The 72,089-nt window shown below is 39.2% G+C and overlaps 2 protein-coding genes across 3 annotated transcripts; one reads left to right on the top strand and one right to left on the bottom strand.

The window, feature by feature from the left end:
• Positions 1–38,828: 38,828 nt before the first annotated feature.
• On the bottom strand, positions 38,829–44,126 carry LOC138878450 (uncharacterized). Its single transcript, XM_070158128.1, has 2 exons — positions 43,314–44,126; positions 38,829–38,930 (listed from the first exon to the last, which is right to left on the bottom strand). Exons 1-2 carry the CDS (start codon positions 44,124–44,126, stop codon positions 38,829–38,831), a joined length of 915 nt encoding a protein of 304 aa, XP_070014229.1.
• A 4,414-nt stretch (positions 44,127–48,540) lies between these two features.
• Positions 48,541–54,975, top strand: LOC104222545 (protein GAMETE EXPRESSED 3). Of its 2 annotated transcripts, none has more exons than XM_009773783.2 (10): positions 48,541–48,840; positions 49,676–49,863; positions 51,125–51,448; positions 51,724–51,934; positions 52,130–52,414; positions 52,531–52,617; positions 52,952–52,984; positions 53,066–53,125; positions 53,201–53,343; positions 53,904–54,975. In XM_009773783.2, the coding sequence occupies exons 1-10, from the start codon at positions 48,735–48,737 to the stop codon at positions 54,504–54,506; spliced, it is 2,040 nt and encodes a 679-aa protein (XP_009772085.1). In that variant the 5' UTR covers positions 48,541–48,734; the 3' UTR covers positions 54,507–54,975. The 2 variants fall into 2 exon arrangements, with proteins under 2 accessions (XP_009772085.1, XP_009772084.1); XM_009773782.2 differs by having other exon boundaries at positions 51,724–51,970.
• The last annotated feature ends 17,114 nt before the right edge of the window (positions 54,976–72,089 follow it).

Raw genomic sequence — 72,089 nt, 5'->3', positions numbered from 1 at the left:
AATGAGGCAAGATCCGCCTCAGTACTAATTGCCCGACTTCAAATTTCCTTGGACGTACTTTTTTGTTGTATGCTCTTGCCATTCTTCGTTGGTACAGTTGGCCATGACACACTGATGCCAATCTTTTCTCATCGATCAAACTCAACTGCTCAAGACGGCTTTTCACCCATTCATCATCATCGATCTCAGCCTCTGCAATGATTCGCAGAGATGGGATTTCCACTTCTGCGGGTATTACTGCCTCGGTACCGTATACCAATGAGTAAGGAGTCGCCCCTACCGAGGTACGCACGGTGGTGCGATATCCTAACAATGCAAAAGGCAATTTCTCGTGCCATTGTCTAGATCCTTCAACCATCTTCCGGAGTATTTTCTTTATGTTCTTATTGGCCGCTTCAACCGCACCATTTGCCTTGGGACGGTACGGAGTAGAGTGCCTGTGAGCAATCTTAAACTGCTCACATGTCTCCTTCATCAAATGACTATTAAGATTAGCCCCATTATCTGTGATGATTACCTTTGGGATCCCAAACCGACAGATGATATTTGCATGCACGAAGTCAACTACAGCCTTCTTGGTCACAGACTTGAATGTCTTCGCTTCCACCCATTTGGTAAAATAATCTATAGCTACCAAGATAAACCTGTGCCCATTTGATGCTGCTGGATCAATTGGCCCAATAACATCCATGCCCCATGCAACAAAAGGCCATGGCGCGGACATCGTATGTAATTCTGATGGTGGAGCATGAATCAAATCTCCATGTATTTGGCATTGATGACACTTACGCACAAAACTGATACAATCTCGCTCCATCGTGAGCCAATAATAACCTGCTCGGAGAATCTTCTTTGCTAGAACATACCCACTCATATGCGGTCCGCAAACTCCGGAATGCACCTCAGTCATGATAGTTGTGGCCTGCCGTGCATCTATACATCTCAACAAACCGAGCTCTGGCGTTCTTTTGTACAGTACTCCTCCACTAAGGAAAAACCCACTTGCCAACCGTCGAATTGTTCTTTTCTGATCACCGGTGGCCTGCGTTGGATACACTCCCGCTTTGATGTACTCTTTGATATCATGGAACCATGGCTCTCCATCGATTTCCTCTTCTATCACATTGCAGTAAGCATGCTGATCACGGACTTGAATCTGCAATGGATCAACATAGGCCTTATCTGGATGGTGCAACATTGACGCCAAAGTAGCCAAAGCGTCAGCAACCTCATTATGAATCCTTGGAATGTGTCTGAATTCTATGGCCTGAAAACGCTGGCAAAGCTCATGCAGACACTGCCGATACGGTATAAGCTTCAAGTCCCGTGTTTCCCATTCCCCTTGAATCTGGTGTACCAGTAAGTCCGAGTCACCCATGACCAAGACTTCCCGTACACCCATATCCACAGCTAATCTCAATCCCAATATACACGCCTCATATTCTGCCATGTTGTTTGTACAGTAGAAACGAAGCCGAGCTGTAACGGGGTAATGCTGACCTGTTTCCGAAATAAGTACTGCTCCTATTCCCACACCCTTCATATTTGCAGCCCCATCAAAGAAAAGTTTCCATCCCGACTTCTCAGCTTGTTCTAATTCATCAATGTGCATTACCTCTTCATCAGGGAAATAAGTTTTCAAAGGCTCATAATCTTCATCAACGGGGTTCTCAGCCAAGTGATCGGCTAATGCCTGTGCTTTCATGGCAGTCCGTGTCACATAGACAATGTCGAACTCTGTAAGTAAGATCTGCCACTTTGCAAGCCTTCCTGTGGGCATGGGTTTCTGGAAAATATACTTCAACGGGTCCAAGCGAGATATAAGGTAAGTGGTGTAAGATGACAAGTAATGTTTCAATTTCTGTGCCACCCAAGTTAGGGCACAACATGTCCTTTCCAGATGAGTATACTTGACCTCGTAAGATGTGAACTTCTTACTGAGATAGTAGATAGCCTGCTCCTTTCTGCCCGTAACATCATGCTGCCCCAGTACACAGCCGAATGAACTGTCCACAACTGTCAGATATAGAATCAAAGGTCTCCCTGGTTCTGGTGGGACCAGCACGGGTGGGTTTGACAAATACCTCTTTATCTTATCAAAAGCCTCCTGGCATTCATCAGTCCATTTGACCGCGGCATCTTTCTTTAACAATTTGAAAATTGGTTCACACGTTGCCGTGAGCTGAGCAATGAACCTGCTGATATAGTTCAGTCTTCCCAACAAACTCATCACCTCGGTTTTGTTTCTTGGAGGTGGCAACTCCTGAATAGCTTTGATCTTTGACGGGTCTAATTCAATACCCCTCCGGCTAACTATAAATCCCAACAACTTCCCAGATGGCACCCCGAAAGCACATTTCGCAGGATTGAGCTTAAGATTGTACCTGAGAAGCCTTTGAAAGAATTTTCTCAAATCTCTGACATGGTCAGATTGCTGTCTAGACTTCACGATCACATCATCCACGTATACCTCGATTTCTTTATGTATCATATCATGGAAGATAGTTGTCATGGCCCTCATATAAGTTGCCCCAGCATTTTTCAAACCAAACGGCATGACCCGATAACAATACGTTCCCCACGGCGTGATGAATGCCGTCTTTTTTGCATCTTCCTTATCCATTAGAATCTGATGATAACCCGCATAACAATCCACAAAAGAGCCAATATCATGTTTGGCACAATTTTCGATCAGTATATGGATGTTGGGCAGTGGGAAATTATCTTTTGGGCTTGCTTTGTTAAGGTCTCGATAATCGACGCACACCCCGGTCTTGCCATCTTTCTTTGGCACAGGTACGACATTGGCTAACCAAGTGGGGTACCGTGTAACCTGAATGACCCTTGCCTCATGATCTCTTCTTTGATCTTCACACTTATGTCTGTTTTGAACTTTCTCAACTTCTGCTTGACAGGGAGGAGTGCTGGATCAGTGGGCAATTTATGAACCACCAAATCGGTGCTTAGACCCGGCATATCATCATATGACCATGCAAAAACGTCTTTGTACTCATGCAATACTTTAATTATCTCCTCCTTGAGTTGTGGCTCCAAATGAACACTTATTTTAGTTTCCCGTACATTGTCTTGGTCCCCTAGATTAACTGCTTCTGTGTCATTTAGGTTAGGTTTGGGTTTTTCTTCAAAGTGACTTAATTCTTTACTAATTTCCTCATAAGCTTCATCATTATTACAATCCATCCCATCATCACACTCGATCTCTTGTATTATTACTTCTGAACTAGATTGGCTTTTAAAACTGGGCCGAAGATTCCTCATGCATGTCATGTCATTGATATCAGCATAAAAAGAACTGTACAAAGAAAAGAAAAGAAAATGGAAAGAGAATTAGGGACGAAGAAAATTGCATTTCATTAAACGTAAAGACAACAAGGTTTTAACTCATCCAAACGGACGGAACATAACAACTGGATTACAAACCCTGGAATAATCCAGGTGACAAAAAGGAAAACAAAACCCACTACCACGACTCCCTCCGAACTGGAAGAGGAGTAGCTTCCCAATTGTTGATGTTAGCACGTGGTCCGATGTACTGTATGTCTGCTCTGCTTGACCCTTCCCCGGCCTCAACCATGTTTACTTCAGCAAATACTTTCTCAAACACCTTATCCAAATTCCCATCCGCCTCAATTAACGAACCTGACATCTTTGCCAATGATTGTTTCTTAATACTCGGTCTGACGAAGGACCTGGACAATCGAGGAATTGGTTTAGGGAGCACCCAAGCTTTCTTCTTCAATTTACGGGCCTTTCTGACATCTGCCGCTGTTGGTTTGAACCCTAACCCGAAGGTGTCCAGATTTTTGGGCAAAGACACAGGTTGAGTAATGCCCTGCAGTTCAACCCCCAAACCCTTCCCGGGCACGAACCCGTTATTCAACATTTCTGACACTACCATGACGGTCGCAGCTGACACCCTGGGACATGGCATGCTTTTACCCTCAGGCACCCTGCTCACCGGAACCGTGTCGAGGATCTGATACACCCATGGCCCCTTATCATCTTCGGTCTCTATAAAGGGTACAATGGCATCATTCATGGCGCATGTGGGATCTTCCCCATGTAACACAATTTCTTGTCTGTCCCACTCGAATTTGATCATTTGGTGCAGTGTGGAGGGCACGACTTTTGCCGCATGAATCCACGGTCGACCCAACAAAAGATTATAGGATACTGCAGCATCCAACACCTGAAATTCCATCGTGAACTCGACTGGGCCAATAGTCAATTCGAGTACAATATCTCCTACCGTGTTTGTTCCCCCTCCATCGAACCCTCGAACACAAATGCTATTTTTGCGGATTCTATCCTCATCAATCTTTAACTTGTTCAATGTGGATAACGTGCAAATATTAGCGCTCGACCCGTTATCGATTAGTGCCCGAGTAACCATTGAACCTTCACATTTGACCGTCAAATAGAGAGCCTTGTTGTGTTCTGTGCCTTCCATAGGCAATTCATCATCAGAAAATGCTATCCTGTTCACTTCAAAGATCTTGTTGGCAATTGTCTCTAAATGGTTTACTGAAATTTTGTCAGGCACATGAGCCTCATTCAATATCTTCATTAAAGCTCGGCAATGCTCATCAGAGTGAATTAATAATGACAACAACGAGATTTGGGCCGGTGTTTTTCTCAGTTGCTCAACAATGGAATAATCTTGTCCTTTCATCTTTTTCAGAAACTCTTCTGCCTCTTCTTCTGTTACAGCTTTTTTAACTGGTACTGGATTGTCTTTTGCGCCTTTAGCTTTTCTCAACTCTTCGGGGGCGAAACAACGTCCTGACCGGGTCAGTCCCTGTGCTTCACAACTTTCTTCCTCAATTTCCTTTCCTTTGTATGTCACCACTACTTTGTCATATTTCCAGGGTACGGCTTTGCTATCAACCATGGGTAACTGGACTACCGGTTTTATGACAACCGGCTCTACATAGACTCCCTTCACAACCACCACGGGCGTGGATACTGACCTTGGTACCACTATCTTGACTGGCTCCTGCTTTTTCTCGGCCACAAACGGTCCCTTTCCCATTACTAGCACTGGCTTGTCTTCTACTGCTTTCAACTGAACCACTGACCTTGCACTCACTGTCTTTTCTTTGGTTTCCGTAGAACGAATCACCATAACCACCTGTGAGGGTTTCTTAGGCTCTGCCCCCTTATGTATCAGTTCGATCATGTTGGCCTCAAAATGTGCTGGTAACGGATTTTGATTGATGTTCGGGGCCTCTGGAGCCTGTACCTCAATACGGCGATTATCAATGAGCTCTTGGATTGCGTTTTTCAACTTCCAACATTTTTCAGTATCGTGCCCCGGCATCCCTGAGCAATACTCGCAGCTAACAGAGTGGTCCAGGTTTCTGGGAAGAGGATTTGGTGCTTTGGATTCAACTGGGGTCAGCATCCCCAACTGTTTCAATCTGTGGAAGAGAGAAGTGTAAGATTCTCCCAGCGGAGTAAATGTTTTTTTGTTTGGGGCCTTCTCATTTCTAAAAGCTTGGTTTGGGCGGAAGCTGGTTCCTGGTCTGTTAGCCCTAGGAGGTGGATAAGTGTTTTGTGGGTGTGGCTGTGTATTTTGGGGACTTGGTGTACGCCATTGCGAGTGCACTGGGGGTTGAGTGTAGGTTCTGGGCATGGTGAATAGAAAATTGTGGTTCTGGTGGTGGATAATAGTGTTGCGGTGGACCATATGAGGTATATTGATAGTTTGGGTGATGGGGTCTGGGTTGGTTGTAGTAGAGTGGACGGTTATTGTGCCTGGACCAAACATTAGCTTCAACTGCAGCAACTTCTTCTTTCTTCTTCTTTCCCAGCACACCACCAGTACCGCTTTGGATGGCCTGGGTGGTTGCTTTCAAAGCCGAGTAGCTCAAGATCTTGTTAGATTTCAATCCTTCTTCAATCATGGCTCCCATCTTTACCACTTCATTAAACGACTTCCCGACAGATGTCACTAGATGACCAAAATAGGTAGGTTCCAATGTTTGCAAGAAGTAATCTACCATCTCACTCTCCCGCATGGGAGGATCAACCCTTGCAGCTTGTTCCCTCCAGCGGAAACCAAACTCTCTAAAACTTTCCCCAGGCTTCTTTTCTAGTTTCAACAATGACAGACGATCAGGGACTATCTCGAGGTTATATTGGAAATGGCCAATGAATGCCTGGGCCAAATCATCCCATGTATACCATCGGCCGGGGTCTTGCCTCGTGTACCATTCTAGTGCTGACCCGCTCAAGCTTTGCCCGAAATATGCTATCAACAACTCATCTTTTCCCCCGGCCCCTCTCATTTTGCTACAGAAACCACGCAGATGGGCTACTGGGTCACCGTGCCCCTCATATAAGTCAAACTTCGGCATTTTAAACCCCGCAGGCAACTGTACATCAGGAAAAGGGCACAAATCTTTGTATGCGACACTAACTTGGTTTCCTAAACCATGCATGTTCCTGAAGGATTGCTCCAGGCTTTTGACTTTACGAATCACCTCCTCTTGTTCTGCATTCTTAACCGGTTTCTCAACTTCTCCCGGGATTTCAAAATGGGGAGAGGAGGTATATGGCTCAGGCGCTTTGAAAGTGGGTTCGGGAGGGTAATATTGGGTGTCGTGAGCTTGGAATAGCGGCTCACTGGATGATCTATGTAGTGGAGCTGGGGGAGGTGCCACAAAGACGGGAACATTTGGTGGAGGAGGGTTTTGAGTGGGAGGTGGAGCTTGGGAATCATAAGCCTCTCTTCCCTGATAATAGTGATGGCTTGGGAAACTTGTTGAAGGACCGGGAGAGGGGTATTCCGGCGTGTGTACTGGTTGGAGGGTAGGAGTAACGGGTAGTTCTTGCCCCTTCTGGGCTCTAGCTAAGGCTATCTGCATTTCATTCATTTCTAGCCTCATTTTTTCCATTTTCTCCAGGGCTTCCTTCAGCATCTGATTGGCCGTTTTTTCTGACTCCTGCCCTGCCATTTTTACTTGATCTTTCGACCGGGTGTTGTATGGATGAGTTGCCAAAATTGCCAATCAATTAACCACCTGCCTGGTATCACACATTTAGACAACCACTTTGTTAGCGATTAGGTCTTAACAGATTTAACAACCACACGTTGGCATGAATGCACTTATACAGTTATTCCTTTCTATTATGCGTTTGCCCGATTGCATGCGTCATCCCGGCATTTCATTCCTTGTTTCATTTTTCTTCTCCTCGCCTTATCCCTCTCTTGTGCTTTTTCTTTTCTCTCTCTTGTTTTTCCGCTCTTTTCTTTCTTTCTATTTTTCTTGGTTTTCCTTATATTTTCCTTTTCATTCTTTTTGTTTCCTTTTCGGTTATGGTCGAATCTTATGGAGATTGCCTACGTATCGTGACCCCGCACGAATCAAACCAAGCGTAGTTCATGAAGATAAATGTAAAAATAAGGGTGGAAATAAAATGCTCAACTTTCATTAATAAACAGACTCTTACAAACTCGACATCTTTTGTTTTGGAAAGAAACTAACAAACGCAATCTGAAAGCAAACAAAAACTCTAAGCTGCAAACATACTCAATCCGGACGTACAAAAGACTGACTCGACATGGTAGACACTCAAAGACACGGACTATGCATATTCTAGTGCTTCAAACTTAGGTATCCGCGGGGCGTCGTTCGGCCTCGCCGCGGGTCTAGGATCCAAATCCCTTTCAAGCTGCTCTAACTCATTCATGGTTCGCTTCACATAGATCATCACTGCTGAGATAAAAGTAGTACGGGTCATGTCTTCACAAACCCGGCATCTCCTGACAATAGCATGAGCAATGGCTCTAATCCTGTCTTTTGTTTGCTTCTTTTCTATGAGCAAGCGTCTTATCTGATCGCTGCACGTCTTTAAAGCTCGGGAGTCTTGCAAGTGCTGGTCTTGCAGCTGTTGCACTTCTGCCTCCATTTGGGCTAACAAGTTGTAACAATGTCCGCTTTCAGTTTCGAAGTCTCTAGCCTGCCTAACCGCTCTACCTTCAAGGGCAACTACTTTTCTCTTTAAATTGGCAACAATTTTCTCATGGTCCCTTTTCAACTGATTCAAGTATTGGCGACGCTCTTCGGTTCTTGTCGCCCATTGTGCTTTAAGTTCTGCCATGACATTTTCAGCTTTTCCTAGCTCATCCCGCCATTCTCTGACTTCGCTTTCCAATCTTTTTACCAATTGTTCATCGGATCGGCTCCTCGGTTGCTTATCGATGGTTATCTTCAACTGTCGGACTTGGGCTTTAAGAGCGTCATTTTCTCTGGCTAGTCTATTCTTTTCACCTTGATCCTCGGCAACCTGTACACTGCTCTCGAATTTCAGACTCTCGACTTGTTGCTTTAATTTACCAATCTCAACTCGATAGCTTTCTTCCTTTGCTAACCAATCCCACTGCTCTTGGGACGACTTGGCGAAATCTTCGAGATGAGGTCTTTTAGCCGGTCTTCCATATGCCACGTCACCTCTGAACCATTCGTGATACCCTGGAGCAATTTCCCCTCTGACCCTATCAGACACACAAGTGTTTGCCATCAGATATTGACACTCACTCCAAATTTGACGAACCTCTTCCTCGGGGAATCGACCGTCAGGACTAATTTCGACCACTTGGGTACTTAAATCTTCATCTCTCGGTATTACTTGATATCTATCGAGTTGCCTCAGAACCCGATACGGTGCATAAGGTTGTATGTTTTTGAGTCCCATTAACAAAAAATGCGGTCGGGCTGCTGGCATATATATGACTTCCTCGACAGACAACCATCCAAGCACCCACTGTATCTGGATAGCCTCGAGGTTCCGAAATAATAATGCCCAAGCCGTGACTCCTTCAGGTAGACTAGCCCCTTTGATTCTCGTACAAAATTCCCCTATACAAGTTTTCTCAGCCGAGCCATAACTCAATAACTGAGAGCGCGGGCACAAATGCTCAATCATCCACATTTGTAACAATAAGTTACATCCCTCAAAAAATTTGCCCCCAGCTTTGCACGCAGTGAGAGCTCTGAAGATATCAGCCACAATCATAGGTGCTAAAGTGCTTTTCCCCATGGTTTGCAAAGTACTGACGACGCCTGCTACTTTCAAATCAATATTACCATCTTTCCTTGGGAATATTACGAGACCCAAAAAAGCTACCATAAATGCCACTCGCCTGTGTTTCTCCCATTTTTGTCGGCTATTTCTGCTGCAAAGCTTAAAGTCTGGATTATTGAACCCGCCCACATGGCCATATCTATCATACACGAAGCGGAAACTGCAGAAACCCTTTGCAAAATCTGGGTGATGAACTGTCCGGGGTACTTTCAAGGAATCCAGGAATCGATGTATGGTAATGGCTCTAGGAGCAATCAAGTATTTGAATCTCAATGGAGCTTGGTCACTTCCAATGTACCCCGCTATTTCTTCTATTGTTGGGGTGAGTTCAAAGTCTGAAAAATGAAACACATTATGTGCCGAATCCCAATGGGCGACCAATGCCCTGATGATATCCCCCCGAGGCTGAATGTCTAATAAATCCGGAAGGTCTTTCAAATATTTTCTCACTTCGTCTTGCCCTTCTTTGCCCAAATCATTCCACCACAATTGCAGCTCAAAAGGGATTTTGGTCATTATTGAAAAAGGCTCATTTATTGTCGTGCTCATCCTGCACATTTATTAAAGCGTTTAAGCAAAAGAAAACTTTTATTTAACTCCAAAAACTACTATTTCAGCTGCAAAGCTTAAAGTCTGGATTATTGAACCCGCCCACATGTCCATATCTATCATACACGAAGCGGAAACTGCAGAAACCCTTTGCAAAATCTGGGTGATGAACTGTCCGGGGTACTTTCAAGGAATCCAGGAATCGATGTATGGTAATGGCTCTAGGAGCAATCAAGTATTTGAATCTCAATGGAGCTTGGTCACTTCCAATGTACCCCGCTATTTCTTCTATTGTTGGGGTGAGTTCAAAGTCTGAAAAATGAAACACATTATGTGCCGAATCCCAATGGGCGACCAATGCCCTGATGATATCCCCCCGAGGCTGAATGTCTAATAAATCCGGAAGGTCTTTCAAATATTTTCTCACTTCGTCTTGCCCTTCTTTGCCCAAATCATTCCACCACAATTGCAGCTCAAAAGGGATTTTGGTCATTATTGAAAAAGGCTCATTTATTGTCGTGCTCATCCTGCACATTTATTAAAGCGTTTAAGCAAAAGAAAACTTTTATTTAACTCCAAAAACTACTATCTATATTATCGACTCAAAATTAACCCTATATTTCAAATGAAGAACTCAATTCTTAATTCTAATATTTTTAGATAAAAGACCCGATATTGCAACACGGCCTTCCTGCGCCTCAGGGGCGAAAATTTTAAGGTTGTGAGGGTCAAAAATCAAAATACGACCAAAGGTGGTTGTTTATGCAAAGTCAGCCCTCCGGTGCCCCGTTTGGGAATATTTGGCTATTTATGACATAACAACATCACCTGACTTATTTATGACTCTTTTTTTATCGTTTTTCAAATTAGGAAACTCAATATTGCAAACACGGCCTTTCAACGTCTCGGGGACGAAGATTTTTAAGGCTGTGTGAGTCAACTGGAGCAAATCTTAAATATGACCCAAAAGTGGCTGTTTATGCAAAGTCAGCCTTCCGGCGTCCCCTTCGGGAACATTCGGCTATGTCTTCATAAAACAGCGTCACCCGACTTCTTAGAAATTTGACATATATATTTTGCTATTATTATTTTTTTTGTAAAAGGGGAAGTTGGACATCACCCGACTTATTTATGACAAAATTAAAAATCTTGACATGTTTTTTTTTGTTTTTTTTTTTTTGTTTTTTGGCTTTTTTTTAAGCAAAAGGGGGTTGGACCCGATGAGGGTTGCCTACGTATCTCACATCCGGTGAGAATCAAACCCGCATAGTTCGGGCAAATTAACCGAACTATTTTAAAACATGACTTTTTTCCATTTTATTTTTTTCTGGCAAGACAATCTATTTTCCTTTTCTATTTTTGAAAAAGACAAAATAACAATTTTTTTATTTTCAACAAACAATAAAACAATCTATTTTTCCAAAAATAAAAGACTCTTTTTTTTCTATATTTTTTAGTAAAACAAAATAAAATATTTTCCTTTTTTTTTTCAAAATTTCGGCAGAGTTTCGCCAGTAATTGGTCATTGATTTTTCTAAAATAATCAATTAACTCCCTAATTGATATATTCTTTTTCCTCTTTTTTTTTCTTTTTTTTCTTCAATTTTCCAACATTCCCGAGATTCAGAAACCGGTCAACATGCAAGTTCGAAACAAATATATGTACAGAGCAAGTAGGATGCATTAGAATGGTCTTTTCATTTCAGGTTGCTAGTCCTAGACGGACCCAACCCCTGTGTTGAGTCCCCTAAGTCAAATGCAACGTGATGCAAATAAGCGTTCCTACTAGGGATCCGGCATGAGGTTTCGTTATACTAGGTTTATAACCTGGGTATATGTTCTAGACTGTGTACCCGAGCGGACAACTCGAGTCGAGGAGGGGGCAACTTACCGGGAACCAAAAGGCCATCCGGCTTCGTAACTTGTCCGACCTCTTTCTTATTTCAGGGTATAACACTAACAGAATAGGGAGTCTCAACCCGTAAGCACATCCCCGGAGGTGAAGAGAGAAGGGTTCGGCACAGTTTATATATACAGTCAAATAATATCAAAGCGGTAAAAGCAGCATTTAGCACATTAGGCTCAAACATGTAAAAATCAGATAAAGCCAAATATAACAATTTATCTAAGCTCGAATCTCTAACCCCGAACCAGTGGTTCTGGGTTACCAATAATATCCCCAGCAGAATCGCCAGAGCTGTCACACCTCCTTTTCACATACCCGAGAGGGTACAAGGGAGTTTTTTCCAATTAAAGGACAATCGAAACGGGATTTATTTATTTATTTCAGAGTCGCCACTTGGGAGATTTAGGGTGTCCCAAGTCACCAATTTTAATCCCGAATCGAGGAAAAGAATGACTCTGTTTAACAGTCTGCGCACCAGAAATCCGGATAAGGAATTCTGTTAACCCGGGAGAAGGTGTTAGGCATTCCCGAGTTCCGTGGTTCTAGCACGGTCGCTCAACTGTTATATTCGGCTTGATTATCTGATTTTATACAAATATGAACTTATGTGCAAATTTTATCTTTTTACCGCTTTCATAATTGTTATTATTATTTTTACAAGAATGTGAACATCGTTTAAAAATATGTCTTTGGATTGCGTCACATAAAATGCACCCGCGATCCGGAACGTATTTTTATTCAATGTTTTAGGATTTGGATTTGGGTCGCATAAATGCGCACCCGTGTTTAAGAATGTATTATTATTAAATCGTGCCTAAAGCGATTAGCGTATTATTATTTATGGGTAAGACTGTGGAATTCACTAAACAGTCCATCCCGAATTCTAAATACTCAATTAAATATTTATTGAGGGCCCCACAATTTTGTATTTTTTATTCGGCGAGGCTCGTCTCATTTATTTTTAAAAGACAATCCTAAAATGCCTACATTATTCTCTATTAAAAATAAAATAAAAAAAACGTCTTAATTTATTTACAGGCTGAAATTGACCAATAATATTTAATTAAACAACATTCTTCCAAGTTCCAAAATGGTCTATTTTGATAAACTAACGTGTTTTTTGAGACATGATAATCATCCAACAATAGCGAATTAACTAGACGAAGTTACTACACCATTTATTTATTTTTAGGCAATATATAGGTAGTTCGTCCGTTAAGCTATCATCCGATGTTTCACTATATGTATTAAATATCTACATGATTCTGATTTTTTGCAAGCTAAATAATTTATACAAACAAAATTCAGAATATAATTGAATATAATTCAGAATTTCAACTCTTCATTTTTTCGTATTCATGCTTCATATTTCGGATTACAATAACCAGCTTTTCAGTTGTGTACCTGATATTGGAAGCAAAAGAAAATGAAGATGAGAATCAGCACCAGTAATAACAGTACAACACAGCAGCAACAATCCAACAACAGTAACAACCCAGGAACAGAGTTTGCAAACCGGTGGAGTATTAATCCCAAAACAAAGCTTCAAGCTTTGATGACACAACAACAATTAATGCTAATTTCAAACAATGAAAGAAAGCAGAAGATTTTTTTTAGTTTTTTTTATTTGGAAGTTTAAATATTTTTTCGGAATTTTCTCTCTCTTAAATGTTCAACCCTTTTTTCTCTCTCTTATTCTCTTTCTGTCAGATTTTTTTCCTCTTTTTTTTCTCTATCTCTATATTTTTTATCTGTGTTCCTCTCCAAAATCTGATTTCAAGACTTCTACTTATATCTCATCCCATAAATCTTTTAATCAATTAAAATCAACTCATTTTCTCTACCAAACTCATTATCTTCCCACTCATCCCCATTACATTAAATAAATATATCACCCCACCCCATTATATTTTGTCCCCCATGCTTTCACTAAACAAATACAAGATTTCTCCCCACTAAATTTTGTCTTGTCCCCCCTTTATATTAAACAACTATATCACAACTCACCCCAATACATTTTGTCCCCCATGCTTCACATAAAAAATTAAAAAATGTACAATTCCTAAACTAACCCTCCGACCTTATTGCAATTACCATTTTACCCCTGAACGTACTACAAATTACCAAACTACCCCATCAGCTATAACAATCAATTAATCAAACTTAACCAAAATATAGACAATATGATCAATTTCTAACAATGTTCAAACAACAAATCACATGAACATGATTTCTTCAATATTTCAACAACAAATCACATGAACACAAATTGAACAACAAAGAACAACTAAAATTTGATTGAACAATATTTTTTAGCAACAAACAATCCTATTTTCAGATTCAACAACAACAATCAAACAAGTATATTTAGATTTCCAAATTCAATAATATTGAACTTAAAATCAACTCTAACAACATCACAACAAACAATTCCTATATTAAACTTAAACAAGATTATGAGACAAATTCAAGAAATAATCATAAGTGATAAACAAGAAATCAAACTATACAAATTTCGGATTCAAGATCAACCAAACAAAGTATGAACATGAATGAAAATATTCAATAACAATAACAAACAAACTTTGTTCAAACTTCGAATTAAACTTAAACAAACAAATAAATATATTCAAATCACTAATCTTCAAATAACCAATTAAGTTTTCTTAACTAAATCCAACAAAAATTATAACAAAGATACATGATCCAAAAATTAAAAACCAAAACATAACTTCACATTAAATCACTGAATTAAAACCAACTTCAAAAATGAATACGAATTAAGTCTATATTAACAACAAACAAACGGATTTTAAATGATTTAAACTAATACCTTTCTATATTAAAACTAAATCCTCTTAAAATTAATAAAACAAACTGAAAATAATTGAATTGAATCTTCAACTTAAATCTAACAATAATATAATTAAACTAACAACGTTTATCTAAAAATAAATAAAAAAATAATAAAAAAAATAAAAATAAAGCAAACTTATGCTAATTCCAAATCTTAAAATATCAAACAAATTACGGACGAAATAAAACTTAAACCAACTAACCGTAAATGACCAACGACGAACATCTTGAATGAAACAAATCTGTCCGAAAAATGATTATCGTACCAAGACTACCAATGCCCTAACGGATCTTGCCTTCAACGATAAACTCCCCTTCTTCTTGAACTCAAAACAACACACAACAAACACAAACGAAAACCAAACGAATCCTTGACGATAACGAAGAAGATGACGCAGCCGGAAGGAGGAGGGGAAGCCGCGGCGACGTGGGCTGAAGAAGAAGCGGCGTGAAGCAGAAACGCCGGCAGCATCGACGGAGGAGCTGACCACGCTGCTCAACTGTAGCAGCAGCACTACTGTAGCAGCGGCGAAGAAGCTGGAAGGAGGAAGGGAAGCAGCAGCGACATGGAGAAGAAGACGACGCAACAATGACGCAATTCTCATATTGGGCAAAAATCATGTGCTTACAACTGCCCCTCTTTGCCCGAAGACACGAAGGGTTTTTGTGCAAAAATAAAGCGAGCGATTTTTGCCCATCCGAGTACTCCGTATGAAGCATTTTTTTTTTGAAAAAGATTTGACCGAACCTTTGCTTCAGAGGTTTCCTAAATATCCCCAGCAGAGTCGCCAGAGCTGTCACACCTCCTTTTTCCGCCCCCGCGAGGGGTGAAGGGAGTTCTTTCCAATTAAAGGACAATCGAAACGGGATTTATTTATTTATTTCAGAGTCGCCACTTGGGAGATTTAGGGTGTCCCAAGTCACCAATTTTAATCTGAATCGAGGAAAAGAATGACTCTGTATTACAGTCCGCGAACCAGAAATCCGGATAAGGAATTCTGTTAACCCGGGAGAAGGTATTAGGCATTCCCGAATTCCGTGGTTTTAGCACGGTCGCTCAATTGTCATATTTGGCTCATTTGTCTGATTTTTAAACAATTAAGAACTTATATGCAAATTTAACTTTTAAAACCGCTTTTATCACTATTTATTTTATACAAAATTGCAACGTCGTGAAAACGCATCTCGAACCACGCCACAACCAGTGCACACGTGATTTTTTGACGCATTTTGACTTCGTCAAGATCGTGATTTGGGTTACATAAATGTACACCCGTATTTAAGAAAATAACCTTATTAAATATGCGCCAAAATACTACGCGTTATGATACTATTATGTAGGACTGTGAATTTTACTAAATCGCCCATCTCGGAATCTAGGTATTTTCTTATATTAAAAAAAATTGGAGGACTGCAATTTTTTGTATTATTTATATTTATTTATTTGTTAGCGAGATCCTCCCTTATTTTATGAATACCCTTTAATGACTACATTTTTATTATTACTAACTTTGTCCATAATTATGAAGTCAATCTCTACATACTTAAAAATAGCATATTAATTACTAATTCAAAACAAATATTAATGGAAAGTAATATTACTAAAATGATAATTACGAACAACATGGAATTTCCCAAAAAGTAAAAAAACTAATTATCCCATAGTTGGATTAAAACATATTGTTAGTATGACTTAAGCTTATTGAAATTAATTATTTACAAATACTGAAAATTAAAAAAAAACTTGATTACTAAACCATATTTCTAGAAGTTAAACAATTTAAACTTAACTAACTTTGTTTTAATTCACATCATGTCCTAATACTTGATTCGCAAACTAATTCATGTTTTAACTGAAATTAACTACATGATTCCGATTAACTTAATGTTGACAAAAAAAAACCTTATGAATAATGAATTAATCAATTTTTGCCAAACTAATTCAATAACGCCATTTTTTATGTTATTTCTTTTATTTTGATTATTAAACAGTTTTAATTAGTAATCCGTCTTGAATATATTTCCTAATAATCTGGTTAAGGCGTTATTTAATATATCGCTATAACATATCTAATTATGCCAAATGACAGTGATTGACAGAATAATAATACATGAATAATCTAAATACAATACAAAAAAAAATTAAAACTAAATTAAAAATTTAACATTCCGTTCTTCATTTCAGCTTACAAAATGCCAAAATTACAGTTGTGTACCTGGTATTGCCAATATAAGAAGAAGAAAGTCAGCCACGCAGTAATAACAATACAGCACAGCAACAAAAGTCCAATAGCAGTAACAACCCAGGAACAGAGTTTGCAAACCGGTGGAGTATTAAACTCAAAACAAAAGCTTCAAGCTTTGATGAAAAACAATTAATTCTGATTTCAAACAATGAAAGAAAGCAAAAGATTTTTTTTAGTTTTTTTTTTTGAAAGTTTAAATATTTTTTCGGAATTTTCTCTCTCTTAAATGTTCAGCCCTTTTTTTCTCTCTCCTATTTTCTTTCTGTTCAGATTCGTTCTTTCTCTTCTGTATTCTCTCCTATCTGTCTATTCTGATTTCAAGACTTCTTATAACCCCTCCCATAAATCTTTCAATTAATTAAAATCAATACTTTTTCTCTACCCAACCCATTATCTTCCCACTCCTCCCCACTACATTAAATAAACATATCACACCACTCCATTATATTTTGTCCCTCATGCCTAACATAAAATAATATAAGATTCCCCCCACTAAATTTTGTCTTGTCCCCCTTTATATTAAACAAGTACATCAAAAACCCCACCCCATTATATTTGTCCCCCATGCTTAACATAAAGAATCAAAATAATGTTCAATTACCAAACTACCCCTCCGACCTTATTGCAATTACAAATCTACCCCCGAATGCAATGCAATTTACCAAATTACCCCTCTGCTCTAAACAATCAATTAATCATAACTCAACCAAAATATAGTCAAGATGACCAATTTCTCAACAATCTTCAACAACAATTTACATGAACATGATGAACAACACAAACTCCAAATTAATGGAAATAAATCAACCATATCGGGAACCAATCCTGGTTAATTTAGACCATTAATGGATGAACAAAGAGACAATAATACAAACAACAATATGCATGATTCAAATTAAATCAAGCAAATCACAAACAAACATAAACTCACATTAAATCACTGAATTTACACATGAACTTCAAACCAAGACGAACATGAATTAAATCTATCTTTAAGCAACAAAACATGACAGATTCAATGATTCAAACAACATTACTAATTTCTGGAAAATACATAACAACATGAGACAAATTGAAGAAATAATTAATTAAATTTCAATTTGAATCTAACAAACATTAAACTAACAAATATTCACTTAAACAACAATACAAACATGAAATAAACATGAAAAATAATTAATTAATCTTTCATTTGGAATCTGAAAAATTAATTTAACAAACAACACATGAACATGAACTAAAATTAATTCAAACGATAAACAAAACAAACATTTGCCGATTTTAGATTCGAAAATATCAAAACAAAATACGGACAAAATAAAAGTCAAAATCTACTAACCGGATCGAAACGACGAACAACGACCAAACAAACAACGAACTTGACGAGCCTCGACCAAAGCTCGAACCAACGATGACGAACACGAGCAGACGACCAAAGAAGATGGTCGTTTGGCATCGTTTAAAAACGAACCCAGTGGCAGCAGCAACTCGGAGGAACTGGGAGATGGAGAAGGTCGACGCACTGGCATCCATGGCTGCCTGTGTCGATGAGGCAGCAACTAGGGTGCGTTCGGCAGAAGCAGTATTCGTCAAGCCATGGACGTCGAGGGTCATCCATGGACGTCGAGCTCGACTTTGAGATTGACGTTGAATGACGACGATGCTTCCATGGCCAGCAGCTGAAACTCCCAGAAATGTGAGCAACAACAGTCCGTTGAGTAAGAAGACGGAGTGAAACAGCAGCAGCTCGGAGCAGACGACGCAGTGGGGCAGCAGCTCGCGAAACAAGCCGTGGTTGTTCGAGCTGTTCGCAGTCGAAGACGAAGCAGTAATGGAGGTCGTTCGGATGGGGAAGATGAAGCAGAAGCAATAAGAAGCAGAAGGGTCGCAACTGCTCGTCGAGGAAGGAGATGAAACAAGCAGCGATTGGGTTTTCCTTCCATTTTTGCCGAGGGTTTTCCGGCGACGCAGCGGCGAAGTAGATGGGGAGGTCGACGTGGATGGTGGTCGTTTGGAGACGAAGCAGCAACAAAAAGGTCAGCCATGGATGGGGTCTTTGAGCTTTTGGAGAAGAAAGAGCAAAATGGGTGTGGGGGGGGCGGATGTTTTCTTAGTTTTAGGGTTTTTGGTTTTTTTATTTTTTTATTTTTTTGTTTTGTTTTGTGTTTTTGACAAATGAAGAATGGGTGTTGGGCATTTGGGTTAATGGGGCGGACCGGGTTGACCCGGTCTGAAGTGGACTGGGTCATGGAGAAGATTGGGCAATTTTTTGGGCCTTTGGCTTACAATTGAAGAAGTGGCCCAATCCGATTTTCTTTTGTATTTTTGTTCTCTTTTCTTCTTTTATTTTCTAAAACTAAATTATAAAAGTACTTAAATTATTATTAAGAACTAAATTAAGTTATAAAAGCGCAAATTAACTCTCAATAACAATTAACGCACAATTAAGTAATAATTAAGCATAAAATTGTTCATTTGGACATTAAATGCTAAAAATGCAAAAGATGCCTATTTTTGTAATTTTTAATTTTTGTAAAACTAATTTAATTACTAACAATTGTAGAATTAAATCCTACATGCAAAATGCGACATATTTTTGTATTTTTATTAATTTAACAAATAAACATGCACATACAAATACAAATAATTATTCAAAATATCACAAAATTGCACACCAAGAAAAATTACTTTATTTTTGAATTTTTTGGGAGTAATTCTCATATAGGGCAAAAATCACGTGCTTACACACAGTCTAGAACACCGACCCAGGTTTTGAAAATAGAATAACATGACTTCATGTCGGATCCCTAGTAGGAACGGTTATTTGCATCATGTTGCATTTGACTTAGGGGACTCAACACATGGGTTGGGTCCGTCTAGGACTAGCAACCTGAAATGAAAAGACCATCATGATGCATCCTACTTGCTCTGTACATATATTTGTTTTGAACCTGCATGTTGACCGGTTTCTGAATCTCGGGAATGTTGGAAAATTGAGAAAAAAAAAAGAGGAAAAAAAAGAAATATCAGTTAGGGAGTTAATTGATTATTTTAGAAATAAAAATCAATGACCAATTACTGGCGAAACTTTGCCGAAATTTTGAGGAAATAAAAAAAAAGGAAAATATTTTATTTTGTTACTAAAAAAAAGCAAAGAAAAAAAAGAGTCTTTTAATTTTGGAAAGTTGGGTGTTGAAAAAGAAAAGGATAAAAAGAGTTTTTGTTTTAGTTTGAAAAACATAAGTTGTTTCATTATTTGTTGAAAAAGGAAAGGAAAAAGAGTCTTTTATTATTAGTTTGGAAAAATAGGTTGTTTTATTGTCTGTGGAAAATGAAAAAGAAAAAAAAAAGTCTGTTATTTTTAGCTTGGAAAAATAGGCTATTTTATTTGTTGAAAAGAAAAAGAAAAAAGAGAGTCTTGTTTCTAAAAATTGTTTTTATTCGCTTATGAAATGCCAAAAATAAAAATGGAAAATAGTCATGTTTTAAAATAGTTCGGTTAATTTGCCCGAACTACGCATGGTTTGATTCTCACAGGGCGTGAGATACGTAGGCAACCCTCATCGGGTCCAACCTCCCCTTTGCAAAAATAACCAAAAATATCAAAATTTTAATTTTTGTCGTAAATAAACCAGGTGATGTTGTTTTTGTCAAAAATAGCCAAATGTTCCCAAACGGGGCGTCAGAAGGCTGACTTTGCACAAACAGCCACCTTTGGTCATATTTTGATTCTGACCCTCACAGCCTTAAAATCTTCGTCCCCGAGGCGCTGGAAGGCCGTGTTTGCAGTACCGGGTCGTTTATTTTAATTTGGAAAAAACAAGAAAAAGAGTCAGTGGTCAAGTGAATACCGTTCAGATTTTGGGTCAAAATTGGCATATAGGGGAAGGAATCTGTCATTTTTGGGGTTTGTATTTCTTTTGATTAGAGTATATGGGTCGTTTGCTTTTCGAGTCTGTATTTCGCCATTAAGTTGGTTAGTTTTGTTGTTATTATGAAAATGGAAAATTCCAAAAAATGTTTTATTGTCGTTTACCTTTTATTTGCAAGAACTACGCAAGGTCTGATTCATGCGGGGTCATGATACGTAGGCAATCTCCATAAGATTCGACCGCAACCAAAAAAATGAAAAATGAAAAATGGAAAAGAAGAATTGAAAAAAATGGGAAAAGATGTTGTGAATAATGAGGACCGACCCAATCCATTCTAACATGTTTTGTTTTGAATTGTGAAGAAAGTTGAGGTGGTCGGTTGTGGTAAGCTGGAAACACAAGATCCAAGGAAAATGATAACTGACATCGAAGCTGTTACGAGTGCTCAAGAGACTCAGGGTCAGAGGGTTCAACAAGGGTCTACTGTGGTTGAGGAAAATAGAACACTGAAACAACAAATGACCAAAATGCGTCAAACCTGGGCTATTGGCCAAGGACAACCTTGTCACGAGTCACAATTTGCTACACAGCAAGACCAGTACCACTATCCCGAGTACCACTCGTACTCGTTTGATCTTCCTGCAAACATCGAGAAGCCTGCCCGAAAGAGGGTACAGGAAGAAATAACCCAAAGAGTGAAAATATTAGAACAACGGTTGAAAAACACGCAAGGAATGGCAGGTCAAAAGAGCGTTGCTTTCAGCGATCTATGCATGTTCCCCGATGTCCACTTGCCGCCTGGTTTCAAGGTTCCCAAATTTGAAAAGTACAATGGACATGGAGACCCTATAGCCCACCTGAAAAGGTATTGCAATCAATTGAGAGGTGTGGGAAGAAATGAAGAATTGCTTATAGCTTATTTTGGGGAAAGCCTCACGGGTGTAGCATCTGAATGGTTTTTGGATCAAGACACATCTTGCTGGTACGTCTGGGATGACATGGCACGGGCCTTTGTCAAACAATTTCAATATAACATCGACATCGCCCCAGACCGCATTTCCCTGTCTAACCTAAAAAAGAAACCAATTGAAAGTTTCAGGGAATATGCCATCAAATGGAGAGAGCAGGCAGCTAGAGCTAAGCCACCCATGGATGACCACGAGTTAATCACTGTCTTTCTACAGGCTCAAGAGCCAGATTATTTTCAATACATGACATCCGCAGTGGGTAAATCCTTCCCGGAAGCAATCAAAATGGGAGAAATGGTGGAGAACGGTCTTAAGACAGGCAGAATTATAAGTCAAACAGCTCTCAAAGCTGCAGCTCAAGCTGTCCAAATTGAATCTGGTAACACGAATGAGAGGGATGAAGAAATCATGGTGATATCAAGGTCGAGAAGAGGTCCTAAGAGAACATCTCGAAGGTATGTGCAGCCTCATCAGGTTTTCCATGACCCCCTAAGCATTACTATCCACCTCCGAACCCCTCATACTCGCCACCAAATCACCCAAGAAAGCGAGCACGAGTATCACAAAATCTCCACCAGCCTCCGCAAAATTTTCAATTACCTTGTAACCCACATCCAAGCCAGGGGTATAGAAGGGAACAAAAGTTGAAAGATAGTTTTACACCAATAGGAGAGTCCTATGCAAGCTTATTTGAGAAGTTAAAACAACATGACATGATTGCACCCATTCCTCCAAATCAGGTGGACCGACGTGCGAGAAGCTTTGACTCATCTAAAAGGTGTGAATACCACTCCAATGCTCTGGGGCACAATGTGGAAAATTGTCGGGATTTGAAAAGAGAAATAGAAAGGATGATCCAGGAAAATTTGATTCAAGACAGTGGCACCAAGACTCTACTAGACACGGCTCATAGACAACCCCTAGGACAGACTTGCTCTGATACCAAGTTTGTCACGACCCAAACTGAAGGGCCATGACTAGCACCCGACCACACTTGCCGAGCACCAACGTACATTTCATCTAACCTTCATTATTATCTTTTAAGGCTGACGAGATCAATATAAATGGTAGACCTAGATCATGGACAACCAGCAATAAAATATGACGGCATGAACATACATAGCAGGGGATGACCAGACAATCAAGAAACTACGTATAAGGTATGAGCTACCACGCTACTATGAAAGACTATACAACAAAAACTAGCCGACAAGGCATACCAAACTATACATGAGCCGACACCTGTCTATGAGCCTCTAAAAGAACATAAGTGTTGCAACATAGCCGGAACAGGGCCCCGACATACCCATAATGTCTATAACAAAAATTGCATACCAAGACCAAGGCAAGTCCGGAGAAGGGATCTCGCCAATCACCGCTGAACTGGACAGTCTACTGTGGTGGGGGAGCTGCACCTGCCTGTCTATCAGGACCTGCAGCACGACATGCAGCGTCCACAAATAAAAGGACGTCAGTACGAATAAAGTACTGAGTATGTAAGGCAAGGAACCATAAATACGATTAGTAATGTAAGCAAGGATAGAGAATATACAACCTGTAACATCTTAGTACCTCTGAGGGCTACTTACATGAAATGCATGATACATATGTATAAATACATAAACCTTTAAAGCATTCGCCTCTGTGGGCATCATCATCATCATATCGTACCCGGCCATAATAGGCTCGGTAGAATCGTACCCGGCCACGTGGAGCTCGGTAAAACCCAACTGATCAGTGGTTGCACAATAGGTGTCGTACCCGGCCAACTATAGCGTGGCTCGGTAGAGTAAAATAGATACATATATATAATGCATGCTCGACTCATGGAATCACATTCTAAACCTTTCGGAGTGACGTAAGGTCGGTATCCTCTGTACACGTTATTAGGACTAACTCTTCACTATGAACCTTATAAGAATCAGGAAGTACCAATAACATTGATAACATAAGAATAAGAGAAGCAACATTAACATCAATCGTTCCATAAGAGGGAAAACAATGTAAGTACTGCTAGCTTCTAAGAGTAGAGTATCTTTGGAAGCTCGTTCATTACATTATGTACAATCGGAGTCGTGCAAAAGAAGGAAAGGGATAGCCTCACATACCTTGTATATACTGCCCCAATCTCAAGCTATGCAATTGTCAAAACTCCTTAGTCTACAATAAGAGAAACGATACTATCGTTATCATTTAAGCGTCATAACTATTATGTATCGACCACAACCTATTTTACGATGAAACGGACAGCACCTCCCCTATATATATGACCTCACACCATTCAAAACAGTCACCAAACAGCCCAAACAACATCAATAATAAACATATTGAGCCTCCCAAAATAGTCCACACATAGCCTAATCACTCCATACATACGACGACCACCGTAGTCGTGTCAAACAACCTGGAAATGTTACGAATAACTATCAGCCCATAACCCTACATATATATGGTGTTTCTCCACACCCTTCCTCCTCCAAAACTCCACAAGATAGTAGTAAAATACGCAGCCCAACAACAACGCAAAACAGTCCACAAAACAATAACATTACTACCAAGCCTTTCGATATATATCTCACAAGTTCTAGCTTCAATGGCTTAGCCGCAACTTGGATAATCTTAAATACATATAGAGTAAGAGGTTCCTTACCTTTATACAGAAATAACAACTCCAATTTGACCTTAAATTTCCATGAAATATCCCTCCAATGCTGCCACAACAACAACAAAGCGAAACTAGCGATCAATTAGTGTTTTTCGGCACTAGAATCACTTTAGAAGGCTTGAAATCACCTAGGATTGATATTAAGAACATGAGGGAGTATTTACAGAACATAAACCCTTTAAAACCACCTCCCACACGAGCTGGAACGACACAAAAATGAGCAACAACAAGAAGAACAAGAGACTTACTAGCGCCACGGAATTCCCGACACTTGATTTGTGTTGTTTGCCCTTTTTTGGGTCTTGAATCTTGAGAGAACCTTGAGAGGATGTTCCTAGGGTTCTAAGGTCTGAAAATAGTGAAAAGAAATGACTTAAAACGGGTTGGAGGCATCCTATATAGGTCCAAATATCTTAAACCGACTTAGTGGGCCACATAGAGAGGTGCTTGGCGCAGTCTCGCAAAAACGCAAATATCTCTCTACTCCGAGATCGTATCGATGAACGGTTTAATGTGTTGGAAACTAGACTCATAGATATTTAATTTTGTTGGTAGATCACCCCGTAATTCCTTGTAAATTATTAGAAAAGATTAGAAACATTTGACCTAATGTTTAAGTAAAATTATGAACCTAAGTTGCGACAACTTTTGTCGACTTTTGTTTCATAACTCGTTTGACTTCAAAACTTATGATACGGATATTATATGATTAAAATACCTTAATAAATGACCTCTTGAGTGTATTAAGCACCGCTAGATTACCTGAAAATACGAGTTACAACATCCTTGATTCGTTTAACTTCTAATACTGGTTAATCACCCTTATACACTCTTGTATCACTTAAGACCAATAGGATTGACTTCTTATCATCTCAAAGATAATTCCTTTTTGGATTTATGTTAACTAATATATGGCATGAACTAACACATGTGGATATGGGTTGTAACACCCCCCCCTTAGGAACATTCGTCCTCGAATGTAAGGGTTTATGGGGAGTTTAAATCATCGTGGATTCCAATGGAAATTTCCGATCAATTTTCCCCTATAAAATGGTCACTAGCAAAACTTGCAAGTAATTAAGCCCAACATATGGCTTCACAAGGCTACACAAAGCATTATGCGTATTTACATTATCTACATATCACCATTTTGTATTAAGGAGGAGTATTCTCAAATTATTGCTTACCTCATAGAGCCGTTTCACCTTCCAATGTATCCTGTCTTCCACCAGCATCCTTGTTATCTTCATTCTGGAATAAGTAAGGGTATTTAGACTTCATCTCCTCTTCTGCTTCCCATGTCATTTCTTCCATATTTTTGTTCCTCCACAATACTTTGACGGAAGCTACATCTTTTGTTCTCAGCTTGCGGACTTGCCGATCTAATATCGCCACTGGCACTTCTTCATATGATAGGTCCTCTGTAACTTGTACATCTTTGATAGGGACGACTCGAGAAGGGTCTCCAATACATTTTCTCAACATAGATACATGGAATACCGGGTGGACAAATTCCAATTCGGATGGCAATTCTAACTCATAAGCAACCTGTCCAATCCGTCGAAGAATTTTATACGGCCCGATATACCTTGGACTCAGCTTACCTTTCTTCCCAAAACGCATAATACCCTTCATTGGTGAGATCCTCAGGAAAACCCAATCACCAACCTCAAACTCTAGATCACGACGTCGGACATCAGAATAAGATTTTTGCCTGCTTTGTGCCGTCCTCAATCGCTCCTGTATCACTTTCACCTTCTCAATAGCTTGGTGAATCAAATCTGGCCCATATAATTCTGTTTCACCGACTTCGAACCATCCAACTGGTGATCTACATCTCCTCCCGTATAGTGCCTCGTATGGGGCCATTTTAATACTGGAATGGTAGCTATTGTTATAGGCGAATTCTATGAGTGGAAGATGATCATCCCAATTCCCCTTAAAATCTAGAACACATGCTCGTAGCATATCTTCCAGTGTCTGAATGGTACGTTCAGCCTGTCCGTCAGTCTGCGGATGAAATGCAGTGCTGAGATTTACCTGTGTGCCTAAACCCTTCTGGAAAGACCTCCAAAAGTTAGCCGTAAATTGAGCTCCTCGGTCTGATATAATAGATATGGGCACACCATGAAGCCTAACAATCTCCTTGATATACAACTTTGCATAATCTTCAGCCGTGTAAGTTGTCTTCACTGGAAGAAAATGGGCACATTTTGTAAGTCGATCAATTATCACCCAGATGGAGTCAAACTTATGATAAGAGCGAGGTAATCCAATAATGAAGTCCATATTAATCACCTCCCACTTCCAGGTCGGAATCTCTATATTTTGAAGCAATCCACCGGGTTTCTGATGTTCTATCTTTACTTGTTGACAATTGGGACACTGGGCTACAAATTCTGCAATAGACTTCTTCATATTATCCCACCAATACTGCTCCTTGACATCATGATACATCTTTGTCGAGCCGGGATGGATGGAATATCGGGATTGATGAATCTCATTCATAATCTTCTCTCGCAACCCTGCCACATTAGGCACACACAATCGGCTCTGGTATCTCAGTGCCCCATCTTTTCCGATCCCAAAAGCCATACTTTTACACTGTTGAATGCTTTCTCTTAATCGTACTAAGATAGGATCTTCATATTGTCGTGCTTTTACCTCGGCTACCAAAGATGATTCTGATGTATTCTGTACAGTAACACCTCCATCATCAGAGTCTAACAATCTGATTCTCATATTGGCTAGCTGATGAAGCTCTTTAATCAACCCCCATCTACCTGCCTCAATATGTACTAAGCTTCCCATTGATTTACGGCTGAGAGCATCTGCCACAACATTGGCTTTACCGGGATGATACAATATCTCGACGTCGTAGTCTTTCAATAATTCAAGCCACCTACGCTGCCTCAAATTCAACTCTTTCTGCTTGAAGATGTATTGTAAACTCTTGTGATCTGTGTAGATGTCAACATGGACGCCGTATAAGTAGTGCCGCCATATCTTCAAAGCATATATTACTGCAGCCAATTCCAAATCATGGGTTGGATAATTCTTTTCATGCTTCTTCAATTGTCTTGATGCATAAGCAATCACATTCCCACGCTGCATCAATACGCACCCCAAACCTATACCTGAGGCATCACAATATACCACATAACCTTCTGTTCCTTCAGGAAGAGTGAGCACTGGTGCAGATGTCAATCGATTCTTCAACTCCTGAAAACTACGTTCACAAGTGTCAGACCACTGGAATTTGGTAGCTTTTTGTGTTAACTTAGTCAATGGTGATGATATAGAGGAAAATCCTTCTACAAACCGCCTATAATATCCTGCTAGCCCTAGGAAGCTGCGGACTTCTGATGGTGTTGTAGGTCTCGGCCAATTCTTTACTGCATCGATCTTCTGAGTGTCGACACTAATACCCTCATCAGATATCACATGGCCAAGGAATGCTACTGAGTTCAGCCAGAATTCACATTTGGAGAGCTTAGCATATAACTTACGATCCTGAAGCATCTGTAATACTATCCGCAAGTGGCCCGCATGTTCCGCCTCCGAACGAGAATATACTAGAATGTCATCAATGAATACAATCACGAACACATCAAGATAGGGCCTGAATATAGTATTCATGAGATCCATAAAAGTTGCTGGGGCATTTGTTAGCCCGAACGACATCACCAAGAACTCAAAGTGCCCATATCTTGTCCGGAAGGCCGTCTTTGGAATATCTTTCTCCCTAACCCTTACCTGATGATACCCTGAACGTAAATCAATCTTGGAGAAATACTTGGCACCCTGGAGTTGGTCAAACAGGTCATCAATTCTTGGAAGTGGATACTTGTTCTTTATAGTAGACTTATTCAACTGTCGATAGTCGATACACATCCGTAACGACCCGTCTTTCTTCCGCACGAATAGGACTGGTGCACCCCAAGGTGAAGTGCTAGGCCTAATAAAGCCCTTATCCAGCAAGTCCTTCAACTGCACCTTCAACTCTCGCAACTCTGCCGGGGCCATTCTGTATGGAGGAATAGAGATCGGTTGAGTGTCAGGCAACACATCAATGCTAAACTCAATCTCCCTTTCAGGAGGAAGGCCTGGGAGTTCATCTGGGAAAACATCTGGGAATTCGTTGACCACAGGGATTGATTGTAAAGTAGGCGGTTTCGCCTCCGCATCCCTAACGCGAACGAGATGATAAATGTAACCTTTTGAGATCATTTTCCTTGCCTTAAGATAGGAAATAAACCTACCTTTCGGTGTAGCAATGTTCCCTTTCCATTCAATGACGGGTTCACCTGGAAATTGGAACCTAACCATCTTCGTACGGCAGTCAACATTTGCATAGCATGAGGCCAACCAGTCCATTCCCATTATCACATCAAAATCAACCATTTCTAACTCAAATAAATTTGCCGAGGTTTGACGACTACAAATCATCACAGTGCAACCTCTATATACCCTTCTAGCAATCACAGAATCTCCTATCGGAGTAGATACCGCAAGGGGTTTACTTATCAATTCAGGTTCAATGCCAAACTTATTAGCCACAAAGGGTGTAACATATGATAATGTAGATCCCGGATCAATCAGCGCATATACATCATAAGAAAACACAGATATAATACCTGTAACAACATCTGGAGACGACTCGAGATCCTGTCGACCTACTAGAGCATAGGTTCGATTTTGAGCACCACTCGAACTCGGCACTGCACCTCTACCCCTACCACGACCTGTCGACTGCTGAAAACCCCGTGCTGGAGGTCGAACTGATGAGGAAGAACCAGACACAGATCCAGTCGGCTGAGCCATACCATCACCTCCTCTATTAGGACAATCCCGCATCATATGGCCAGGCTGCCCGCACGAATAGCATGCATCAGAACCTCGACGACACAGTCCAAAGTGGGCCTTGCCGCACTGATCACAATGTGGTGTTGGGGGTCTCATCTGACTAGTATCCCTGTGATGTTGCGAGCCAGATGCCCGCGAACTCTGACCTGGACCAGAATAGGATCGATCATATCGAGGCCTCTGAAACTGTGGAGGAGCACTAGCTACAGGTGGCGCCGAACTCCTCGAAAACTGTGGCCTGATGCGGCCTCTGAAGTCATCAGAATACCCTGCAAATCTCGCCCTCTTATGCTGGCCTCTATCCTGCTCCCTAACTGCCCTCTGCTGGCGCTTACGATCCTCTAGGGTCTGGGCATAAGCTTGAATACGGGAAATATCCATGCCCTCCACCAAGGAGGCTGTCGTACACTCATTTATTAGATGTGGTCCCAACCCATTCACGAACATATGCACCCTATCACTCATCTCGGCCACCATATGGGGAGCATACCTTGCCAAAGAATCAAACTGCATACTGTACTCTCGCACACTCATATTACCTTGTCTAAGGTTCAAGAACTTATCAGCTCTAGCTCGTCGTATCTCAACTGGCAAGTAGTGACGAAGAAAGGCCTCAGAAAATTCCTTCCACACAGCTGGAGGAGGGTTCGGACCCCTGGATCTCTCCCAACTATCATACCAGAGAACCGCTAAATCCCGTAGCCGATAAGAAGCCAACTCTACTGCCTCTGTATCACTAACATGCATAACCCGAAGTGTACGATGAACCTGGTCAATAAAAGTCTGTGGGTCCTCCTTGGGGTCTGATCCGGTAAACACTGGAGGGTCTAAATTAATAAAATCACGAACTCTTGTACTAACTGGTTTCTCAGCAGCACCTGTATTCTGCCTCTGAGCCTGAGCAGCTACCAAGCTAGTCAATAACTGCAAAGCACTCCGCATATCCTGGTCTGGAGTGCCAGACGGAGGAACTGGAGGCGCTGGGTGCCTTCTAATATCCTCTGGAGGAGATGGAGTAGATAAGGTATGAGAGGGCATCTCACTTTGAGCCTCACTTTGTCCTGCTCTGACTTGGGGCACCTGACTGGTACCCTCTCCCGCTGCTGTATCAAGCCGTCTACTAATCGTTTGCTTCCTAGTCGAAGGCATCACTGAAAAAACAAGGTGAATATTAGAGACGAACACTTACGACTCAACTCTACGCACGATCTAGATTCAGGAAGAAGGTAACAACCCTAGATGTCATGTAGCCTCCTGATTATAAATGTGGCGCGCTACACATCCATAATCAAGACTCTACTAGACACGGCTCATAGACAACCCCTAGGACAGACTTGCTCTGATACCAAGTTTGTCACGACCCAAACTGAAGGGCCATGACTAGCACCCGACCACACTTGCCGAGCACCAACGTACATTTCATCTAACCTTCATTATTATCTTTTAAGGCTGACGAGATCAATATAAATGGTAGACCTAGATCATGGACAACCAGCAATAAAATATGACGGCATGAACATACATAGCAGGGGATGACCAGACAATCAAGAAACTACGTATAAGGTATGAGCTACCACGCTACTATGAAAGACTATACAACAAAAACTAGCCGACAAGGCATACCAAACTATACATGAGCCGACACCTGTCTATGAGCCTCTAAAAGAACATAAGTGTTGCAACATAGCCGGAACAGGGCCCCGACATACCCATAATGTCTATAACAAAAATTGCATACCAAGACCAAGGCAAGTCCGGAGAAGGGATCTCGCCAATCACCGCTGAACTGGACAGTCTACTGTGGTGGGGGAGCTGCACCTGCCTGTCTATCAGGACCTGCAGCACGACATGCAGCGTCCACAAATAAAAGGACGTCAGTACGAATAAAGTACTGAGTATGTAAGGCAAGGAACCATAAATACGATCAGTAATGTAAGCAAGGATAGAGAATATACAACCTGTAACATCTTAGTACCTCTGAGGGCTACTTACATGAAATGCATGATACATATGTATAAATACATAAACCTTTAAAGCATTCGCCTCTGTGGGCATCATCATCATCATATCGTACCCGGCCATAATAGGCTCGGTAGAATCGTACCCGGCCACGTGGAGCTCGGTAAAACCCAACTGATCAGTGGTTGCACAATAGGTGCCGTACCCGGCCAACTATAGCGTGGCTCGGTAGAGTAAAATAGATACATATATATAATGCATGCTCGACTCATGGAATCACATTCTAAACCTTTCGGAGTGACGTAAGGTCGGTATCCTCTGTACACGTTATTAGGACTAACTCTTCACTATGAACCTTATAAGAATCAGGAAGTACCAATAACATTGATAACATAAGAATAAGAGAAGCAACATTAACATCAATCGTTCCATAAGAGGGAAAACAATGTAAGTACTGCTAGCTTCTAAGAGTAGAGTATCTTTGGAAGCTCGTTCATTACATTATGTACAATCGGAGTCGTGCAAAAGAAGGAAAGGGATAGCCTCACATACCTTGTATATACTGCCCCAATCTCAAGCTATGCAATTGTCAAAACTCCTTAGTCTACAATAAGAGAAACGATACTATCGTTATCATTTAAGCGTCATAACTATTATGTATCGACCACAACCTATTTTACGATGAAACGGACAGCACCTCCCCTATATATATGACCTCACACCATTCAAAACAGTCACCAAACAGCCCAAACAACATCAATAATAAACATATTGAGCCTCCCAAAATAGTCCACACATAGCCTAATCACTCCATACATACGACGACCACCGTAGTCGTGTCAAACAACCTGGAAATGTTACGAATAACTATCAGCCCATAACCCTACATATATATGGTGTTTCTCCACACCCTTACTCCTCCAAAACTCCACAAGATAGTAGTAAAATACGCAGCCCAACAACAACGCAAAACAGTCCACAAAACAATAACATTACTACCAAGCCTTTCGATATATATCTCACAAGTTCTAGCTTCAATGGCTTAGCCGCAACTTGGATAATCTTAAATACATATAGAGTAAGAGGTTCCTTACCTTTATACAGAAATAACAACTCCAATTTGACCTTAAATTTCCATGAAATATCCCTCCAATGCTGCCACAACAACAACAAAGCGAAACTAGCGATCAATTAGTGTTTTTCGGCACTAGAATCACTTTAGAAGGCTTGAAATCACCTAGGATTGATATTAAGAACATGAGGGAGTATTTACAGAACATAAACCCTTTAAAACCACCTCCCACACGAGCTGGAACGACACAAAAATGAGCAACAACAAGAAGAACAAGAGACTTACTAGCGCCACGGAATTCCCGACACTTGATTTGTGTTGTTTGCCCTTTTTTTGGGTCTTGAATCTTGAGAGAACCTTGAGAGGATGTTCCTAGGGTTCTAAGGTCTGAAAATAGTGAAAAGAAATGACTTAAAACGGGTTGGAGGCATCCTATATAGGTCCAAATATCTTAAACCGACTTAGTGGGCCCCATAGAGAGGTGCTTGGCGCAGTCTCGCGAAAATGCGAATATCTCTCTACTCCGAGATCGTATCGATGAACGGTTTAATGCGTTGGAAACTAGACTCATAGATATTTAATTTGGTTGGTAGATCACCCCGTAATTCCTTGTAAATTATGAGAAAAGATTAGAAACATTTGACCTAATGTTTAAGTAAAATTATGAACCTAAGTTGCGACAACTTTTGTCGACTTTTGTTTCATAACTCGTTTGACTTCAAAACTTATGATACGGATATTATATGATTAAAATACCTTAATAAATGACCTCTTGAGTGTATTAAGCACCGCTAGATTACCTGAAAATATGAGTTACAACATCCTTGATTCGTTTAACTTCTAATACTGGTTAATCACCCTTATACACTCTTGTATCACTTAAGACCAATAGGATTGACTTCTTATCATCTCAAAGATAATTCCTTTTTGGATTTATGTTAACTAATATATGGCATGAACTAACACATGTGGATATGGGTTGTAACAATACTCTTGGGAACTTGTTGACTGAAGTTGAAGATACTGAAGCAGATAGTAGTCATGGCAATATGGATGCGAAGCTTAGTGGCTAAGATGTCGTGTTTGTAATTGGAAAGACGCTCCATTCCTAAGTCAGCTGGGGAAGAGCTTTGGTGGTCCATTTGGCTGTCATTTCTGTTGTCCGGGTTATTTGCAGGGTTGTAATCCGGATATTGTCTTGTGTTCAAACCCTCCTATCCTTTCATTTTTGTCTAGCTTGTTTAGTCGTAGTGGTTTGTCTAGGGTTGTCTAGGTTTGTTTCAGTTCATTCTAGGGTTGCAATCCAGTTTGTTTTGTTTTTGTTTTGTTATTCGAACGATTTCATCGTTTGTCTAATGCAAATTCCGATTTGTTGTTACTCTCAATCATTTTCTTTGTTTAGTTCTTTTCTAACTTTTTGTTTTGCCTTTTGCCGGATCTAGTGACATGACATGCACGCATAATTCTCAGTCTGATCTTCAAAATTTGCGAAGCAATGAGACCATTTTGAAAATGATAAGGACACTTGAGGAAATGAGAACAGATTGGGACATTTTGAGGTTGTTTGATGCCCGAACCATGTGAAAATGGGGCAAGTAAAACATAAAAATCCCCGTAAAAGCAAGTTGGCCAAATTGACAGGGGGTCGGTCGTGGTAATAAGAGTAAGAGTGTTGTCGAATGGCACATTATATCTGACAGATATAGAAGAAAAATGTGTGGAAATGGCCGTCAATTCCGATGCGGTCAAGAGATGATGTGTATGGTTTCTTTATTCTGATTGTACTTATTTGTATTTGGCATATTTTGAAGTTTGAAATGACGAAGGCGTTTTGTTCTGCTATCTAAACACGTTACCCTTTTCTCAACCTCGTTGAGCCTTATTTGTTTTCTTTCATACCCCTCTTTCGGAATCAACGGCACAATTAAAGAAATGCAAGTGCCGAAGATACGCAAATGGAAAAAGAAGGAAAAAGAAAAAAAAAGGAAAAGGAAGAAAGGAAAAGAGGAAATAAAGAAAGGAAAAGAAAAAAAAAGGGAAGAAAAGAAAAGAAAAGAAAGAAAGAGAAGAAAGAAAAAGAAAATGAAGAAAAGAAAGGAAAAAGAAAAAAAAAGAAAAAGAAAAAAAAAGAAAAAGAAAGAGAGAGAAAGAAAATCGCAACAACGTAGTTTCTATGATGTGAACTACGTTTGACTTGATCCCGAAAGGGTACGTAGGCAGCCTCTCTGAGGTTCAGTCATACCAAAACAAAAATCCAAAAAGTCCCCAAGCAAGAAACTGGGGCAGAAATTGTGGTTGTTGTGAGAAGTTGGATTCCGAAAGTTGTAATTTTAACCCATTTTGAAATTGTTTTGAGCCTTTTATACCCTTTCTTTCTAACCCATCCAAAAGCCTACATTACGGTCCAAAGAAAGACCTTCTGATCAGTCTTTGAGAAATGCCAAGTCAAGCAGATAAGGTAATTCATGTAAGGGGCAACACTCCGGTCCAAACAAGGAAAATGAAAATGAGAGAATCTTATTGATAAAAATCCTCATGGATATCGCAAGGTGATGAAAGCTGAGAGAAATAAAAAATGAGAGAGTCTTATTGGTGAAAACCTTCACGGGCACCTTGAGACGACAGTAAGTTGGGAGAAAGAACGAAATGAGAGAGGTTTGATGGTGAAAACCCTTTGGGAACTACAAGCCGAATAAGGAATGCGAATCAAATTGGATAAGCGGAGCAATGAAGCCCAGTTTCACGGCAAAAAGGAACAACAAGAGCTGACCATCAGGTTTGCTTAACAGAATTGGTAGCATGTGCATGTCAAGGTCATTAGAGTCGGTATCCACATCGGATAGGTTTCTACTGTGTAATTTTCTTGTTAGAAATCATCTCTTTCTATTGTATTTTACTCTGTTCCTTTTGTTTTGTTTATTTCCCCTTTCTGAGTCTTTTGGTCGTAACAAGTGAGTAATGACTTCAAAATTTTCCACCAGCTTTCCAATTGCACAAAATGGGGTCACAAGTCAGGAAAAATGACAAGAGCACTGAGCTGGTAATAATCAACATACTTTGGGATCCTTATGAAACACAAAGTTTGGTAGATATCGGTTCAGGAATAATGCAACAGATAGAGGGTATTGGGATTGAACGGGGAAAAAGGGTTTTTCAGTGACACAGATGACGGGGAAAGCGATTAATCAGTAAACATGCAAGACCTTCAAGAAGAATCAGTTGTCACAAAATATATGGGGTCAGATAAGAAGACTAGAAGTAATAATTGAGAGATAGTCGTCAAGAAGGGCGGAAGTTATCAGCCAAGTTTCAAAGATGGTTGGAGAACGCAAAGCATGGAAAGGAAAAAGCAAAGGCATCCCAGCGGGAGTACCACAACCAACCACCGCACTTTTAAACTGACAGAATTTTCTTTGATTTGAAACAGGGGAATGGAAATGATATTGATGGCAGAAAGATATGCTACAGGAGGATTATCAAACTGGGGCAGAATATTTTCTGTCGTGTTGAAATTTTTTTCGGGTACCCATCTGAAGAACATGAAGATCAATACAAGTGTTTTAAAAAAAAGATAGAAAAAGAGAGGGAAGTAGTTTTCAGGAAAGAAACACCAGTTCTAAGAAAAGTAATTTTTGGAGGAATGAAACACTAGTTTTTAGGGAAGTGGTTTTTTTTGAAGGAGGACAATACTAGTTTTTAGGGAAGCGGTTCTGAAAGAAGATAATTCAAGTTAGTGGGTAGATAAAACAAATTTTGAAGGAAAATGGTTAAAAGAAATCTTAGTCTGATGAATTTTTTCACCTAAGATAAAGAAATCTTAGTCTGTTGAATCTTTCACCTAAGATAAAGAAATCTTAGTCTGTTGAATTTTTCACCTAAGATAAAAATCTTAGTCCGATGAATCTTTCACCTAAGATAAAGGCAGAAGTTGGAAAAACGAAAGGAAGGCAGAATTTGAGGAGAAAGAAAGGAAGGCATAATTTAAAGAAGGGGAAGGCAGAAGTCGAAAAAAGAAGAAGAAAGGAAGGCATAATTTGGGAACAAGAAAGGAAGGCATAATTTGAAAAGAAAGGAAGTTAAAGATAAAAATCTTAGTCTGTTGAATCTTTCTCCTAAGATGAAAATCTTAGTCTGATGAATTTTTCACCTAAGATAAAGATAAAAATCTTAGTCTGTTGAATCTTTCTCCTAAGATGAAAATCTTAGTCTGATGAATTTTTCACCTAAGATAAAGATAAAAATCTTAGTCTGTTGAATCTTTCTCCTAAGATGAAAATCTTAGTCTGATGAATTTTTCACCTAAGATAAAGATAAAAATCTTAGTCTGTTGAATCTTTCACCTAAGATGAGAATCTTAGTCTGATGAATTTTTCACCTAAGATAAAGATAAAAATCTTAGTCTGTTGAATCTTTCTCCTAAGATGAAAATCTTAGTCTGATGAATTTTTCACCTAAGATAAAGATAAATCTTAGTCCGTCGAATCTTTCACCTAAGATGAGAATCTTAGTCTGATGAATTTTTCACATAAGATAAAGTTTAAATTTTAAGATACATTGCGGTCTCTAAATTTTTAAAAGTTGCATTTCAGTCTCATCACAATTCAAGTTTTAGTTCTTATTAGTATGTGGTAACAAACAACCAGTTTTCCAAACTGGGGCAGAAAGTTTTCTTTGTTTTGTCTTTTTGCAGTCAGGAACTCGCCTGAAGAACAGAGGTATACAATTCAAGTTTCGGAAATCAGGAGCCCGCCTGGATAACAGAGGAATACATTCAGTTCAAGTTCAGTAGTCAGGAGCCCTCCTGAATAACAGAGGTGATACATTCAATTTCAAGTTTCGGAAGTCAGGAGTCCGCCTGGAGAATAGAGACATACAATTCAAGTTTCAGCAATCAGGAGCCCGCCTGAAGAACAGAGGTGATACAATTCAAATTTTTAGTTCTCAATTGATTTCTTTATCTTTTTGCAGTCAGGAACCCGCATGAAGAATAGAGACATACAATTCAAGTTTCAGCAATCAGGAGCCCGCCTGAAGAATAGAGGTGATACAATTCAAATTTTTAGTTCTCAATTGATTTCTTTGTCTTTTTGCAGTCAGGAACCCGCCTGAAGAACAGAGGTATACAATTCAAGTTTCGAAAATCAGGAGCCCGCCTGGATAATAGAGGAATGCATTTCAAATTTCAGAAGTCAGGAGTCCGCCTCGAGAATAGAGACATACAATTCAAGTTTCGTAAAATCAGGAGCCCACCTGTATGATAGAGTCAGGAGCCCGCCTGGATAACAGAGGACTACATTCAATTTCAAGTTCAGCAGTCAGGCGCCCACCTGGAGGACAAGGGAAAACAACTCAAGTTTCCAGGGAAAACATTTTCGAAGGAAGACAGTTCGAGTTTCAAGGAAAATGGTTCAAAGTGTAAGGGAAAATAGTGTCAAGTAACAAGGGAGGACAGTTCAGGTTCAGCAATCAGGCGCCCACCTGGAAAAAAGGGAATTCAATTCAGAAGGCAATTCAGAAGTTGATGAAGGATGTGAGCTGCTCAAGACATAGCCGAGGTCACAAGCACTACATGTCCGGTCCTGACCCAGAAGCTGTAGAAGAACGAGCTAGCACCTGCAGCTAACAAGTGTCAAGGTTCAAATCTAAAGTCTGTATGAAGAACCATTCAAGACTCAAGATCAAGCTTCAGAAGACTTATAGATAGGAATCTTGTAGCTCGTAGTCGATAGGCTTAGCTAGTCTTTTTCATCTTTTGATTTTTGATGTAATAACAGAGACCGCAGACCGGAACCTCGATGGAACGGCACCTCGACCGGATCTCTACCTCGGCATACTCCATCACCTCACTCATTTCTGAACTACACGTGGCCTGATTCCTTTATAGCCAAGGATATGTAGGCAGCTCAAATGCCAGATCTCGGTCACACTCCCTTCTCTCTTAGTCTTAGTCTCTCCAAATAAGGGTCGGGTCAAAAACCTGTCTAGTCAGTCTTTGTCTGAAAACTCTGTACGTTTCCAGTCAAAGAGGGGCAACTGTAGACATGTGATTTTTGACCCTCCCCAAGATCTTTTATATATTAGCGTAAAATATTTAATTTAGGCATAATATAGATATTTCAAGTAATTTTGACTCTTTTACTTTATATTAGTACAAGAAAACAAAAACTACAAAAAATAAGTTCATTAATATTTTGTAGTCATTTTTAATCTAAAAAATATATATAAAAATAGTATCGTATTTTTATTTTTAATATAATGTTTGAAAATACAAAAAAATAGATTTGTTTAATGGTTAGTTTTGTTTTAATAATTATTTTAATAGTAGGACTAATTAATAAATGGGCGCGTATTTTTAATCTCATTCGCGGCAAAAGAATAGAGCTTGGGCTCGGGCAACCCATCTTTAGGCCTAATTTTGGACCTAGCCCACAATTGCCAAGCCCATAATTCCTAGGCTCATACCCTTTAACCTAAAACACTACCACTAACCTAGACCTAGGTATATAAAAACAAGCTAACACTAAAGAATAAAAGAAAGGGAGAAGGCAGAAACACAAAAAAGCTGCGCAGACAATACACGGACCCATCCCCCATCGGATCATCCTCAACACACCCCTCCCCGTCTTCGTCTCCTTCACACACTCTGCCCCAAGTCACCGGACTCAACCCAACTCGCCGGAGTCCCTCCATAACCGCCATAACAGACCATACTCTTCAAAGAACAAACCATCTTCAACCTCAAAACACCCCCTGAACTTCTACTTCTTCACTCTTGAACATCCTTTTAAGTAGTCAAACCCATCAGCAAAGAACTCCATCGACCTCATATCAGTAGCACTAAACACACACATAGTCACACACTGAAGCAACAGAAGCACAAAAGCAGCAAACAAAAATCGGGGCTAAACAGTGAGGCGTCCCAAAGCGTTTTACAACCTTTTTCCAGCGAGTCTCGAGTTCTTTGGTTGAGTTTTGATGACTGTTTCCATTGGTTCTTTGTCGAGGTTCCGTCCGAGTTCGATGGCGTTGGTTTCGCATTCCATTCACTTCGTAGATGATTTGTTGTACAAACTTCCCTTATCAATATAATCGGAAGGTTTTTGAGAAAGAAAGCTACCATCGTCATATGCTTTGGTTTGAGAGGAGCTGTTGATTTGGCACTCTCCTTATCGTTTAAAGTAAGTTGTTTTCTGCTAAGTTTGCAATTCATGTGGCTTCATGGATCATCTACTCTTGAAGTTTGGATACAAAATAATTTTTACTTAGGTTACTGATATGTCTCGAAATGATTTAGTATAAAATGTTTGTTGTTTTCATTTTGTTTCTTAGTATGATATGAGTCAGTAATGATTTTGAATATGGAAGACACCCAATAATTTCGCAGCTTTTGACCCTTTATAACCCCAAATTATAGGAAATGAATACACCGTAGCTTGCTTTAGGCGCGATTAATAATAAATATCGTGACTATGGGTACGGTTCCCGTGACATGGTCATGATACATAAACTCGGGTGTGCATTTATATGACCCAAATCCAACTCTCAACAATGTTAGATAAAATATGTCGGGGACCGCGGGTGCATTTATGTGACGTGGTTCAAGACGTATTTTAAATAATGTTGAAGTCTTCCTAAAAAAATAATTAAATAAAAGTGGTTATAAAGTTAAAATTGCACCATAGGCTAAAACATGTACTAAAATCAAGTAAATAGGTCGATTATAACAGTTGAGCGACCGTGTTAGAACCACGGAATCTGGGAATGCCTAACACCTTCTCCCGGGTTAACAGAATTCCTTACCCGAATTTCTGTGTTCGCGGACTGTAATACAGAGTCAATCTTTTCCTCGATTCGGGATTTAAACCGGTGACTTGGGACACCATAAAATTATCCCAAGTGACGACTCTGAATTTTTTTTAAAATAAAATAATCCCGTTTTGATTGTCACTTAAATTGGAAAAACTCCCTTATACCCTTGCGGGTGTAGGTAGTGAAAAAGGAGGTGTGACACTGTGTCATTTTCCTTATTTCGGACTTTTTTTACTTTTAGTCCGCGCCAGAAATTATTTACATTTGGTAGCTGAAAAAGTGCATAAAATTTGTATAATTTTTGTATATAACTTATAGTATGTATATATATATACATATATATATATATCATATATATTTCGGTTATTATTTTGAAAGTGGCTATACGATATCATTTTTGCTATATCTATATTGTTTTATGCATGGTGAGCCCTTAACCCTTTGACATATATAGAAAGCGCATTGCATTATAAATTTGTTGTGCGAATCATTGGATGAAACAAGAGAGTGGTCAAATTTGCCCACAAAATTGCACCGGTAGTCCCCTAAGGGATTGGTCTTTAAATATTGTCACGATTTTTAACTTTGTTATAAAATAAGACCTCTTCCCCAAGAATACCATAATTTTTAAATATTGGAAGATTTAAATTCTTAATCTGAGAATGATCTTAATCATCAATATGGGGTTCCAACTTAAGAGTAATTTAAACCATGGTCAAAAGTGGATGTGTACTCATTCTTGTTGGAGCTTGGTTAGAGGCAAAGGTAAATATGAGATAATTTGTTAACGACGAGGGTATGGATGAATTTAAGGTATAATGGAGTGTGAATTTAACAATTTCGGATAGTATAGATGTAAAATTAAACATTTTTCCATGAAACAATACACGTTTCTCAATTCGTTTGTGCAAAAGGGAAACTTCAACTAGCTAGCCAAATGACTAGATGTCGAAGGTAAAAGAATTTTTAAGAAATTTTGCAGTAGAGTGTACCGAGGTGGTGTTAATGTTCGTCAATATGGTAAAGGGAAGGGATCCATTATGGCTCGTTGTGGTTCTAATTGTTTCCTTAGGATAATAAGTTATGATAGCTAACAACAGGGGGCAGGAGGAGGTTTTGCAACTATTGTTAACCAAATATAAAAGCGATTAGTATGTGAGTAATTAGTAAAGGAATTTTTACATTCCTATGCCATATATGAAACTATATTACCCTTAATGTTAAAGGTTTGATATAATTACATTTAGTATACCTAATTACCGATTATATACCACAACAACAACAACAACAACCCAGTATAATCCCACAAGTGGGGTCTGGGGAGGATAATATGTACGCAGACCTTACCCCTACTCCGAGGGGTAGAGAGGTTGTTTCCAGGAGACCCTCGGCTCAACACAGCGACAAGAGACGATATATTAGCACTATCAATAGATTCATAATAAAATAACATAAAATAACATAGCATAACATAAAATAAAAATAACAGCAATATAAGAAATATAGGAAGTACGAAAAAAATGGAAGATATAATAATATCCAGCAGATAAAGCCCTGCATCAGTAGCTGACCAGTGGCATCCTAAGACTAACTCCTAACTGGCTAGTCTCACTATAGTGCGCTGTAAAAATACTCACAACTTCCCCCTAGCCTACAACCTTAATGCTCGACCTCCACAATTCCCTGTCAAGGGCCATGTCCTCAGTAATCCTAAGTCGCGTCATGTCCTGCCTGATCACCTCTCCCCAATACTTCTTAGGTCTCCCTCTACCTCTCCTCGTTCCCACCACAGCCAGTCGTTCGCACCTCCTCACCGGTGCCTCAGTGCTCCTCCTCTGAATGTGCCCGAACCATCTGAGTCTTGCTTCCCGCATCTTATCCTCCATGGGGGCCACGCCCACCTTCTCTCGAATATCTCCATTCCTAATCTTATCCATCCTTGTATGCCCGCACATCCACCTCAACATCCTCATCTCTGCTACTTTCATCTTCTGGATGTGTGAGTTCTTAACCGGCCAACACTCGGTCCCATACAACATGGCAGGCCTAACCACTGCTCTATAAAACTTACCTTTTAGTAACGTTGGCACTTTCTTGTCACACAGGACTCCCGACGCTAACCTCCACTTCATCCACCCCACCCCTATACGGTGTGTGACATCCTCGTCGATCTCCCCGATCCCCTGAATAACTGACTCAAGGTACTTGAAACTACTCCTCTTAGGAATGACTTGAGAGTCAAGCCTCACTTACACTCCCGTTTCCGTCGGCTCGGCCCCAAATTTGCACTCGAGGTATTCCGTCTTTGTCCTGCTCAACCTGAAGCCTTTAAACTCAAGGGCTTGTCTCCAAACCTCTAGCCTCTCATTGACGCCGCCTCGTGTCTCATCAATTAGAACTATGTCATCAGCAAATAGCATGCACCATGGCACATCTCCTTGAATATGATGAGTTAGTGCATCCATCACCAGGGCAAATAGGAAAGGGCTGAACGCAGACCCTTGGTGTAACCCCGTAACAACCGAAAAGTGCTCGGAGTCGCCTCCTACTGTCCTAACCCGAGTCTTAGCTCCATCATACATGTCTTTAATTACCCTAATGTAGGCCGGCGGGACCCTTTTAACCTCTAAGCAGCTCCATAAGACCTCCCTAGGAACTTTGTCGTACGCTTTCTCTAGATCAATAAACACCATGTGGAGATCCTTCTTCTTATCCATGTATTGTTCCACCATCCTCCTAATAAGGTGGATAGCTTCTGTGGTAGATCGCCCCGGCATGAACCCAAACTGGTTGTCTAAAATAGACACCGTCTTTCGCACTCTCATTTCTACCACTCTCTCCCAGACTTTCATGGTATGACTCAGTAATTTGATACCCCTATAGTTGTTACAGCTCTAGATATCGCCTTTGTTTTTATACAACGGAACCATTGTACTCCACCTCCACTCTTCAGGCATCCTATTTGTCTTGAATATAACATTAAACAACCCAGTAAGTCATTCCAAGCCTGCTCTTCCCAAACACCTCCAAAGTTCAACCGGAATTTCGTCTGGCCCGGTAGCTCTGCCCCTTCTCATATTACGCATTGCCTCCATGACCTCATCAACCTCAATGTCCCTACAATAACTTAATTCATGGGGACTGTCGACATTCCTCAATTCACCTAGTAAAATATCTTGATCCCCTTCTTCATTTAGGAGTTTATGAAAGTAGGTCTGCCATCTCCTCTTAATCTGGTCATCCCCCATCAAAACTTTGTCGTCATCATCTTTTATGCACCTCACTTGGTCCAGATCCTGAGCCGTCCTCTCTCTCACCTTAGCGATTCGGAATAACTTCTTCTCCCCGTCTTTGTTCCCTAGTTCCTCATACAGACGAGCAAAAGCTGTCGTCTTAGCCTCCGTTACTGCCATCTTCGCCTCCTTCCTAGCTACCTTATACCTCTCATTGTTCGCTCTCTTCTCCTCCTCACCAGTGCTCCTTATTAACCGTAGGTAAGCCGCCTTCTTTGCTTCCACTTTACCTTGGACAACTACATTCCACCACCAGTCTCCTTTGTGGCCACCGGTGCGGCCCGAAGATGTCCCTAACACCTCTCTCACCGCCTTCCTTATATAGTTCTCCATCGTTGACCACATAGTGTTTGCGTCCCCACTACTTCTCCAAGCTCCCATTGCCGATAACCTTCCTTCCAAATCCTGAGCTTTATCCTTAGTCAAAGCGCCCCACATAATCCTCGGGCGTCCTCGTATGGACCTTTTCTTCCTCTTTATCCTAATACCAATGTCCATCACCAAAAGCCTATATTGCGTCGCAAGGGTCTCTCCTGGGATAACTTTGCAATCCTTGCATAACCTTCTGTCGCATCCCCTGAGGATGAGATAGTCAATCTGAGTCTTCGCCACCGAACTTTGGTAAGTAACCAAGTGCTCCTCCCGCTTCGGAAAACATGAGTTCGCAATCACTAGATTGAATGCCTTGGCAAAGTCCAACAGCGAAGTGCCTCCTTCGTTCCGCTCCCCGAAACCAAAGCCGCCATGCACCTCAGTATAACCATCTGCCGACAACCCAATATGACTATTGAAATCTCCTCCTATGAATAACCTCTCGGAAGGCGGAATACTACGAACGACGTCATCCAACCCCTCCCAAAAGCGCCTTTTAATCTCCTCATCCAAGCCCGCTTGCGGCGCGTACGCACTAATGACATTTAAAGTACAGTCACTCACCACCAATTTAATAGTCATTAGTCTATCATTCACCTGCCTAACCTCTACCACCCACTCTCTAAGATGGCTATCTACCAGGATACCCACTCCATTCTTACCTCTCTGGACTCCAGAGTACCACAACTTATACCCATCCGCATTTTTCGCCCTCGATCCAACCCACCTAGTCTCCTGGACACATTCTATATTAATCTTCCTCTTCTGAAGGATCTTTGCCAACTCTATAGACTTACTCGTTAGTGAACCTATGTTCCATGACCCGATTCTCAACTTATAGGCTCATTTGCCCCCTTTACCTCCCCTACCTCCCACCCCACCCCCTAACCCCAACCCCACACTCTGCCCTACCCGAGGACATACCCTTAATCTATCATCCCAAACTGCAGCCACTACACCTACTACAATCTAAAGAAGACTCGCTAGTGCACAACGGACAACGAATCAAACTAGAAGGAAACAAGTGACTACTAGTACACTAGTAGAATGATTGAATTGAACTATTGTGAATTAAAGTAACATCAATTTAGCTAACACCAAAAGAGAACAGGAGGTACCAAATCCCGAGAACCAAACTTGTGTTTATTTGCTGTACTCGATGTAGTTGTACGCTCACACACCGCTTCCCACCACCCTTTGCTGACGCCTCTCCAGGTTGCTCTCCTTTGCTAGTGCTCGTTCGCCCAACTTGTCTCCAACACTTCGAGAATTTTCCTGAAAACACCGAAAAACCACAACCCAAAAACCAAAAAGAGGGCAGTCACCGCTACCACTGGTGTAGCCTTGACAGTAGTAGGAGAAATGTGGGGAGAAAGCAAAGAACTACACAAAATTCACCAAGTTCTACCGTGGTACAACAAAATGAACAGATCAAAACTATACCCTCAAGAAAAATAAATCAAATTCGGAATCTGAAAATAAATCAAATCTAGAAAGAACAAAAGGAAAATAAGTGAGAAATTATTTTAAAAAATGTACTATACCTGAAGAAACAAATTGATTTTGAGTGCAACCCAAATATCAAAATTCGATTTTGAGCAAAACCAAAAAACCAAAATTCGATTTTGAGCAAAACCCAGCTAACAATTTCGATTATTGAGCAAAACCAAGATAACAAATTTGAGATTGAGCAAAACCCAGATGAGAAAATTCAATGTTGAGCAAAACCCAGATAACAGAAATTCGATTTTGAGCCAAACCCAGATGCCAAAATTCGATTTTGAGCAAAACCCAGATAATAAAATGCTTACCCAGATATATACCATTAGTGGTTTTTAAGGGTATTAATTACACTCCTAATTTAATGGTACCGTATATTCCTTCTAATACCCCCCCCCCCCCACGTTTCTCTCTCCAATGCCCACACCTTCACCTACGTTCCCCTCCCACACCCACGATTTCTGTATCAAAATCCCATTATTTCTTCTATAGTCAAGGCTTTGAATTCGAATTTGGGTTTTCAAAAGACATTGTTTGTTTGGATGTTGTTGCAAAGAATTGAGAATTCTCTCTATGTCTCTCTCTATCTTGCAATCCTAAATTTCAGTAATATAAGAGGAAAGGAAAAGAGAGCAACAATTCCACCATTGACAGCCATTAAAAGCTTTGAAGCTTTGAATTCTAATTTGGGTTTTCAAAAATCATTATTTGTTTGGATTGGGTGTTGTTGTAAATAATTGGGAATATGGTTTGGAGTTTATATCTCAATTTTGAGGGGTTTTGGTGGAGATTAGACTTGGTTTTTGCTGAATTTCAGATTGAAACTCGAAGAAGAAGAAGAAGAAGAAGAAGACATGACATTATATTGCAGAAATTGTAGATAAATTGTAGAAAAATTGTAGACTGTTGTTTATTTATTTTTGAGCTTTGTGTTTTTGTGTTAAAAGTTTTGACGGGAGCTTGTTATTCCACTTCGTCTGTTTTGGAGCTAACTTGTGCAGAGGAGAAGATGTTTTTTAAGTTATATATATTGCTATACCTTTAAATTCAAGAAAGTATGGTTGTATTGTATTTAAAGTGAATTTGTAGAATAGGTTGAATGTGAGGAATGAGTCAAATAAGACTCACAATGGCTTGTTTTCTACATTTAATCTACAACAAAACTACATATCATTTGAAAAATTAATATGAAAATACAGAATTTCAATGTTTCTACAAATTATCTACAAAATTTCTTAGGAAGATCTATCCCTTCATCATGTTTTTTTGGATTTCATATTTAGCATAACAATTTCGTAAGGAGTAACAAGAGCATATAGGAGAATCACAGAAATTGTAGCATAATCGGGATTTTCAACATAATACAAATAATATACAATTTATCGACGAAATAAATACAAACTGGGTACATTGAATTTTAATATCCCAATTCTCATTCAATTGTAGCATAATTGGGATTTTCGGCATAATTGCGTTTTTTGCAGAAGATTTTTAGAAAGTTTAGTCGTTTTTTATTTGTGAAAACATAAAACAAAGCATCTACAATCAGAATACAAATAATCTATAATTTATCTACAAACTGGGTACATTGAATTTTAATATCCCAATTCCTATTCAATTGTAGCATAATTGAAATTTTTGACATAATTGCGTTTTTCAGAAGATTTGTAGAAGTTTTAGTCGTTTTTTATTTGTGAAAAAAGAAAATAAAGCATTTACAATCAGAATACAAATAATCTACAAATTATCTACAAAATATCTACAAACTGGGTACATATTTGGACTCGACATGATTTCCCTGAAATGTATGTTTCACATTTTTGATACATATTTTTGTCCAAAATAGTACTAAATCATCCACTTAAATACAATTTTTATACAATGTTGTTCAACTTTCATACAATAGGTAAATGAATAAAAGAAAAATAAATAAACAACAGTCTACAATTTTTCTACAATTTATCTACAAATTTTCTACAATTTCTGCAATATAATGTATGTCATGTCTTCTTCTTCTTCTTCTTCTTCTTCTTCTTCTTCTTCTTCTTCTTCTTCTTCTTCTTCTTCTTCAAGTTTCAATCTGAAATTCAGTCAAAACCAAGTCTAATCTTCACCAACACCCCTCAACATTGAGATATAAACTCCAAACCATATTCCCAATTATTTACAACAACACCCAATCCAAACAAATAATGATTTTTGAAAACCCAAATTAGAATTCAAAGCTTCAAAGTTTTTTAATGGCTGTCAATGGTGGAATTGCTGCTCTCTTTTGCACAAAACGCAATTATGAATATGCCTGATTATGTCGAAATACGCAAATTTTCTGCAAATTCTCATAAAACAGAGTGTATACAAATCTTCTGTGTTATTCGACATAATTGCGTTATTCGACAAATTCGCATAAAATAGAGTGTATCACGTAGATTCGCATACAGAGTGTATCGCAAAAACAGAGTATGGAAAATTTGAAACGAAGCCGATGATAATTATGAATGTGCTTGATTTGCATTGTGGAAGATCTGGAAGAATATTTAATTCCCCAATTTTAGCGCGCCTAAATAAGGAATCTCACAGCTACAATAATTCTTTATTTAATGCATTGTCTATATTTTGTAAAAATACTATTAGCATGAAGGGTAATATGCAAATTATGAACATATTTGGTAATATAATTTCTTATATGGTACAGGAATAGAAAATTTCCCATTAGTAAACCATAGTTCTACCTCCAATAACCAAAAGATCAGAATTCAAACATGATGGGCCACAATTCAATTTCTTTTTAGAAAGTAGCAATACCTCGAATTCTTTTTTGTACTATCATGATGGAACAGACTTTTTCTCGGGAATATTTATCATGAAACAAGAATAGCAGCATTTTTTTTTTAATATAAAGGCACCAAACAATTGTCTTAGACCTCTTTACTCGATCAAACTATCATCCACTTCACTAAGCAAAGTGACACAAAACGAAAGATAACATAAATTGTTGTATTTGCTACAAGATTATTGGTGCTTGCAACAAAGCAATAACTATTTTATCAAAGAGGAAAATTAGTCACAAAGTAGGACATTAATAAAATATATAACACAATTTTATGTAAAATACACGTGGTTGTTTTCGTACATACCCCAAATGCAAATAAATTTGCACTATTTTCCCCTTCATTTTTCGACATACACCGATGACCCATAACAACAACAACGGCCAGTATAATCTCACAAGTGGGGTCTGGGGAAAGTAATATGTACGCACACCTTACCCCTACCCGAGAGACAGAGAGGTTGTTTTCAGGAGACCCTCGGCTCAAGAAAGCAACAAGAGACGATATATTAGTATCATTAATAGACTCATAATAAAATAACAACAATATAAGAAATACTAAATAGATGGATAATCAGTAGCATCCTAAGACTAACTCCCGGCTAGTCTCACTCTAGTGCGCCGTAGAAATATTCACAACTTGCCCTGACCTACAACTTCTCGACCTCCACAATTCCCCGCCAAGGGCCATATAAATCAATAAATACTCTTGGGAAAAACAAATTAATATATACCATAGCGGTTAATTAACCGCTCTGCCATGTTTGAAGAATGAAGTTTTGGGGTCTCTGATTCTCATCCATTCAATTGAAATTGCATTTGGTCACCCTGGACTTGTACCGTGTGCATGTTCAGTTGTGCGTATGATATTCATGTCTCCACGAATTGAAGTTGCAGTTGCTTTGATCTTGTCCCTGCTTTTACTATCAGCATCTGTTGTGTCCTTCGCATATTCCCACACGTTTTCAGGTATGTCTAAATTATGTGCGTGATTTTGTTAAAAAAGTTGATGTGGGACAAAGGAATGCGACAATTTTGCAACGCTTCAAATCCGCATCCTTTGAAGAAAACATGAAAGATGTTGCAACGCTTATTTTGAAAGATTATCAAGCATACATCTTTCAGAAGAAGTCAATCTGCTGGTTGAACTCTATATATTCTGAAAGATTAAATTTTTAAGTGAATTGAATTCACTGTGCAAATCTAGCCTGTAACCTTGACGAAATGCCAATGCCTCTTGGCTCTTTTTGGCAAAAGCACTTGAAATAGAGTACTAACTTTTCGACATATATTGACCAACTTCATGCCTATTGACCACGTGTTCGAGTGTGGAAGCACCCACTAATGCTTGTATTAGGGTAGGTTGTGTGCATCACCCCTTGGGTGCGGCCCTTCGCCGGATCGTGCATGAACGAGGGATGCTTTATGCACCGGGCTGCCCCTTTTTATTGACCAACTTCATGCCCCAATGATATAGAATTGATGTGTTGTTCTCCTACTTCTGTATGTAATTTGTTCATGAATACATTTTCAATACCAACTTATGTAAATTAAAATTGGTTCGGTAATATATACCTGCTTACAGGATTTCTTTGAATCTATTTATCTTCCTGATCCTGGACAGTAAGCGTATGCTGGGATTTTTACTTTGTTTTCTGTCCTTTTTGTCATTTGACCTTGCTGTTGAATTTTAGCCTCATTTTCCACTTTGTAATCTTAGATGCAATAAACATAGTTCGCAAAGAATGCTTGAAATTGTTCAACCTCTTAAAGTCTTTTGAATTTTTACATTTGTTTTGTTCAGGTCAAGAATCTTTCAAGAAAGCTGCATATAGGCTCAGCAAGCCGCTGATCAGTGATGATGGGAAGGTTTATGTGTGTTCAGAAAAGAACTTTTTTGCCTTTGAAAGCAATGGTTCCATCGCGTGGACGTTATCTCTCAATTACAAATGCAGCCCTAATATAGCTCCAGTTCTAGGGGAATCAAGAAAGGTAAGATTTTAGGCTTAATCACTTCAGTTAAGCTTACCTTATATGCTGCATGGGATTTACTTCTAAAACTGACTTCTTTTGTTCACGGAAAGTTTCTTGCTATTCAAAAATGATAAATTTGTGAGCATTTATATCTGTGGTTCTAGCTCCATATACCTCTACTTTCATATTTTTATCAGAAACTCTACTTTTCGGTAGCTTCTCTATAGACTTCCAGGAAAAATCTCATATCAGAATTTTTTATAGGAACATGAGCAGAGAAGCCACAGCCCATAATAACATTCATATGATCTTAACAAGCTAGGTCCTTGATAAAATGGTGGACGACTCTGGAATCTGTTATCTCGGATAGCCTACACAAACAGGTGGATACTTTTTATAGGCTCAGTCTACATCAATCAGAATGAACATGAAAGAGATAGGAGTGTACTAGAAACTGGAAAGTAAAATCTAATAGATGATTGAGAACTAGATAGAGAATTCTGTTATTGCAGAAGCTAAGATTTACAGGGAAGTATAAGAAAAAATTCTATAGTCGGTAGTCCTAAGAAACTAAACGAAGATTTTATATGATTTGGCATGAATATTTTTTGAGTGATGTTGGTGATTACAACTAGTCCTAATTTTATTCTCAAAATGAATTAGTGAATATAATAGTGAATATATAAAATGCTTTTATGGGGTGAGCATGAATCGTGTGACTTTTTAGTTTGCTGAGGCTTTTTGCGTTCACCTGAAATAGGTTTCCTATCAAAAATGTTGAAGTTTGAAATTCTGAAAGGTATAATTATTCTGATCTAACCTTTAACTGTGTGTTTCTTCCTTCCGGGGACAAGGCAAAGAGTGAAATTCATGCCTCTAAGTTTCAACGTTCCTGCAATTGTGGAATTGTTAACATAAGAGTTGTCAATGTTTATCTGACAATGTGGAAATCACAAGCCAGCTTCTTAATGTTGTGGACTCATTAGTTTGTCAATGTTCTAGTGCTGCTCTTTCAAATGTAACGAACTTTGCCCATATTTAAATAGGCTAATTTTCTTTATAAGGCAGTTTTAATGAGATTTTTTTGGTAACCGCATGTCAAATTTCTCATTTAGTGTTTTGGTACAAGTTCTAAATCCTGCAAAACTTATACCAAAAGGGGCAGCCTTAGTCCCTACCAAGTTTGATATAAGAGCTTGACATCTTGTTTCATCTATTAATTGGTATTATTTCTTGTAGTATTTTGTTTGGTTATAATTTTGCAAGCTACTTTTGGTAGATATATGTGGTTGCAGAAGACAGAGTGCTGAAGATCAACCCTTTGAATGTTGGAAGTTCTGAAACAGCTGTAGAATTGTTCTTTGGTACAGAATCTGAAAGACCGGGGGAGATTATTGGCCTTGCAGTAAGTATGTCCACTTCCAGTGTACTTATCAATGTCAAAAACAGGGGTCTCTTTTCATACCGTTTGCATGGAAAACTGCACTGGAGTGCTGGCCCGGTACTTTATCAACGTGGATATCGTCAAGGTTGTAGGAAAAACATCACTGAGTGTTATTTTTCCACGGTTCCTGTGTTCGATCACTGTGAAGCTAGTATATATGTAAGCTTTTCTGTTCCCGACTTCAGTAAACATTTATCTAGATTTTGGATTTCCACTATTTGTAATGTATTACTGTTTCCATGTGCGCATGAAGTGAGTTTTAGTAACAGAAAAAGGTGCAGCCACTGATGCATTTCCTTTATATCCATCTAAGGCAGTTATTTTCTCTGCTTATACAATGGAGTTGTGTGCTCTTTAAACTTGTCCTTTGTATAAAGCTTTATCTTGCATGTACTTAATATATCCCAATTCAACCGTTCTTTCTCCAACTGCAGATCTCAAATAATCAAGGAGAAATTTATGCTCTGTCAACTCGTAGTCCACATTTCAAATGGATCCAAGATTTCAGTTCATTTGGCAATACACTGACCATGACATCCGGCAATAATGGTCTGTTGTATGTTACTGTAGCACCTAGAGCTCTGGTACTAGCAGTTGATGTTTCCAGGGGAAGCATTTTGTGGCAAACAAGTATTGGACCGCTAAGTACAGTCGATTATGTCCCCTCTGTTGATTCTAATGGTAGCATTTTTCGTTACCTTTGATGCTCAGAACTTACTTAAACTAAGCAAATTTTTATTGTAATTTGGATTATAGACTCTTAAATAAATTTATCTGACATGAACTTGTTATTGTATCAGCCCTTCCAACTTATTCATTTTTTTTCAAACTCAATTCCAGGTTGGATATCTATTGGTTCATTGGACGGTTACCTCTATTCATTTTCGCCAGAAGGAGTTCTCAGAAAATTGCCTAAAGTGCTTAACATGGATTCTGTAATCCAAGTTAGTCCTGTTCTTGATTGCTCAGGATATGCAATCTATGTTTCTCAGACAGAGATCGAAGGAAAGATTACTCGGATAATTGGAGATTACACTTACATCTCAGCGATGAAACCAATGGGCGTTATCTTCACACTGATTAGTCCAGCTACTGGGACCATATTTTGGTCTGAACAATATCCTGGTAACTACCCCGCTCTTTTCCCTAGGCCCGAAAATCTGTTTGGCCGTATCAACAACATCAGTAGTTTAACGACTTATCTGCAGCACCCTAACCTCCATTATTTACTATTGCATCAGGCCAATTCTCCTCGGAGTTTTTGAGAAGTGACCTGCAATATTTTCTTCTGGATGAAAGTGTCCTCCTTGCTTTTTTTGCAGCTTCAAGTGAGTATCTTCACAATTACGAATGCGCTGTCTTTACATTGGATACATGAATGTCTCAACAGGACTCAAAAATTTGATATCGATGAATAAAACAAACTTCCATTTCTTTTGCATTTGAAGAGGGTGATGCAGTCATCAAGAAGAACTTGAGCAGTGCTTCAATTTTAGTAGTTCAAGCAAACAAAATGAGCTTTTCTTTCTTGAATTTAGCTTTTTCTTCTATACAGTTCATAAAATCCCACTTCCTGAATAAGTGTAGAATCTAAAGGCATCACTCTGCAACTCATTTATGCTTAATGAATACTTATATAATAGAGATGGATTACTCCTGCAGGTATTGGGAATCCGCTACCATGTCGAAGCTCACGTAAATATTCTATACCTTTTAATAATTCTCTTATATTGCAGCTAGACAATATCATATTGATTCATTATTCTTTTGCATCAGGTCAGAAGTTTGCATTAAGCTGCTCACAGATTAAGCCTAAGAATTTCAGCATCTACATAGGTAACATCTTACATATTTTTGTAGTGATGTTGTTAACCAATCAAGATTCCAACTACCTAACTTCTTTTTCTTCAGGTAATAAGAAGACAATTTTGCTGTTTCTGATCTTGGAATCTATCATATTGATAGTACTAGCAGTACTAGTAAGATTTTGCTGCATGTTTTGGAAGAAAAAGAAGCTTCAAAATCAAGATCTTGGGAAATTCTTAGATAAAAGAGTAAGCCGAGATACATTCCAACTCTCTATTCACCTTTTTGACTTTCTCTTGTATGAAAAATGGTATTTAAACCGGAAGAGACATTTTAAGGGATTCGGCTCCCTCTTGATTATTCTTTCCAACAAAATCTTTCAGCACTACATTCAGTTTGTTTCTATCCTTTATTTTTAGGTAAGAGATCCATATTTACTCCTCTACTGTACGAAATAATCTTAATTTTACCTTCTATATACGTTGGAGCCATTCATACTCTTGTTGTCCAGCAAATCCTCTCGTATTTGACCTTGACCTTAATGGAGCTCGGCTCCAGTCTAAAGTTACCTACCTCTAATATACTTCATGTTGGAGTTGCATTAGGGTCAAGGATAAATATGAGACGATTTGCTAAATGCAAGGAGTATGAATAGACCCAAAGTGTATAACGGAGAGTAAACTTTAAGATGCTTCGCATGGTAAAAGGTATTTTTGACTCTTTTCCCTTTCTTTTATTCTGTTACTCCGTGTTCTACCAAAACACTGAAAACTGAACTCATCTTTTGTCTTTTTGGTCCATGTTTCAGCGATCACTTCGACTTCAGAAGAAAGCTTTTGATAGATCAATCACAGAGCTTCAACAAAAGACCGCTGAGGAAGCAATAGCCAATGAGGTGCTGGAAAAGCTAGGCAATCTAGTTAAGGAAAGGGAAGGCATACAGAGGAAGCTCTCAACATCATATAGTCTAGGAAGGGACCAAACTGGTTCTCATTCAACATCCCTTCTTCCATTGTCCGATAGGAAAATACGGAGCTTTTCATTTCAAGGCGCGAAGAAAGAGAGTGTTACTTTGTTTCATACAGTTAGTGATACTTCTTCTGAAACTAGCTGGAGTGAGAGGGAGCACTCCGACATGCATATCTCTGAAGATGAAGAGGAAACAGACGATGCAAAGTCACCTACAGAAATATTTAGTTCTAGTGATAATGAGATTTACAAGGAAGAATTTCATGCTAGTCCATCTTGCTTAGCTTCCAGTTCGAAAGTGTTTACGAATACATCAATCCTGGAACAACCGGTTGATGAAATAGAGGAAATGAAGCCGAGTGATCAAAAGGACTCCATCAATCATCCCCTGCAGAACCGCAGCATAAGCATAAGGAAGAGGAATTCATATTCAAGTAGCTAGGTATTGCATATGTGTCTAGTTCTTCGACTGTGCCTTTGTCCAATATCAATCCACGACTGACCTTGAACTGGCCAAAATGCTTTCTGTTTGAACGATATTCTACAATTGCATAAGCTTTGGTCTCGATCGATTATACTTTTGGTTAACTGGGTACGTTCCGATAGCAGCATAAGCACGTAAAGAAAAAAGTAGCTACCTCGGGAAAGGGATGAGAGTAGCCTTTTCTCTCTGCATTCCCTTTTCTTTCACTCTATTTATGAAGGAATGGAAGAGGGGGTGTAAATGTAGCTTAGCAGAAAACTTTGTTAGTGCCATCACCAAGTTGATGTAGTATGGTCCAGTCAGCTGCTAGTATATGTATATAGTTGAATTATACTAAATTGGAAACTCACTGTTACTTATGCTTGTATTTTGTGGATTCATCTTGGTGGTTGGATCTATTCAGTGACATATGCAGTATTTTACACAAGCAATATCAGTATATTGTCACAATTCGGCTTGTAAAGTTTGCCAGTACCTCCAATGGTAGAATCTATTCGGCCTGTCTTATATATATGATATTTTTCAGACAAATACATTTACACAGGCATATATAAAGTAAATTTTTTTTTTTGCGAAGCAGTATTGGATGACTTTTTTTACTAAAAGGTATTTCTGCCACTGGATTCCATCCTACTCACGAATGGAGATATGTTTTTTCCATGACAACTGACTTCTGACATGGTAAAGGTAACATGAAATGCAAAAGAAATCATTTTCATCATATTGGATTCTTGGCAAAAAAAAAAAAAAAAAAATTTGAAAAAACAACCATAAGCACGATGGTGCTACCAGGAAAATCCTTTTCTAACACAGTATGCGTGATATGTTATGTTACTTAAACATATTTAAATGTTTTAGTTCAGTCAGTTCACAGTACTTCTCCAATTTTTATTTTTTATTTTTAAATATTTGAGGAATGAATGTCGTCTTCTGGTTTCATTTTTGCGGTTCTTCTGAAAACAGAGGTTTTAGTAAAAGAATGATTATTCTCCAAAGCTACACGCTAACACAAAGAACTGATGCTAAAACCCCCTGAAAGCTGAAAGGTTTGAAGGCAGAGGTGGAAAAGGACAATTATAGACCGGGGCGGCCCTTCTATAAAACAAGTAAAACAACCGCTTTAGGTTCCATATTTGTGGGGGACATTTTTTGTTACAGCTAATAGATTATGTATAAGTTTAAAAAAGAGTTCTATAAAGTGAAAACGTTTGATTTCTTTCTTTAACAAATATAGAGAAGAAGGATTTGCAACTGCTATGATTTCTACCAAGGAAATTGCACTTAAAATGAATATCGAACCTGAATTTCGTAAGAAACGTGTGATATATAGGAAGTAACAATTTGATGCGAATGTTAATAATGAAATCTCAAAATATTTTGAAGAGTCATGTAGAGTTGATTATTTTTATACATAATAGACAAGGTTATTTATTCACTTCAAAATAGATTTGAACAATTCGAAGTATATGAAAATATTTTTGGTTCTCTATTTGGCAGTAAAGACTAAGATCACTAGACGTTGGAAATTTGAAAAAAATATTGCCTTAATATTGAATGTTCCTTAAAGCATAATAATCAATTCGATATTGATGATTTAGATTTATTTTCTGAATTAAAAGTATTAAGGAAATAGTACAATTAGAAGATAACAATGTAATTGATACACTTAATCAAATAAATAAAAAAATTAATTTTTTTCCAAATGCCTAAATTGCTTATGGAATAATGTTCATAACTCATGTTACCGTTGCTTCAGCGGAAAGAAGTTTTCAAAATTAAAATTGATAAAATCTTACCTAAGAACAACAATGTCACAAGAAAGATTAAATGGATTAGCTATATTGTCAATTGAGAAATACTTATTAGGAGTTATTGATTATAAGAAAATTATTAATAACTTTGTATCTAAGAAAAGCTAAAAAAATATACTTCAAATAAATAATACTAAAAAATTAAAAATAAGGGCATCTCCAAGGGTGCACTATTTTTTACACCAAATCTAAATTTGGTGTAAAATTTGGTGTTTTTTTGCTCCAATGGAACACCAAATCTTGCACCATTATAGTGCGTGAATAGTGTCACACCAATTTTGGTGCGACACTATTCATCAACACCAAATTTGATTTATTATTATTTTATTTATTTTTTTATTTTTTTGCACTTTTAATTTATCATATATTGTGTGTATAATTAATTTTTATTCTTTGATACGTGGGGGAGTATGGTGTATGCAGGAGAGAGGACTTTGATCTAAATTGTGAATTAATTTCAAGACTTTACCTTTATACACTCAGGATTTTGCACCAAAGAAAAAAAACTAAATTGTCGAGTCACCAATAAATATTTTCAGATAATCATGGGACTTAAAACTTGAAAATAATTAGGTTACCTGGTATGTAAAGGTAATATAGTTGTGTAAAAATTGGGAAAATATCAGCTACGTCCATTTATAAGTAGTTTATTACAAAAATTGGTCAATTCATAAAAAAATATTAATGCTAGCTATATGCTATCAATATTAGCCAATTAGTTATTTGTAGCCAAAAAAGGTCATTTTTTGCTTTTTTTAGTGGGTGTTATTAGAATAGATTGGGTACATCTTAAGGAGCTTGAATCTCAGCTTAAGGATGATTTGGTGGAGTTTTGAGGTGGTTTGAATTGAAAATTCGAAGTAGAAGATGAACGTTGAAAAAATGATGTGTATCACACTGTGAATCATTTGTGTATCACATATGTATAATATTTGTATCAAATGTGTATCACAAGTATATACATATATACATGTGTGTGAGATACATGCGTGATACATGTTTGTGTCACGACTCAAAATCCCTTCGAAGGAGTCGTGATGGCACCTAGTCTCTAAACTAGGTAAGCCTAACATTTACAGAAATAACATTGATATTCACTAACTTCAAATTAGATAACTCTGAATAATTACAATTTCCAAAACCGGTGGTACAAGTCATAAGCCTTTCTAAGAGCAGTTATACAAAATAAATACGTCACTGTTCCAGAACAAAAAGGAACCAATGAAATAAACATAAACGAAGGTGACTCCGAGGCCTGCGAACGCAGCAGCAGGTTTACCCTGAGTCCCCACCGCGATGATCCGCACAGATACTACCAATCAAATACCTGGATCTGTACAAAAAATATATATAGAAGTATAGTATGAGCACACCACAGTGGTGCCCATATGATGACCCAAAAGGTCATCACTTGTTTTAAAAGTGAATTCTGCGTTCCGAGGCCTTAAAAACCTCTTTTGGCATCACCTCAATTTGCGTGCGCAGTCCGGGCGCATAGCCGGAAAGCCATTTTGTGAAAATCTGTGAAAAATGATAAATTTTGACTATAAAATAAATTAATTTGACTTCGGTCAATATTTTAAAAAATAGACCCGGACCCGTGATTTGACGGTCCCGGAGGGTCCATAGGAAAATATGGGACTTGGGCGTATGCCCGAAATCGAATTCCGAGGTCGCAAGCCCGAGAAACGAATTTTTAAAGAAAATTATTTTCCGAAATTATTTATGAGTTTTAGAAATGAATTGTGATTAAAACTTGATGGTATCGGATCCGTATTTTGGTTCCGGTGCCCGGTACAAGTCTTATATGTGATTTAAGATAAGTTTGTGGAATTTGGTAGGAAACGGAGTTAAAACGACGTGAATCGGATCGTTTTTTAGGAAATTGGAAATTTGAAGTTCTTAGGAAAATTTCATGATTTTGATGCTAAATTCATAGTTGTTGATGTTATTTTAGTAATTTGAATGCACGAGCGAGTCCGTATAAAGTTTTTAGGTTGGTGTGCATGTTTGGTTTGGAGCTCCGAGGGCTCGGGTGAGTTTTAGATAGGCCACGGGGTGTATTCTAGATTTGGAAAAATTGCAGATTTTCAGCTGTGGCATTGCAGGCCTGCAGGCTTCGCAATGCGAGAGGCATGTCGCAAATGCGAAAGAGGCCCAGGCCAGCCTATCCTCGCAATTGCGTTTCACGCCCCAAAAACTGAGGGGCGTGACCGGCGCTCGACCGGGTAGCCCCCAACCAAGCGGACCTGGGTGCCTTTCCTATTCCACGTGATACCCTGCGTTTCCATTACCCATTAACCAAGTGAAATAGCCATTTATAAATTTAAACACATTCTTATGAGATTTACATAACATACATAGTTACTTAGCGTGGTTTACAAGTTATACTGCCCAAAATACATAAGTACATAACCCACATTTCCTGTCTACGGAGCCTCTAGAGATACAAAAGAGTGTTACAATACTTGCCGGTAACAAGGCTCCGGCTATACCTTACGCAAATACCAAAATAAAATTTTCGGGAGGATAAGCGGCATAAGCCACGCAGGGCCCCGAGAGAAAAGGGGCTCACCACTTCAGCTGACGGGAGGTGAAGGAGTGCTACTGTCGGTGGGTTGGAGTACCTGTTATGGAACCACCTACAATCATAACACGAATGTAGCGCCCCCGGCAAAAGGGACGTCAGTACATTTGAATTGTACTGGTATGTATGAACAAACTTTACCCCAAGTAAAATCAAGAAATACACAGATAACAAACAGTAATAGAATCAACAATCAAATGCACATGAAAGGAACAACCAAAGCCAAACAAACTCCACAATCTCTCCTTTTCCCCTTTCAACATTATTTCATCACATCAATGATTTCACAACTTTCACATATTTTTATTTCAATAGTGATTTCGAACACTTTTCCACCCTTATTACCTCGGCCACCCTTATCACCACAACCCACACCTTATAACTTCGTGTTGCGGTGCGCAACCCGATCCCACCGGACAATCACATTTCACACGACAACAACAACAATTCACAAAGAATTTTCATAAACGTCAATACCATTTCCATCATATGCAACAGCTCGTATACAACTTAAGTCACAATGATAATTGCCCGCGACAAGTCACGTATGATATTACCACAGTTGTTTCAATTGCATCAATTACGATTTCTTTCCATCATTTGTTACACAGCTCTTACCACATAAACACATTCACACACACACTTGGTTTGTTGCCATTTACTTACACCATTATATCGGGAGACTTAACCAACAACATTCAAGGCATATTAATCACAAGAATTCGCAAATAGTCCACATAAGTAACACATACCAATTACTCGTACACCAAACAAGGTGACTTTACAAAGGTTAAAGTTAGCAATACATACCTGGAGTCGAATTCCCCCCTTTTTTTTCTTCTAATTCCAATTCACCAACAACCTAGTACCGTCAATCTAATTCACAAGTTAGCACATATAACTTAGAATTGAAGCTCACAAACTCAGCCCGAACTTACTTAGGTTATCAACCCCTCTTTTGCAAATCTTTAGTTCTACCCAATTCCTCTTACTAGATTCTAGGTTTTAAAGGACATGCATATGTATCTCAACTTCCATTTTCAAGAATTAACACATGAGAATCCCCCTTTGTGTTTAAATCTGAAAACAATGAAAAAAGGTTGGGGATTTTACCTGCAAGAACGGAGATGAAGACAATTACTTGAAATTCCCCGGCCCGAGTGACTTTGAAGAATCAAATTGATGAAGGTAGAACTTTATCTCTCAAGAATTCTCTCTTCCCTCTCTCTAGTTTTGTTCAGAAAATATGTTAAAATAAGGGGTTGGGGTGTTTTATTGAAGAAGGGGTCGGGTTTAAAATTTAGAAAAATAGGAGCCCGAGTTAGGTATGTGATCGCACTTTGCGATCGCAGAATGGAAATGCGGTCCGCATAATGGACCGCAAAAGTGCTCCCAAAATCTGAACACACTGCCTGGGTATGTGGCAGAAATGCGGTCCACATACCCATTATGCGGTCGCATAGTGCACCGCAGAACTGCCCCTCACAAAATCTCAAGGGAAATATGCGACGACTATGCGGTCCGCATATCCGTTATATGCGATCACATATTGGACCGCATATTTAACCTCCAATTCGACCAACACACTGACTCACTTTGCGGCGATTATGCGGTCCGCATATCTGTTATCCGACCGCATTCTAGACCGCAGAATTGCATTTCCTGAAAACAGTATTTCTTGACTTTTTATAACATAGATCAGTACCAGAAGGGTTCGAATTGCGGCTCGCTTAATTTTACACATTCCTAACATATATTCGGGACTTGGCACCACGAGCTACCCGATTTTGAGTACAAGTTTTCATGGGGCCTTACATTGCGAGGATTCTATCGCAAATGTGATTCCCTCCCTTTAAGCCAGTCGTCGCAATTGCGACGCATCCTTCGCATTTCCCGCCTTGCAAATACGAAAAACCCCATCGCAAATACGAACATAGCAGGGGTCGAGGTTCGCACTGTTCGCAATTCTCATACCTGCAACTTTTTATACTTAGCCGAAAATCAACCAATTTTCACATCTTTTCAAAACACAAACTCCCTAGGGCGATTTTTCAAGAACAACTCTTCTTCCAAATCGATTGCAAGTCAATTTTAACTCGTTTTCTTCAATCATTAACATCTTTTCACATGATTTCAACTCAAAATCAATGATTTTCATTGGGGAAATTGGGTGTTTTGGGTAAAACCTAGGTTTTTCAAAAATTAGGGATTTGGACCTCGAATTGAGGTCCGATTTCAAAACAAATTGCATATTTGGGTTCGTGGGGGAATGGATAATCAGGTTTTGGTTTGAACCTCGGGTTTTGACCATGTGGGACCGGGGCGATTTTTTGACCTTTTGGGAAAAACTTTGGAAAACTCATTTTCATGCATTGGAGTTGATTCATTTAGCATTTATTGATATAATTAAGTAACTTGTGACTAGATACGAGCGAATTGGTGGTGGAATCAAGAGGTAAAGCGATAATTGAGACGTGAATTGTGTTCGTGGCATCGAGGTAAGTGTTTGGTCTAACCTTAGCTTGAGGGATTAGGAGTCGAGTCCTATTTGCTATGTGGTATTTGTCGAGTATGACATATAGGCATGGTGACGAGTATCTATACGTTGGTGTCAAGCATGCCCGTGAGTCTTATATTCTGATTATTATGGCTTCATTGTATTATTCATGCTGTGAAGATGATTTCTATTGTTGGACAAAGTTTGTGGAAGTAATTGTGACATTTAAGTATTGAGGAGCGTTGGCTCAAGTTGTACAACGAAATGTGAAAGTATAAGTGGAAATTGAACCTTTTAGAGCATTGGCTCAAAGTTGTGAAGTGAGTTGTGAAGTAAAAGTGAAAAAGAGAAGAGAATCATTATATTATCTCCCTTGCCGGGAATTTGTTGTTTTTGATGATTATCTCCCTAGCCGGGAAGTTGATGTTTCTTTTGATGTTATTCCCTTGCCGCGACTTGATTGTTGAACTATTGTTCCCTTGTCGGGATTCTTATTGTAATTTCCTTTATTCCCTTGCCCTATTATTGGTGATTGTTGTTTGGGTGAGGAAGAGTGTTAAAGCACAAAGGGTGATACCGTGTATTGTTTTGGTGAGAGAGTATTAAAGCACAAAGGGTGATGTCATGTATGATTTGTGAGGAAAGAGTGTAAAGCATGAAAGGTGATGTCGTGTCGCACGATGTACCATTTCGTGCTGATTATATTGATTATATGGTGAGAACGAGAGTAAAAGCACGAAGGATGATGCCGTGCACATTTTCATTACTTGATTGCTTTGGTGAAGACGAGAGTAAAAGCACGAAGGGTGATGCCGTGCACTTATTGATTCTGGTTCTTTGTTGATATTCAAGATATGTTGTTTCTTTCAATTACTTGTTGTGTTTCTATTCTGAATTGATATCTCCCCCGCAGCATGCTACCCCTCCCATATTTGACTGTTTATTTTTGTTTTTCTTTTCCGTTGTATATAGTTGAATTGCACAGGTTGTTTGGTAGTCTGGTCCTAGCCTCGTCACTACTTTGCCGAGGTTAGGCTAGGCACTTACCAGCACATGGGGTCGGTTGTGCTGATACTATACCCTGCACTATGTGCAGATCCCGGAGCAGCTTTTGGACCATAGATTGGGTACGGGCATTCTGAGTTCTTGGTAATGTCATTCGGGTTGACAAATGCCCCAGTAGCTTTTATGGATTTGATGAACCGAGTGTTCAGGCCTTATTTGGATTCGTTCGTGATAGTCTTCATTGATGATATTTTGATCTATTCCCGCAGTCAGGAGGAGCACGAGCAGCATCTTAGAGTGGTTTTTCAGACTTTGAGGGATAGTCAATTGTATGTTAAGTTTTCGAAGTGTGAGTTCTAGTTGAGTTCAGTTGCATTCTTGGTTCATGTTGTATCAACAGATGGTATTCAGGTTGATCCGAAGAAGATTGAGGCAGTCAAGAATTGGCCTAGACCAGCATCAGCTACAGAGATTCAAAGTTTCTTGGGATTGGCATGCTACTATCGTCGGTTTGTGGAGGGGTTCTCATCTATCGTAGCCCCGATGACCAGGTTGACCCAGAAGAGTGCCCAGTTCAGATGGTCGGACGAGTGTGAGGCGAGCTTTCAAGAGCTCAAGACAGCTCTGATTACGGCACCGGTGTTGGTTTTTCCCATATGTTCAGGGCCTTATACAGTTTATTGTAATGCATCTCGTATTAGACTTGATGCGGTGTTGATGCAAGATGACAATGTCATTGCCTATGCTTCACAGCAGTTGAAGATTTATGAGAAGAACTATCTAGTTCATGATTTGGAGTTGGCAGCTATTGTTCACGCGTTGAAGATTTGGAGGCATTATCTGTATGGTGTGGCATGTGAAGTGTTCACGGATCACAAGAGTCTGCAGTATTTGTTCAAGCAAAAGGAGTTGAATTTGAGGTAGAGAAGGTGGTTGGAGTTGTTAAAGACTATGATATCACCATCTTATATCTTACGGGAAAGGCCAACGTGGTGGCCGATGCTTTGAGTAGGAAGTCAGCCAGTATAAGCAGTCTTGCTTATATTCCAGTCAGACAGAGACCGCTTGCTTTGGATGTTCAGGCTTTGGCCAATCAGTTCGTGAGGTTGAATATTTCTAAGCCCAACCGTGTGTTAACTTGCACAATCGCTCGTTCTTCTTTATTGGAGCGTATCCAAAATCGACAGTATGATGATCCTTATTTGTGTGTCCTTAGAGACACGGTGCATCACGGAGGTGCCAAGCAGGTTACCTTAGGTGATGATGGAGTTTTGAGATTGCAGGGTCGAATTTGTGTGCCTAATGTGGATGGACTCCGAGAATTGATTTTAGAGGAGGCCCATAGTTCCCGGTACTCTATTCATCTGGGCGTCGCGAATATGTATCAGGATTTGCGGCAGCATTATTGGTGGAGGAGAATGAAGAAGGATATAGTTGCATATGTGGCTCGGTGTTTGAATTGTCAGCGGGTTAAGTACGAGCATCAGAGGCCGGTGGTTTGTTCTAGAAGATTAAGATTCATGAGTGGAAGTGGGAGCGTATCACTATGGACTTCGTTGTTGGACTCCCATGGACACAGAGGAAGTTCGATACAGTGTGGGTTATTATTGATAGGCTGACCAAGTCAGCACATTTTATTCTTGTGGCAGTCTCCTACTCTTCTGAGAGGTTAGCTGAGATCTATATCCGGGAGATTGTTCGTCTTCATTGTGTGCCCAAGTCTATCATTTCGGATCAAGTACGCAGTTTACCTCCCATTTTTGGAGAGCAGTTCAGCGAGAATTGGGCACACGGGTTGAGTTAAGCACAACGTTTCATCCTTAGACGGACGGGCAGTCCGAGAAAACTATTTAGATTTTGGAGGATATGCTCCGAGCTTGTGTCATTGACTTTGGAGGCTTGTGGGATCAGATTTTGCCTTGAGTTTGCCTACAACAACAGCTACCAGTCGAGTATCCAGATGGCTCCTTATAAGGCTTTTTATGGTAGGTGGTGTCGGTCGCCAGTTGGATAGTTTGAGCCATGAGAGGCTCGGTTGTTGGGTACGGATCTGGTTTAGGATGCCTTGGACAAGGTCAGTATTATTCAAGATAGGCTTCGTACAGCTCAGTCCAGGCAAAAGAGTTATGCCGACCGTAAGGTTCGAGATTTGGCATTCATGGTCGGTGAGTAGGTATTGCTTCGGGTGTCGCCTATGAAGGGCGTGATGAGATTTGGGAAGAAGGGCAAGCTTAGCCCTAGGTTCATTGGCCCGTTTGAGATTCTTGATCGAGTGGGAGAGGTGACTTATAGACTTGCATTTCCGCCGAGCTTATCAGTCGTGCATCCAGTGTTTCATATGTCCATGTTTCAGAAATATCACGGCGATCCATCCCACGTGTTAGATTTCAGCACTGTCCAGTTGGATAAGGACTTGTCTTATGAGGAGGAGCCGGTAGCTATTCTAGATCGGCAGGTTCGTCAGTTGAGATCGAAGAGTTTTCCTTCTGTTCGTGTTTAGTGGAGAGGTCAGCCCGTTGAGGCATCGACCTGGGAGTCCGAGTCTGATATGCGGAGCCGTTATCCCTATCTTTTCCCCGACTCAGGTACTTCCTTCTTCTGTCCGTTTGAGGACGAACGGTTGTTTTAGAGGTGGAGGATGTGATGACCCTTTGGGAATTCTGTGTTCTGAGGCCTTAAACCCTCTTTCGGCATCACCTCAATTTGCATGCGTAGTCCGGGCTCGTAGCCGGAAAGCCATTCTGTGAAAATCTATAAAAAATGATAAATTTTTACTATAAAATGAATTAATTTGACTTCGGTCAATATTTTGGATAAACGGACCCCGACCCGTGATTTGACGGTCCCGGAGGATCCGTAGGAAAATATGGGACTTGGGCGTATACCCGGAATCGAATTCCGAGGTCCCAAGCCCGAGAAACGAATTTTTAAAGAAAATTATTTTCTGAAATTGTTTATGAGTTTTAGAAATGAATTGTGATTAAAACTTGATGGTATTGGGCCCGTATTTTGGTTCCGGTGTCCGGTACAGGTCTTATATATGATTTAAGATAAGTCTGCGAAATTTGGTAGGAAACGGACTTGAAACGACGTGAATCGGATTGTTTTTGAGGAAATTGGAAATTTGAAGTTCTTAGGAAAATTTCATGATTTTGATGCTAAATTCATAGTTGTTGATGTTATTTTAGTGATTCGAATGCACGAGCGAGTTCGTATGATATTTTTAGGTTGGTGTGCATGTTTGGTTTGGAGCCCCGAAGGCTCGAGAGAGTTTTGGATATGCCGCGGGGTGTATTCTAGACTTGGAAAAATTGCAGAATTTGAGCTATGGCATTGCAGGCCATGCGAAGCCTAGCTCGCAAATGCGAGAGGCATGTCGTAATTGCGAAAGAGGCCCAGGCCAGCCTATCCTCGCAATTGCGAGGATTCGATCGCAAATGCGATTCCTTCCCTTTAAGCCAGTAGTCGCAATTGCAACGCATCCTTCGCATTTCCCGCCTCGCAAATGAGAAAACCCCCATCGCAAATGCGAATGCTCACAATTCCCATACCTGCAACCTTTTATACTTAGCCGAAAATCAATCAATTTTCACATCTTTTCAAAACACAAACTCCCTAGGGCAATTTTTCAAGAACAACTCTTCTTCCAAATCGATTGTAAGTCAATTTTAACTCGTTTTCTTCAATCATTAACATCTTTTCACATGATTTCACTCAAAATCAATGATTTTCTTGGGGAAAATTGGGTGTTTTGGGTAGAATCTAGGTTTTTCAAAAATTGGGGATTTGGACCTCGATTGAGGTCCAATTTCAAAACAAATTATATATTTGGGTTCGTGGGGGAATTCGGGTATTGGTTCGAACCTCGGGTTTTGACCATGTGAGCCTGGGGGCAATTTTTGACTTTTTGGGTAAAACTTTGGAAAACTCATTTTCATGCATTGGAGTTGATTCATTTAGCGTTTATTGATGTAATTAAGTAACCTGTGACTAGATACGAGCGAATTAGTGGTGGAATCAAGGGGTAAAGCGATAATTGAGACGTGAATTGTGTTCGTGGCATCAAGGTAAGTGTTTGGTCTAATCTTAGCTTGAGGGATTAGGAGTTGAGTCCTATTTGCTATGTGGTATTTGTCGAGTACGACGTATAGGCATGGTGACGAGTATCTATACGTTGGTGTCAAGCATGCCCGTGAGTCTTATATTCTGATTATTATGGCTTTGTTGTATTATTCATGCTTTGATGATGATTTCTATTGTTGTGCAAAGTTTGTGAAAGTAATTGTGACATTTGAGTATTGAGGAGCGTTGGCTCAAGTTGTACAATGAAATGTGAAAGTATAAGTGGAAATTGAACCTTTTAGAGCATTGGCTCAAAGTTGTGAAGTGAGTTGTAAGTAAAAGTGAAAAAGAGAAGAGAATCATTATATTATCTCCCTTGCCAAAAATTTGTTGTTTTTGTTGATTATCTCCCTAGCCAGGATGTTGATGCTTCTTTTGATGTTATTCCCTTACCGGGACTTGATTGTTGAACTATTGTTCCCTTGCCGGGATTCTTATTGTAATTTCCTTTATTCCCTTGCCCTATTATTGGTGATTGTTGTTTGGGTGAGGAAGAGTGTTAAAGCACAAAGAGTGATGTCGTGTATTGTTTTGGTGAGAGAGTGTTAAAGCACGAAGGGTGATGCCGTGTATGATTTGTCAGGAAAGAGTGTAAAGCACGAAGGTGATGCCGTGCTGCACGATGTACCATTCTGTGCCGATTATATTGATTATATGGTGAGGACGAGAGTAAAAGCACGAAGGGTGATGCCGTGCACATTTTCATTACTTGATTGCTTTGGTGAGGACGATAGTAAAAGCACGAAAGGTGATGCCGTGCACTTATTGATTCTGGTTCTTTGTTGATATCCGCGATATGTTGTTTCTTTCAATTACTTGTTATCTTTCTATTTTAAATTGATATCTCCCCCACAGCATGCTACCCCTCCCATATTTGACTGTTTATTTTTGTTCTTCTTTTCCGTTGTATATAGTTGAATTGCACAGGTTGTTTGGTAGTTTGGTCCTAGCCTCGTCACTACTTCGCCGAGGTTAGGCTAGGCACTTACCAGCATATGGGGTCGGTTGTGCTGATACTATACCCTGCACTATGTGCAGATCCCGGAGCAGCTTTTGGACTGTAGATTGGGTGGCTACCCTCAGTCCACGCGGAGATCCAAGGTAGACCTGTAGACGTCCACAGGCCCTGGCGTCTCCTCTATCCTTTATTTCCTATTTCGTTTCTTTGATTCGGAAATAGTGTATCTTTATTTTCAGACTTTATATTTAGCACTCTTAGATCGTATGTGGTACTGTGACACCAGTTATGGGTGGTTAAGGCCTAAACAGTTGTATTAGTTACATGTTCAGATATTTTATTACTTTTCATCCGCTTATTCTAAATTTCCGTTGTTTACATGTTATTGTTTTATAAATGCTAAAAGGGTATAAAAATGGATAAAGGTAATTTGTTCAATAATTGGCTTGCCTAGCTCACATCAGTAGGCTCCATCACGACTCTCGAGGGTGGGAAATCCGGGTCATGATAGCCCAGTAAGTATCAAGACTAACCTCAGTGGGTTAGTGACGAGGGATAGTCAAGACACCTACTGGTCTAATAAATTGAACATGATATAGTAATAAACTAACAATGGTAAAGTCAACAAAATAATACCGATAACAGGGAGAAATCAAACTACAAACAGCAGAGACAATAAACGGGAACACGAATGGTAACGCAAGATAGCCAAGTAAATTAACACCAACATAGCTGGGACACAGATAAGTAAAATGTACTCAAATAAGGAAGGTGATGTTAACTTAATCAATCACATCCGACAAGTAAATTAACACCAACATAGCTGGGACACAGACAAGTAAAATATACTCAAATAAGGAAGGTGATGTTAACTCTATCAATCACATCCATTCTGATGCACAATTCCAACCATCTCAAAATACGATGTCTCATATCATAACCTCAATTTCCAAACCTTTAGCACACACGACATCTTGTGCCCACATATTTCTATCTCACTTTGCACTACGCCATCCTCATGCTACTCAGTACGTAGGGACCATAACCAATGTAATTAAGATGTTCAAAAAGTCTCATTTATATAACATAAAATAAATTACATCTTCTAAACCAATTAGGAAATCAGCAAGAAAAGATGAAGTTATTAATTTTTTTTTTAAAATCATTTGAATAAAGAAAATACCCTTTTCAAATAAAATCCAACATAAGATGAAAGATAACTTTTAATATATGATTTAATAAATTAAAACTTAGTAGAAATTCCTTTCTAAGTAAGATTCAATATCTTCGGGTTAAGGAAATTTAATTGAGAAACTAACTGAAATAAAACATAACATTTATGGGAATTTGAATTTTTTTGAAAGGTGTATATATACACGGCGAGTTCAACTTTAAAAGTCATATATAGCAACGTAGTACTAATTCCTTTATTTTAAATCATGATATTAGTAATAACTTAACAGGACATGAGAAAATGATTCAACGTAGTAAATTTAGTTTAAAAAATAATTCACCAGAATAATAGTTTCAGGGAAAGAATTCAAGAACAACGGCAAGTCAACAACTCAATGCCAATAACCCGATCCTCACAACTTAGTGAAACCCGAAATACAAATTGTCAGGTCTTAATTAAATAAACTAGGGTCTTCTCAGTATTCAGCTATAACCAAATCCTAAATAAAACGTAAAACCACCGAATAACGTGTACAGTCAAAGAGGAATATATAAGCATATATATATATATATATATATATATATATATATATATATATATATATATATATATATATATATATATATATATATTGATGTGGCGCGCATCCCGATCCCACCAATCCTCCCTTATTCCTCCGTAACAATTACAATAAAAGTATATAGTATATATTTGTTGCGGCGTACAACCCGATCCCACCAATCCTCCCTTATTCCTCCGTAACAATTACAATGAGAGTAAATAGTATATATATCACCATATCAGTAACAACATGATCATTCAACTTTATTACTCCTTGTTACGGCGTGCAATCTGATCCCACCAGTCCACCCTTATTACTCCTCAATATATATCACCTTTATTCCTCCTATTGCAGCGTGCAACCGATCCCACCTGTCCACCCTTATTACTTCTTGTTGCAGCGTGCAACCCGATCCCACCAGACAACATCAATTCTTCCTTATTCCTCCTCAACATATCAACAACCAGACATCGTTTAAAATCAACAACAATAACAATTCAACAACCCAATCAAAAGGATTTCTACCACCAAGAGTATGAGTACACGACAACAAGAGAATCACGGAAAAACCAAGAAGCACAACAACCCTTTACAAAAATAACAAGACATATAAGGCACGTGATAACTACGCCGGCAACCACAACAATTTGGACACATAGCATATATGCACTGGCTCATAGAGGAATTCACAATTAAGAAATAACAAATCAATAAAGAGGACAATCACTTCAATTAAGGCAAATAAGGGCTAAGTAACAAGTAAGAGATAGAGAAAAGCTAACAACGTCGTATGGAGCATATAGAGGTAAATCAAGCAATTAGGAAACCCAATCAAATCGGAATACTTCCCACTTAATGAACATAAGGACCTAAGAACCCTAAAGGTAAATTTTCCACAAATAAGTCCGAGCACACACTCGTCACCTCGCGTGCACGGACTACAATTAGAATAGAAGACTCAAATCCTAAGGGGGAGTCCCCCCCCCCACAAAGTTAGGCAAGATAGTTACCTCAATCTGGCCAATTCAATACTCAATTTAGCTTTTCCTTTACCAATTCATCAACGCCCGGCTCAATCTAGCCAAAAACGACTTGAATACATCAAACAATGCAAGAGAAAATAATTTCAATTAACAAAGTTATGATTCTTATACAATTTGTAAAAAGTCAACTCCTCGGGCCCGTACCTCGGAACCCGACAAAATTTACAAAAATCGAATACTCATTCCGATTCGAGTTCACCCATACAAAAATTATCAAATTCTGATACCATTTGGTCCTTCAAATCATCTACATTTTTGAAAGATTTTACAATTTTCCCCAAATTTTCCTTTAGATTCTCTTGAATTTGATGTTAAATCTAAGATATAATCAAAAATATAGTTGTAAATTGATTAAAGATACTCACCCAATGTTTTGGTATGAAAATCCCCTCTCAAAATCGCCTCACCTCGAAGCTAGGGTTCAAAATTTTGAAAATGAAGCAAAAACTCGAAATACTTAAGCTTTTAGCAGACCGCAGATGTCGCATTTGTGACACTAGGTTCGCAAATGCGAACTCGCAAAAGCGAAGAAACCTTCGTAAATGCGAGTCTGGAACAACACTGTCTTCATCGCAAATGCGATATGGAGTTCGCAAATGTGAACTCTGAAGGCTTCGCAAATGCGATATTTTCTTCGCAAATGCGACCCAATATCCAGTAGCCCAGGTTCGCAATTGCAATGACTACCTCGCAATTGCGACCAAAACCTCGCAAATGCGAGAAAACTAGAACCAGCACACGTAAAGATTAATAAAATAATCCGAAGCTAATCCGAAACTCACCGGAGCCCCTGAGGCTCCAAACCAAACACCCATATAAGTCTGAACACACAACACAAACTCTCTTGCGCGATTGGAATATCAAAATAACCTCTAGAACCACGAATCGAATGCCAAAACGCATGAAAATCACCATGAACTTCAAGAACTTCTAGAATTGCAACCAAGCGTCCGAACCATATCAAATCAACTCCAAACGACGCCAAATTTTGCAGGCAAGTGCCAAATGACATAACGGAGCTGTTCTAACTTTCGGAATCACATTCCAACCTCGATAACACAAAAGTCAACTATGGGTCAAACCTCTCCATTTTCCAAACTTCAACTTTTTCAAATTTTTCCGAAATGCCTCAAATTACCTTACGGGCCTCCAAATTCAAATACGAACGCACGCCTAAGTCCAAATTAACTATGTGAAGCTACTGAGATCATCCAAAACTCATTCCGGAGCCATTTACTCAAAAGTCAAATTCTGATCAAATTCTCACCGCTTAAGCTTCCAAAACTAGATTCCTTTTTCCAATTCGACTCTGATTCATCCGGAAACAGAATCCAATCATGCACGCAAGTTGATGAACATAATATGAAGATGCTTGTGACCTAAAACTGCTGAACCAGATGCAATTGCTCAAAACGACTAGTCGGGTCATTACATCCTCCTCCACTTAAACATAAGTTCATCCTCGAATGTGCCCGAAGTCGTTCCAAAGCCATTGAACCACTACATGAGCTCCTCACACATACACTCGGGGGTGATTCCCTATCACCCAAACCTATGTAGGACTGACAATGCAACTTAACTGAAGGTCTTACCTCATCCTTAGTCCATAACCTTAGGACATAACCCAAACTTCAACATCTGAAATTCATCATAGGACCCGAATCCCACATCATCACACTGTATGAACCTGAACAAGCTGAACCGAGCCAAATATTCCAATCCAGAATACAAACACATGCTATTCCACACATCTCAAATGCTCGAAGCAATTCCCTCTGACCA

The sequence above is a fragment of the Nicotiana sylvestris genome, chromosome 9 (genome assembly GCF_000393655.2).
Source record: "Nicotiana sylvestris chromosome 9, ASM39365v2, whole genome shotgun sequence".
NCBI classification, from domain to species: domain Eukaryota; kingdom Viridiplantae; phylum Streptophyta; class Magnoliopsida; order Solanales; family Solanaceae; genus Nicotiana; species Nicotiana sylvestris.
The sequence above is the reverse complement of the archived record's forward strand: the minus strand, read 5'-3'. Positions and strand labels throughout refer to the sequence as shown.

Excerpts from the sequence above, each read along its gene's own strand:
- LOC104222545 (XM_009773782.2), top strand. The coding sequence starts at position 48,735 with ATGATATTCATGTCTCCACGAATTGAAGTTGCAGTTGCTTTGATCTTG. Across the intron at positions 48,841-49,675 it reads ATATTCCCACACGTTTTCAG|GTCAAGAATCTTTCAAGAAA; the intron begins GTATGTCTAAAT and ends TGTTTTGTTCAG. Across the intron at positions 52,415-52,530 it reads TTGGTCTGAACAATATCCTG|GCCAATTCTCCTCGGAGTTT; the intron begins GTAACTACCCCG and ends CTATTGCATCAG.
- LOC138878450 (XM_070158128.1), bottom strand. The coding sequence starts at position 44,126 with ATGACTATTAAATTGGTGGTGAGTGACTGTACTTTAAATGTCATTAGT. Across the intron at positions 38,931-43,313 it reads CGAACAATGAGAGGTATAAG|TGTGTGACTATGTGTGTGTT; the intron begins GTAGCTAGGAAG and ends CTGTTGCTTCAG.